At 38.5% G+C, this 72,089-nt stretch overlaps 3 protein-coding genes across 3 annotated transcripts; 2 read left to right on the forward strand and 1 right to left on the reverse strand.

Annotated features, from left to right (window-relative positions):
• The first annotated feature begins 22,959 nt into the window (after nucleotides 1–22,959).
• LOC143628268 (ribulose-phosphate 3-epimerase, chloroplastic-like) lies at nucleotides 22,960–25,692 on the forward strand. Its single transcript, XM_077097903.1, has 10 exons — nucleotides 22,960–23,036; nucleotides 23,108–23,213; nucleotides 23,342–23,482; nucleotides 23,559–23,672; nucleotides 23,770–23,848; nucleotides 23,917–24,026; nucleotides 24,284–24,340; nucleotides 24,792–24,861; nucleotides 25,221–25,317; nucleotides 25,408–25,692. Exons 1-9 carry the CDS (start codon nucleotides 22,960–22,962, stop codon nucleotides 25,256–25,258), a joined length of 792 nt encoding a protein of 263 aa, XP_076954018.1. The 3' UTR covers nucleotides 25,259–25,317; nucleotides 25,408–25,692.
• A 4,381-nt stretch (nucleotides 25,693–30,073) lies between these two features.
• Nucleotides 30,074–32,077, reverse strand: LOC143628288 (uncharacterized). The gene has a single exon (XM_077097918.1). The coding sequence runs from the start codon at nucleotides 32,066–32,068 to the stop codon at nucleotides 30,113–30,115; it is 1,956 nt and encodes a 651-aa protein (XP_076954033.1). The 5' UTR covers nucleotides 32,069–32,077; the 3' UTR covers nucleotides 30,074–30,112.
• Nucleotides 32,078–34,234: 2,157 nt separating this feature from the next.
• LOC143628269 (two-component response regulator-like APRR1) lies at nucleotides 34,235–53,680 on the forward strand. Its single transcript, XM_077097904.1, has 12 exons — nucleotides 34,235–34,246; nucleotides 34,382–34,723; nucleotides 34,800–35,177; nucleotides 35,279–35,455; nucleotides 37,358–37,411; nucleotides 37,458–37,587; nucleotides 51,296–51,454; nucleotides 51,536–51,669; nucleotides 51,815–51,982; nucleotides 52,187–52,247; nucleotides 52,556–52,650; nucleotides 53,063–53,680. Exons 1-12 carry the CDS (start codon nucleotides 34,235–34,237, stop codon nucleotides 53,678–53,680), a joined length of 2,328 nt encoding a protein of 775 aa, XP_076954019.1.
• The last annotated feature ends 18,409 nt before the right edge of the window (nucleotides 53,681–72,089 follow it).

Raw genomic sequence — 72,089 nt, forward strand, 5'->3', positions numbered from 1 at the left:
AATCAAATCCCGAGAATGAAGAGATTTGAATTTAATTTGAAGATTAACCCAAATCTTTTCCTGAAAAACTTCAAACCCGAAGAACACGAAAAACAGTCTATAATCAAGATCCAGAATTCTTCAACCAAAACACGCACCCGTAAATCACCGGTAGAATCCTTGATATCACCAATAACCGAGCCTAGAAAAGGTCTATAGGCTCTGATACCAATTGTAAGTCCCGTATCAGAGGATCTTGCAATGTGATACCAAATGCACGATGAAATGCGGAAAATAACAATGTGTTGATTCAATACGTGAAAGATAATAGCAATAAGAACACACAAGAAAGGCTTCAAAACACACTATTATATAATAGTCAGGTGCTTAATCCCTTTAGTGTTACACAATGTCACGGCTTCAATACTAACAAAATGACCAACCCTTTACAAGGTGAAATGCATGGTATTTATAGACATATATCATATCTAAGCCCAACACAATCACAAGCCCACCGAAAACCCTTTTCGGTTTACAAAGGAAAGCCCAACAACATATATAAAAGCATAAACCATTTATTGTAGCCCAACATTCTCCCCCTTGGTTTATTGCTTGACTAGTCTTCATGTTCGAGTATCTCTGCATCAGCTTCTTTATCAGCCTCCCTATGAGCTCCAGCCCACAATTTTGTACGTATTATTGATCCCAACATACGTGTGTATTCTTTGGCAGCAGGTTCATACAAGGGCTCAGCGGTGATTTGATAACCACTAGCCTCTTGATGTCTTGTTCACCAAAGCGAAGTAAGTCTCATGGATCAACAAACCTAAACGATCCCTTCTTTAAATGAATGATAACTGTTGCGGTCTCACCGTCAAAAGTCCAAAACTTCATGCCTTCAAGAACACCATCAGGTAGTCTTCAGTTCAGAGGAATTGAAATAGCTTTCTTGGTGGGTGGCCACATTACATTCATCATCGTCTTTCCAGTGCGCAGATCAAGAACACCCTTGGCCTTCTTCACAAAAGATTCAGCAGTAGGCATCGAAGGAAACCCTTTCTCAACTTGATTGCTCAAGTACATCCAGAAGTTTGTGGCCTTTGACTCGTTACTTGGGTTATTGAAAGGTGCTTTGATCAATTAACTTAAGTCCACCCTTGCCCATGAACCGAAGTCCTTTGTCTTCTTGTAATACTCGAGTCCTCCAGACTTCCATTTAACCCACCACATATGTTTGTCAATATCTAATCCCCACGACACAATCCCAGAACGATCGACGTATTTATCAGAGAACCCCTTTTGAAGCTCAACAACAAACTTCTCCGGATGATCAGACGAAGTTACATTCTGATTTGAGTTTTTGCGAATCAGAGTTTTCCGTATAAGTCTTTGTTGTTGTTCGGCGGTTCTAGGTGGAGCAAACATATATCGTTGTAGACCTGCAGAAATGTCAAGGTCTGAAGCTAGACGAAACTCATCTTGAGCCATTCGAACGTTCTCGCTTTCGTCAGCACTTTTGAATTCATCTCCAAATTTACTCACAAGCCTTTGTTGGAGATCATAGTAAAGGGCAGTGAGGCCTCCCATACTAGCTTGAAGCTCTTTAATCTTGGAATCCTTTTCTGAGTTGCTTGCTTCTAGCTCTTGAATTCGGACATCTTTGACAGCCGAGTCCTGTTCTAATTCAAAAACCCGTTGTTTCAGAGCATGTATATCAATTGTTGCTTGCTCTAATGCTATGCCCTTGCCCTTGTCTTGCAGAAATTTGTCTTGCATAGCAAGAATTTGGGCCACCTTCTCTGACGCACTGGAACTCCCTTGACCAACCGGATCGGATGGTCCCGAGGGTCCAGAAGTGGATTCAACATGAGTCTCAAAGTCAAAGTCTGGAAAGATATCATCAAATAACAGATCTTGAGAAGGTTGTGGATCATGAACAGGACTTGGTGCCACCTGAGGTTGAATAACTGGCTCAGGTGGTGGAGATTGAGCTGGCGGTGGTGATTGAACTGGTGGTGGTGATGCAGCAGATATAGTTGGAGTTGTTGTGGGTGTTGCTGGTTGTGTTGTTGTTTCTATTGGCAATGTTGTTGTAGTTGAAGCCTCATTTATCAGGACACCCGGTCTAGGTCTCTCTTCCTTCTTTTACGTGGTACGAGACCGATGTCCGCTTCTTCTTCTAGCTCTTCTTCATGTGTCACAGTGACTGATTGAGGAGGTTTCAATGCAGTCGACTGGAGCTTTGCTTTGATTTCTTCGATCAGAGCGGATGTTGGTACGGGTGTTTCAGGAGGTAAATGAGATTCAGTTCTCGCCGTAGATGGCGGAGGACTTTCTGGTTCATCGTCAGAGGATAGTTCGAAGGTCGGTGCAGCTGGCCTTCGAACCGGAGTCACGTGCTCCTCAGCAACGATTGGTGCAGCTGCAGATTCAAGATCAACAAATCTCCCGAATTTACCAAGGGATAGAGTCCCTGGTATGTAATCTTTGTTCCCTTCCTTAATTGTTTCATCATACCAAAAGTAGTAGGACCCAAACTCTTCAAATCGAGCGTCTCTACAGATCTCACCAATTGTGGATAATGTGAGTCAAAAATCATCTGTAGAAACCTCGGATACATGAGGAACATCTCCTTCTTCTTCCCCTTAAGGTTGCTCATCATCTCATTGAAAATGAATTTGGAGTAGTTGTAATCCCAATCCATGATCAAAGCAACCACCACGGACATCTGTGTATGACTTATTTCATCAGAACCTCCCTTTCTTCCGAATATGCATGTGAAGAAGGTATGAATGAGGAAACGCCAGTACGGATGGAATAACTTCTTGATGGCGGGAGGGTAAGCACGTTCGTAGCTCATCCAAGAGACGATCTCTGCGATCACATCCACTGGGTATTCTGTAGGGCGATCAGGTTGATCACCAAACAGAAGTACTTCGCGGATGATGGCCTCATAGATGACCATCGAAACCTTCTGAATGTTTGATTCAATCACCGTTGCTCCCCCTGGTTCCCTATGGTTTATGGAAGCATGATTCCAAAAATCTGAGACCATCTTCTTACATATAACAGGATTTTCCCGAAGGGCGTGTGAAATTCTGCATGTATTAAGCCCGACAATCATTGACTTGAAAACTGGTGAGCAGGAGGGGGATCAAACATACAGCTAGCTGCATTGTGAGAGTCAGCTGTTTTCAACGGTGCTTGATCAACCATATCTGCAATAAACGAGTCAAGTTAGTTGCTTGGTGACATAAACATCACATAAGATCAAGAGTTTGATTAGTTTTGAGCATGTAAAACAGTTTGAGGATCAAAAGTAACAAGTGGTGAAAGTTTGTGAAGAAATTATCATTTTCTTATGTTTTAAGGAAAATCTCGGTTCAGAACCATGTTCTCTGTCAATATTATATTAAGTACCCGAGAACATATTGTTCTTGGGCAACCAAGATCAAGAACCCAGAGATCTCTGATTAACTCAGAGTTCTCTAGTTGACCATGAGTTCTCGGTCAACCTTGCCCGAGAACTCATGGGATCTCTGATGAAACCCGAGTTCTCTGATTGACCAGCCGTTCTCGGTCAACCATAACCCCGAGAACACGGAGATATCTGTTTCTGGAAACCAAGGGTTTCCATAAATAGTGTCATCTTCCTCACACGAACACCATTAAATTTGCAACTTAATCAAACAGTCAAGACCACAAATACACCCAAACCAACCGAAATCGCCATTCAATATATCCTAAACATGTATCCAACAGAGTGTGTAATGTCCAATGATACCATAAACCCGATTTAGGGTTCATCGTGAATAGTTTAATTGATTTTGTTTCTCATACCTTGATGATTTAGATTATACACACAATGTATATGAGATGATTGTCCTTTGATGAAAGCATATGATAATGTGTTTGTAGAGGAGATATAGGATTTGAATGATTATGATGATAATGATAAATCAAAATCTGAATTATGTCTCTTAAACTTCAATTGTGATCAGATTTGGGCTGCGAGCGCATTGGGCCGAGAACACAATTGGGCTTAGAACACACATATGCTCATATCCAAGATGGATAAGTCCATATGGGCCAGACCCATGCACATACCAACCAGGCCACACATGATCATCCTTCGATTCATGTTTAATAAAAATGATGCCTTAACATGTTCGTCTTAACGAGAATAACCGTGAGATAAAACTGAGACGCAAAATAAAATAAAAATAAAATTAAGTAAAATAAAATAAAACACATACATCATGATTTATACAACGATCAGGCTTTTAGCAGTTTTTAACATTTTCGGGATCAAATTTCATTTTTTCACGCGGGACAACACTTTAAGAAAAGATCCTAACATGGAAGCATATCAATTAAGATACTTTCACAATGATCCATTTTCAGCGTTATTTTGACATAGCGAAAAGGTTGATGGCAAGTATTTGGAACTTAGTATGACTTTCATTGCGCCAGTGATATGATTAGATTCAATTAGGCATAAAGCTTATATAGATATCACTTATGGACTTAAGATACCCCTTATCTCTTCTCAAAGCGTATTTGGCGTTCCCCAAATCACCCCAATTTGACTCCAACCCCCTAGTGCTTGATAAAATAATTTTCTTTATACAAAAAAATTTTAAGCTTTAAGGTTGAACGTTGGACTTACATGTCATCCGGACTTACAAGCCTTACATTCAGGGTGTTTAGGACTTACTTGAATGCCCCCCTGTAGTTCCCTCCCTGGGACCCCTTTAAGCTTTTGGAAAACAAATTTGAATGACAATAATTTTCATATATATATATATATATATATATATATATATATATTAAGCTTCAAATGAAATATAATATTTTTGGTGATCAAAACACTAACGGGCTCGTGTATGACTGGGTAATTGCTTTTATGCCTATCATTCGGAGAGATGTATCTATGAACATCCAAACATCTTCAAAATGACCCTCTACAATAAGTTTAGCAGTTTTAGTTTATATCACTTCAAACTTTTACTTATCATGGAAAGCTGCCATACACATCAATGACTTATCAAAAGCCTTTTTAGCTTAATAACTTCACACGTTAGGCACGCAGAATCAATTTATCTGTCATTTTTCAAAGGTTGGATTAATTTTCATTTGAAAATTTTTAAGCTTTTAATAAGCTTTAGCTGAATATTAATATCATTTCCCATATGATAATCCCGAAGACAATTTTAAATCCAATCACCCTAGTTACCTTCAGTTTTCAGGTGAATAGCTATCCTATATGTCTACAGGTAGATGATAGGACCAAACACATAGTAAAATGTGTCCTCAAAGGCCGACATAATTTTCAGTGAGAGAACTTAAACCAATAGTTAAATCAAGAAAATAATTTTTTTTTTATGTAAGTTCAGTCGCCCCAGTTGCTTTCAGTCCTAAGATTAATGGCTATCCCGTGAGTCAAAAATTGATGACGGGACCAAACATATAAAATATGTTCGTTGAACTTGAGTAACTGGCAAGATTTTAAGCAACAGAACAAAACGTTTAAATTTTTTATTTTTTTAAGCACACACAAGCACATTCTTTTTGTATTTTTACACACACACTCTTTTTGTATTTTTCTTTTTCTCCCCCTAAATTTGTACAGAAATTATAAAAAAAAAATTATGTACACAATTTAAACCTTAAAAAAATAATCAGTCATCAAAAGGGCAGCATCTTAAGAAACCCTACAAGCACATTGAATCTGGCTGTTTCGACCGGTTTCGTAAATAGGTCAGCCACATTATTATCAGTGTGGACCTGTTCAAGAAGTTAACTTCCGGTCGTAACAGTCACGAATAAAATGAATTTTGATATTGATGTGCTTGGTTTTAGAATGTAGAACCGGGTTTTTAACAATGGCAATGGCAGCATCATTATCACAGAAAATAGGAGTGTCAAGAAATTTCAAACCGTAATCCAGCAGTTGATGTTGAATCCAGATAACCTGAGAACAGCAGTCTCTTACACCATTATGTGTAATCTTTCCCTTCTCTCATCCCGCAAAGGAAACATACCCTCCATTACAAATTTGAATGTCGTCCAACTGAGAGATGCCTCCTATCATGTGCCTGGAACAGCTACTATTAATGTACCACGGTCTGATGATATTCCTCCATAGTTGTTCCTGCACGATGTGCGAGATTAGTTAGTCTTAGGTACCCAGTCCATAGTCGTTCTGGCACACCAAGTTTATCAATTTTAGATACAGGTAACCAAGACATGTCTTCCCGATTATCTAGAATTATACATGAGGAGTCTGAGGTTTGGAAACCGGAGACTTAGGTAACCATTTGTATTTCGGTTTTAAAATTTTATGGCTCACACAAATGATTTGCTTTGTCTCATGTTTACGATCGGAAGACCATGAAAGATTTGATTTGTTTTTTAATCTCGATCCCGAAACGTGTGATGGTCTCGAAACCAAACTCAGTTTTCCGACGTGTTTTCAAGATATGGCAGGAGTTGCTTGTCTAACTTTGGAACGATCGGCCTTGTCTCGAATCCAATTTCCATTAGAAGGACTTTCCTTGAAATAATTTGATTTATTTGAATGTGATTTGTTGAAAGTATTCCGAGGCACGCTCCTCTAACGGTGTCCATAATATGGGACATAAGGACGATGCGGGCAGTTTCTAGCAATGTGACCAGGAATGCCACAGTTGAAGCAAGTTTGTCGCTTCACATGTAAATCTGGGTGGCTAATTCCTGGTCTCGATCTACTTTGCAAATTTTGCTGTCTCGCATCGACCTTAGTGATTGATTCACTTGCACTTTTCATGCCTGTGTTTACATCTTTAACGGGTTTTGGTGGTGTGTATTTACTAGCATTTTCCTGTTTAACATCAGTATTTAAAGATAAATCACACTTATTAATACTACTAGAACATTCAACCACACAATTCTTTATGCTCTTAAAAACAGAGCCCACACAAGCATTAGTCTTAACAGAAGATAAATCACACAATTCAAAACAAGCATTATTAAAATTGTCTTTATTAGGCAAAACAAGTAAATCTTCCTCACCCAATCCTCAATGATTACTTCATCTGCATGCAAAGTAGAAACATTAGTATCATTCACTTTCACAACTGATTGAGCTGGTTTGACAAACTCGGGTATTATCCTTTCATTAATTTCAGGTTTGCCATATTTCAAAGATTTCTTTTTATCTTCCTCAATAAAAAAAGGAGAGGGAGTATAATAATCATTGTATGGAGGTGGAACCTCATTATACCCAATTCCCTAACCCTTCTTTTCTTTCCATCTTAATTGCTTTTCAATCATAGATTCAACGACCGCACTAGAAACATTAAACTTTTTAAAATTGAACTCATCATTTTCAAATTTATTCGTTAATTTAGCGTTTTCCAAAATAGATGCTTCAAGTTTGGCGGTTAGATCAGCAATTTCTTATTCGCATCTAAGATGTGACAACACTTGACACTGAAATCACTTTGCAATTTTGAAAAGTCTTTGTTTGATGCTTCTAATTTTTCTGTAAGACCCTTCTCAAGTTTCTTAAGTGTAAAGTTTTCATGTTTTATATTTTCCATTTCCCTAACAAGATTACTATTATGCACACGAAATAGCTCTACCTTTCTAATGTATGCTTGAGAACATAAATTAGAGTTTACCTCAGATGAACCAGCAGGAGTAGAAACCATGAAAGCAAACTGGAGACTCTTCACCTGATCTTCAGTCTCATTTCCTTCTTCAACATCATCAACTTGAGCGAGGTTTGCAGTCTGACCCAGAATAGTGAGTGCCTCCATCTGATCAGCCCAGTCAAACTGTTGTGCAACTAATCCTTGCCCGTTTCTTCCAGCAACAGCATTATCTCCCCTTGCACCATTCATAGGAACCAGATCCCTTTCAGTATTTCCCTCCTTTGCTGGATTTGTGCATTCTCTAGCAAAGTGTCCTGGTTCATGACAGTTGTAGCACCTGAGGTTCTCCTTGTTGAAACCCACCTTTTTGTTTGCAGGTAAGTTCCAATTGTTCCTGCCAGTCCTTTTGGTGAACTTCTTCGCTCTGAATACAGCCATGGCAATTTGCCAGGAGATATCCATCTCTTCCACGTCATCAGGATGGATCTGATCCAGTTCAGTAGAACCGACTGGTTGAACAAGGTCTCCAGCGAGAAAGGCATTATAGCAGTTCATGAAGCCTGCCATGAGAGCAATATTCTCTTGAGTTTCCTTTGAGATCGCAGGTCCTTGGGCAGGAGACTTGCTGGATGAAGCAACACTCGGTTGGGGTTGAGACTGTGGAGATGGTTGTGGAAAGAATATGGAAGCAGGCGGCTGTGGCTGAGGTGTAGGTGGAGTGAATTGGCATTGAGTTGATCTGAACATGGAAAAGCTTCCATTTGGCTGCTGCGGCTGCGAGTACACACCCTGAGAGGACTTGAACATGGAGAAGTTGTCTTGTGATATAAGTGCGTTGTTAGATGACGCGGCGTATCCAGCAGCAGTATACGAATTTGCATGGTTGATTGCTCGTTGTTTGTCATCCATATCACATGACTTGATGATAGCAATCACCTCAGATAGAGTTAGTCTAGAAAGATCCTTTGTCTTCTTGATAACAGCAACGTTCATATCCCATCCTTATGGCAGAGAGTTGATCAATTTGTTGTTGGTTTCAATGAGAGTTAAGTGTATGTTGGCTGATCTCATCTCGGTTACAAGTGTGACGAATCTTTGCAGCTGACTTTCCAAGGACTCACCCAGAACATGATTGAACATATTAAACTTTTGGCGCAGCAAGTCCTGACGACTGCGCTTCATGTCTTCGTTTCCCTCATAGACCTCTATCAGTGCCTGCCATAAGTCCTTTGCTGATTGCAACTCGCGGAATCCTTGAGCAATCTCAGGCGACAGGGCCATAGTAAGAGTGGCAAGTGCCCTCTCATATTCTTCTACCTTGTCATAGTCAGCATCAACATACAATTCGATAGGCTTGACAGCAATCTCTCCTTCGGCTATTTCATATGTGATCGGTTGAGGACCTCTAACTATGCTCCTCAACACCTTAGCATCTTTCATCTTGACATACTTTTCGAACCTGAATTTCCATTCATAGAATCCTTTGTGCTTCAGCAGTCGGGGCACACATGTAGCAGTATCCATAATGGAGTCTAGCTCCTGGTGAAGTGCTGAGTTAACTGATGCGTTGATGGATTGATCCATGATGATTATAAACCCAAAACAAACCCAAAGACTGACCCGAGAACCAGATACTTGACCCGAGAACCCAATTGATGATCCAAGAACTAAACCGTCTATCCGAGAACCCAATTAGTTACCCGAGAACCCGAATAATGACCTGAGAACTGCTGAGTCAACCAGAGAACCAGAGAACTAGTGAACCAGTAAACTATCCCGAGAACCCTCAATCTTGGCCGAGAACAATTTGGCCGAAACGATCAAAGTCTTCCCGAGAACCACTTTTGAAATGTTTCTAGATAAGGAAACAACCTCAAATCCCTAAAAATCAGGGATTTGAATTCTAGTTTTGATTTTGATCAATCTTGTGTTCAAAATAGTCAAAAGAATTCCGATGAACACGATGAACACAACTTCAACAGCCACCACACTTGTAATACCAGAAAACACACCAAAACATCAACCAAGAACCCAATAATTAAATCTTGATATCACAACCGAGCCTAGAATAGGTCAATAGGCTCTGATACCAATTGTAAGTCCCGTGTCAGAGGATCTTGCAATGTGATACCAAATACACGATGAAATGCGTAAAATAACAACGTGTTGATTCAATACGTGAATGATAATAGCAATAAGAACACACAAGAAAGGCTTCAAAACACACTATTATATAATAGTCGAGTGCTTAAGCCCTTTAGCGTTACACAATGTCACGGCTTCAATACTAACAAAAATGACCAACCTAGAACCGTTAACATATGTTCTATATATATCCTACTAACTAGGCCCAAACCAACTAAAAGCCCGCTGAGATCAACAGATCTCGGTTTACAAACAAAAGCCCAAACTATACAAAACTAAGCCCAAAATTACAAGCATAAACCACAAAATACGACACAACACTATAACATACCCCATCCGTTTTGTAGCGCGTTTCAACGTCATTATGCTGCTAACACCGATTGTCGCTAATGTACTCGATGCAACCGTTTTGGGCACCATAGCACCCCTTGTCGTGAAACCACCATGATGTCGATTGCTGCTCCATGGGTTGCTCAACCGAACCCTCGTCCCATGCAATTTGGTTAACCCATTAATCAAGTGCAGGCTTGTTATAACTATGGTGACCCTGGCCACTTCCGCAACGCTTGTCCATGACTCATGAATGTGAAATCGCTTCAGCTGGCTCCAGCCTCGCAGTTACAGCTTCAAGCTTACCAAGCCTATCAAGCTATCCAGCCACAACTTTCACAATTATTGGCTAATCAATCTTAAGCTCAATAGGTCCCAGCTATTCAAGCACCTGCACCACAAGACGGTCAAGATGCTCAAGCTTCGCAAGATGCTCGTCGGCGTGCTTTCATGATTAATGCCCATCAAGCCCAACAAAGCGGCAACGTGGTGAACCGTACGTTTTTTCGTAAACGACCATTTTGCATCCATTTTATTTGATATCGGTGCCAATATAACTTTCGTGTCCTTAGAATTTGAACTTTTGCTTGCTAAACCCCGATCTAAGCTTAGAAACTCGTACTCTGTTGAAGTAGCTAACGGTAAATCTGTATCGATAGACGCTGTTATTTGGAATTGCGAGTTAAATCTAAACGGCCACAAGTTCTCAATTAACCTCATACCTATGCAATTGGAAAGTTTTGATATCATAGTAGGCATGAACTAGTTATCTTTTCATCGTGCCGAAGTCGTTTGTTTCGAGAAGTTCATCTGTATCCCGCTTGTAAATGGTTAACTTCTTCGTGTCTTTGGTGAAAAGCCTTCCCCTTTGAGCCGTAATTTCATAACTTGTTCTCAAGCCCAAACGTACTTACGCAAGAAGTATGTGTCGTTCGTCGCTCATGTGGTGGAAAAGAAGGAACAGAAGATCGAAGACATTCCTGTCGTTCACGAAGTTTTTCCCGAAGATGTTTTTGGTCATCCTCATATTCATTAAGTTGAATTCTGAATCGATCTCGTGCCTGGTGCAACCCCGATTGCGAAGGCTCCTTGCCGTCTTGCACCCTCCGAGATGCAAGATTTGTCCAATCAGCTCCAAGAACTTTCGGACAAAGGGTTCATTCGCCCTAGTTCATCTCTATGGGGGCGCACCCATTCTTTTCATCAAGAAGAAATATGGCTCTTTTCGTACGTGCATCGACTACTGGGAGCTCAACAAGCTTATGGTCAAGAATCGTCATCCTTTGCCTCGCATTGACGATTTTTCTGATCAACTCCAAGGGGCTTCATGCTTCTCAAAGATTGATCTTCGTTCGGGTTATCATCTGCTGCGCATGCATGAAGACGACATACCTAAAACCACCTTTAGGTCTCAATACGAAGATTACAAATTTAGGGTTATGCCCTTCGGGTTAACCAATGCACCCGCGGTATTGGACCTCATGAACCGCGTATTCAAGCCTTTAGATAAATTCATAATTGTTTTTATTGACGACATCCTCATTTATTCTAAGTCCAAAGCTGAGCACGAGAAACACCTTCATTCCATCCTTGACCTTTTGAGGAAGGAACAACTTTATGTTAAGTTCTCTAAGTGCGAATTCTAGTTGAATGAAATTTCGTTCTTAGGGTATATAGTAAACAAAAAGGGTATCCATGTAGACCCAACCAAAGTCGAAGCCATTAAGAATTGGAAAACTCCAACCTCTCCCACCGAAGTTTGCCCATTTCTTGGTCCTACGAGTTATTATCCCCGTTTCATTCTTAACTTTTCCATGATCGCTTTGCCCCTAACCGCTTTAACTCACAAGAATAAACCTTATGAGTGGGGGCCAAAGCAACATGAAGCTTTGCAAAATCTAAAGCATATGCTTTGCGATGCACCGATCCTTGGACTCCTCGAGGGCAATGAAGATTTTGTTGTCTATTGCGATGCTTCTAATCAAGGCCTCGGTTGTGTCCTTATGCAACGAGGCAAAGTTATCGCATACGCTTCATGATAACTTAAGATTCATGAAAGGAATTATACGACGCATGATCTCGAACTCGGTGATGTCATATTCGCGTTGAAAATTTGGAGACATTACTTTTATGGCACTAAATGTGTAGTATTCACTAACCATAAGAGTCTTCAACATATTTTCGACCAAAAGGATCTAAACATGCTGCAACGACGATGGGCCAAACTACTTAGTGACTACGAGTGCGAAATTCATTACCACCCTAGTAAAGCGAATGTTGTAGCCGATGCTCTTAGTCGAAAGACCCATGTGAAATCAACCTTGCTTAATAGCGTGACCGTTCAAACCGATCTTAAACTTCGTATCTTTGAAGCTCAACATGTCTTTGTCACCAAGGGTAATATGTAGAACGAAATGTCATGTGGCGCTGAGCTTCAACTCAAAACTAAGCGTGATGGTTTGTTGTATTACCTTAATCATTTATGGGTTCTTAATCGTGACGATCTTCACACCTTCATCATGGACGAAGCTCATAAGTCTCGATATTTCATTCATCCCGGTGCGGATAAGATGTATTTCGATCTACGGTCTACTTTCTGGTGGCGCGGTATGAAGAAAGACATTGCGTTATACGTTGCAAAATGCCTTACTTGCGCTAAATTTAAGGCCGAGCAACAACGACCATCGGTTTGCTCGTGCAACCGCACATTCCCATTTGGAAATGGGAAGATATAGCCATGGATTTTGTGTTCAAACTTTCGACTACTCGAAGCCGCCACGACGGTATTTGGGTTATAGTTGACCGATTAACTAAGTCCACTCATTTCATCCCGATCAGCGAAAAGTTCTCGATTGATCAGCTTGCTCATATTTATGTTCAGTGTATTGCTTGTCGTCATGGTGTACCTTTGCATATCATTTCTGATCGTGATAGCCATTTTACTTTGCATTTCTGGGCATCACTTCAAATCGCGTTAGGGACTCGATTGGATCTTAGCACAACCTATCATCCTCAAACTGATGGACAATCCGAGAGAACGATTCAAACAATCGAAGACATGCTTAGGTCATGTGTCAAGGATTTTGGTGGAAACTAGGATTCTCATCTTCACTTGATTTAGTTTTCATACAACAATAGTTTCAGATGAGTATCGGTATGGCTCCATTCGAAGCACTTAATAGCCATAAATGTTATTCCCCTATAGGTTGGAATGAAATTGGTGAAACCCAAATCATAGGCCCATAACTTGTTCAAGAGACAACTGACCGAATCGCTCAAATTTGACAAAATCTCTTAGCCGCTCGTAGCCATCAAAAGAGTTACGCTGATAACCAACGATGACTTCTTGAGTTTAATGTCGGCGACCGTGTTCTTCTCAAGGTATCCCCTTGGAAAGGTGTCGTTCGTTTCGGGAAGAAAGGCAAACTATCTCCTCGATAATTTAGACCTTTCAAAATTCTCGAAGTATCGATAGTGTGGCTTATACTCTCGAGCTTCCGCAAGAACTTTCGAATATTCATCCGACGTTTCATGTTTCAAACCTTAATAAATGACTAGCTGAGGGAAATCTCCACATACCACTTGATGACACTTCATGGAGAAACCGGTGGAAATCATGGATCGCAAAGACAAGGAAACCAAACGTAGCCGTATACCTTTGGTAAAGGTTTGTTGGGAATCCAAGTGTGGCGCTAAAATTCACTTGGGAGCGGGAAGACCAAATGTGAACTAAGTATCCTCATCTTTTTTTATACGTATTTGATTTTTGATATTTAAGGGAAATGGTTAAAAAATTAACAAAAAAATGTGCATTGACTCAGGTTCGAACCCAGGTCTAAAGTTTAACAGCCTACAAGCTTAACCACTGGATTAGTCTAATAATTTGATTATAATCCAGAAACAAAACTATAAAACTATATGTTCATGGTCATCTTCTACAACAAAAACCCTAACAATTCAATTCGATCAATCCAAACCATGTTTGTTTAATTAATGTTAGGGTTTTAATAGACGGCTAAAAACTAAGAAAAACCATATAAAAATTACCTGGAAAAGTTATTGGTTGATGGTGAGCGAGAGCTCGCCGGAATACCAACTTTGATGTTCAATTGAAGATTACAAAGCGTGTTTAAGTAATATTTAAGATTGTGAACAAGTTTAGATGCAAGATGGGGTCGTATTTATACTACTAATTGAAACGAAAATATGTTAATTGTGTTTTAAAGAACTTCTGGCAGGTTAGCGGTTGAAATGGGTTAGATTACAGCTAAATAGATGGGATTATACGTTAATAACAACGTTTACGGGTTTATTATTCAGTTCTAAAGTCGTTAAAACGAATAAACAGGTCAAACGCGATATTAAAGGGGCTTGATTTGGCATCGCCGACGGCCGGAGCATTTGGTCGAAAAACGGGTATTTTGGGGGGGGGGGGGGCTGGGCAATGAGAAATAAAATATATTATTTAAAATACAATTTATAATTCTGGCCATTCATCTATGATATTATATTAAATCTTGATTAAAGTATATTTTTTCAATACAAACCTTGAACTACAAAATGTTTTATAAATGAAATAAAATTAATATACTTGGATAATTTTCAAATTATATCTGAATAGTTTGCGAATTGTTTAAACATTTAAAACTTAAATTTCGGGTTTCGTTAATTGATCGAAAATATTAGAAAACAACGAACGAAAACTTAAATCATCAGAAATATTTTATTAATGATAAATAAAATACATTGAAACGACACAACGGGTCGGTTTAACGAATTCAAATACAAATACGAATACAATTACAAATACGAATAAAAATTGACGAATGTCACAGCATTCCCTAATTTTGAGAATTTCGTCCCGAAATTAAATAGAAGAATCCGTATAAAAAAAGATGAGGATACTTAGTTCACATTTGGTCTTCCCGCTCCCAAGTGAATTTTAGCGCCACACTTGGATTCCCAACAAACCTTTACTAAAGGTATACAGCTACGTTTGGTTTCCTTGTCTTTGCAATCCATGATTTCCACCGGTTTCACCATGAAGTGTCATTAAGTGGTGTGTGGAAATTTCCCTCGGCTAGCCATTTATTAAGGTTTGAAACATGAAATGTCGGATGAATATTCGAAAGTTCTTGCAGAAGCTCGAGAGTATAAGCCACACTACCGATACTTCGAGAATTTTGAAAGGTCCAACAAATCGAGGAGATAGTTTGCCTTTCTTCCCGAAACGAACGACACCTTTCCAAGGGGATACCTTGAGAAGAACACGGTCGCCGACATTATTTAAAAATCGTAATAAATCAAATAAAATTATTTTTTAACATAAATAAAATTTTTTTAAATTATAATGTATCATTTTCAACTAAAACCTAACTTCCACATTCGTTAAACCATTAAAATTAATTTATATTTCCGTTACTTATTAACTTTAACCCGTTAACTTTAATTCGTTAACTTTAAATTAATAACATAATTATTTTTTTCGAGTTATGACCCGTGCTTTGTAAATACCATAACTTTTATATTAGCATTTAGTTATAATATTAAATAATACAAATCGTTAAAAATTCCGTTAAGCTTGAAAAATAATACTAAAATAATTTATGCCTTAAATAATAAAAATTATAATAAAATAATAACAATTCCCAACAAATAATTAACTTTATTAATCCTGTTAGTTAGTCTTTAAATTTTCGTATTTATTTTTATTTATAGTTTGTGCGGATCGTTCGTTTCGGTTCCTTTAACGCATTTCGGTTTTATCTTTATTTCCACTTCAATTTCTAAGGTGAGTTTCTCACACCCCCTTTTTAATGCTTTTACATTTTTGGGGGTAGCATGTGTATCATATTCAAACGTTTACTTAGTTATTCTTTATTCAAACTACAATTCGTATTATGGACTTGTGTTTTTATTTGCTTACTTGCGTTGATTCAATTTCAAGTGGTGATATCGATAAGTATGCCCATACCCCCCCCCCCCCCCTTTTGCACTCAAGATCGTCGTGCTATGAGTGGAAAAGGGACCCCGATCCGAGTACGTTGGTTGTTACAAGATGGAAAGAACCCTTGCGTGCGTTTATTTGAGTTACCAATTGGAAAGGACCTTGCTTGCGTTGTTAACATTAGTTTTTGTTTCAAACAGTTTTATGAAGATTTAAACGAAAAACTCCAAAACTTGAACATAAACCTGAACTTTGAAATTGATTGAAATTGGATACTCAAGCACCTGAAATCTATGAGTTTAATCGAACATATAACATATTAAAATTAATTCCCAAATCATCAACTTAAGTTACTTCCCAAATAATCGGCTTAAAATAGTTCCCAAATAATCGGCTTTTCGTTGTTTAGCTAATTTTGCGGTAATTACAATTCTGAATATAATTTATATCAAACCACTAAGCACTTTAAATGAGAAATGAAAACTAGCTGGAAAAAAAATTATGGCACGTCAAACATGTAAACAAATAAGTGAAACTTATAGCCCTAATACACTTGGGGATTCATAAATTTAGACTAATAGTTGAAGTTTATCCAAGTTCTTGACGCCTGGGAATACCTTCTGTGAGTTCTATGGAATATCTAAAAACAATTTTCATTTATAAAGGTTTTAAAGTTCCTTATCTTTGTAACATTGATATTAGTTTACTATCTATTCATAGTGACGAACGACATGTACTTACCACAAACATTAAAGTTATGGAAGAAAGAAAGTGAAGAGGTTGGATTCTTCAAAAAAATATCGGCACATTGAAGTTACTTTTGAGGCCTAAGTGGATATTGCCGCTGGTTTCTGTTTTCATATACGACACTGATTGGATGAGAAGTATGGTTTACGATGGTAAACTAAATAGTGTTGTAGAACTTTCTAGGTGATAGTTGGACTAGGGCTGGCAATTGGGTACCTGTTAAATACACGATAAGACCTGTTAAGCAAAAAAGTGCGGTATGTGATTTTTTAATTTTCTTAAATAATTGAAATTAGTAGGCTAGAATCCATTGTATTCCTTTATTGGTACATGAAACTTAAAACTGTCTTATAGACATGACATATAAAGTCGTTAAACGAGTCATATTCATGTTTGATACTTGTGTTCAGCGCGCCGCTGCATACCTGTTAAACCTGTTAAGACACGAATTGCCAGCCCTAAGTTGGACGGTGGGGTACTCACCATCGATTAATCGGTATCATTCGAATAGTTTACAACCGTAAATCTCCTTTCCCAGCCAATCAATGTCGTATATCATAAATCGAACGCATGCAGCCCAATTGAGACACGCTACAAGCAGCAACGTCCTCATAGGACTCAAAAGTGGTTTCAAGATCAACATGCTAATAATCGTTTAATGTTTTTAAGATCAATAGTGATCATGAGAATATGGATTTGGTTTCATCAGCGATGATTCTCTATAGAGGTATATATAGATGTATTAATAATAGATTGTTAATGTATTTTTTTTTGTTAGTCCTAAATATTAGAAACCCATGAACTACCTTAAGGCTGTGCGCTATGGGCGCCGTGGAAGAGGGAGAAGGGAGCGGTGGGGCTGCAAACACCGCTGGGGGGCGTGGTTGGGTGGGGTGCTGAGGGGGCAGCGGTGGAGGGGAAGGCGGGCGCGGAAGGGAGGTGAGGGGGGGGGGGCACCACCAACGATAATATAGCAGTTTAAAAAAAATTAAAATTAACATTTCTATATAAATTCAAACCTTTTTCTCAATTTTACTCAAACAACTTTCATATTCACACCAAATTTAACCATCTTCACAACATTCATCTTCACACCAAATCATGAACCCTAACTCGAACCCGAACCCGAACACGGGCTCAAGCTCAACACCGAACCCAAACCCGAACCTGAATCAAAACCCGTGGGATCCCAGTTGTATGTGGTGGGCTAGTTTGCTCGCAAATAACGTCGACCTTAGCAACCCGTTCTATGCAAACCAACAACGACCGACGATTCCTCCACCCATGCCACCGTTTACCCCCGATATGTTCTTTCGGGCGCCAATGCCATATACGTTCTCGCAAGTACCACAAACCCAAATACCCAAAACACAAGTCCGACGTCCAAAAAGAAGTCATAAAAAAAAGAACCCGGGTGACGTTCGAATAACCGAAAAGGGCGGACGACAAATGTGGGAAGTGGACGAGGTAATGGCGTTAGCCTTAGCGTGGATCGACCTCTTCCGAAGACTCGATTCAAGGTATATTATAAAAATATTTATATGTTTTCCATGTTATATTTTTTTGTTTACTAATATTAAGCTTTTATATGTATCGAAGGTGACGGCAAGCATTCGCCGGAGTTTTGGGTACATACACACCAAGTTCTTTGCTTTAATGGGTCGAGGAGAGTATCGCGGGAATGACTCCGTCTACAACAAATGGAAGTCATTACGCACACAAATAACCGACTTCACAGCCGTTCACACCCGCGTTGTGAACAACAGAAAAAGCGGCATGGCGATGTCGATGTGTTGGAGGCATGCTTAAAACAATACAAAGCCCTTTATAATAAAGATTTTAGCATGTTGGATGTTTGGAGACAATGCATAAGCTCGCCAAAGTGGCATACGGTCCCGACATCATCACCACCGCGACCGTCCAAACGGTCAAAGACAACGTCTACTTCGGCCGATCAATCGCCGTCACAGCCCATGTCCGATGGTCGTTGTCAAATTAATCTAAACGAGTTGGATCCGGAATTAATCTTTTACGAACCGGATGAGTTGCCACGGCCGGTAGGAAGAGATAAAGCCAAGGCGGCGGTTAGAGGTGGAGGATCTTCGTCCAGAACCACATCCTCTAAGAGTTCCGACACGAGCTCGCATTTTGAAAACTTGGAGCGGAGGCTAGCCGAAATTGCCAACATTAAAAAACAAAAACAGGAGGGCCTCATGAAGTTGCACGAAGAAAGAAAGGCGATGCTTGCAGAATATAAAGCGATGCACCAAGAGCGAACGAAACAAAAGGAACTCGAGCTCATCACAAAAGATCTATCACATCTAGATCCTGTGTCGCAGGCGGTGATGGAAAAAAGAAGAGCAAAGATATTGGCCAAATATGCAAACGAGGACGACGACGACGACGAGCATTAGTTATATTTTATTTTTAGGTTTTTTTTTATTTGTAGGGTTTTTATTTTTATTGGTTTTTTTATTTGAATGTTTTTTATTTTTATTTGTATTGGTTTTTTGTTTTATAAAAAAAGAAAAAGGTTGGGCTTCGAAGCCCCCTCACCATAGAGGGACAGTATGCCCTGGGGCTTCGATTCCCCCAGTGCACACGTGGCGCTGTGGAGGGGCTTCGAAGCGCCCCACCATAACACGCAGCCTAAGTGTAACATTTAATACTTTAAGTCAAATTTTAATTTATTACTTAACATTAATTTATAGTTAATGCTTTGTTTGCGTATTCCTAAATATTAGAACTTCATGAACCACTTTGAATGAAAAAATTAATATTTTAGCTTTAACTGACAAAAGTTTAATTTCTAGCCTAATTATTAGAATTTTAACATAGTCGTTCAATATTTTGTTTATTAATTTATTAGTTTATTTAATCCTAAAAATTAGAGATTCATGAGCTACTTTAATTGAAACATTGAATATTTTAGGTTAATCAAAAATTTGATTTGTGCTTTATTTTAAGTTTTTAACAAATTTCATTCTTTAATACTTTTAACTAGTGTTAAGACTCCCACATTTCGGCGAGAAGAGTGTACGCGAGCAATTTGGTGTTGGTTTTGGGCAAAAGTCAAACCCAACACCAAAGTTTCAGTTTTTTGGTTATTCAAAACCGTTTGGTTTCGGTTATTTTAGTTTTCGGGTTTCAGGTTCAATTCAATTTCTATTTGGCACAAAGCCAAAATATTAGGGCTTGCTTTTGTGTTGGCATTAAACTTTCCATCTTCAAAAACCAATAAAATAAGCACGTAAGCACTTAACAATTAGCATGCAAAGCAAGACAATTATGACAAGATAACACACTGACATTTAGTATGAATCGTAATTGAGTTTGAAAACATGAGATAAATATGTTGTAGTTTTTAGGATACATGCTACACCCCAAAAATAATTGTCATCATCATCGTACTAAGTATATCCCACCAATAGCAAAACTATGGTAGGGTCTGAGGAGGATAAGATGTAGATAGCCTTACCTCTACCTCATAGGAATAGAGAGGCTGTTTCCGGTGAGACCCCCGGCTCAATAGTAGTTTTGCATCAAGCCTTGTACATAAGGAACATAACACTCGACCATCGGCACACCGGCCAATTGGTACATGTACCCTTGTCTTTCGGCTATCAATGCCACCACATGATTCCTGATTAACCTTCCTCCACTTTTAACGTTATTTTCTCGAGATTGGTAAAATAACGTCAAAATTAGTGCAATTTCACTTTTGCTCACCTGAGGGTTCACACATATACACATTATATGTGTGCACCGCAAGCAGGGCACACCCCAAAAATAATAAAAACGTAAAAACAGGTTGTGATATACTCACCTTATAAGCCAAAGCGAGTGAAAACGAGCAAAACAAACTTTTTAGCGAGCTGACTGACGTAACTCAGTTTAACGGGAAACTCTAGGTAAAATGTCTAATTTAGGAATTTGTTTAAAAGAATGATGAAAACAAATAAATAAAGCTAGGAGTTCGGTTCTTGAATCAGAGTTTAATATTAACTAGTTAAAAGTCGAATAAAAGTGGAAGAATGTAATTAAACAAGTTGTAGTTTGATTTTTATTAATAATTACAAATTAGTTTGGTTAATTCAAACAAAACATGAGAATTGTAGAATTAAAGTTAGTTAAGCGAGTGGTTCGGTTTTATCATACTAGAACCCGGAACTAGGTCGAATTCGCTTCCAACAAACTCAGTATGTAAAAACGATAAAAGTTAACATTAGTTTTGTTTCAAAACAATTTATGTAGATTTAAACGAAAAACCCCAAAACTTGAACATAAACACTAACTTTGAAATTGATTGAAATTGGATACTCAAACACCTCAAACCTATGAATTAGAACATAACATATTAAAATTAGTACCCAAATCATCGACTTAAGTTACTTCCCAAATAATCGGCTTAAAATAGTTCTCAAATAATCGATTTTTCATTGTTTAGCTAATTTTGCGGTAATTACAATTTCTAAATATAATTTATATCAAACCACTAAGCACTTTAAATGAGAAATGAAAACTAACTGAAAAAAAAATATTATGGCAAGTCAAACATGTAAACAAATTAGTGAAACTTATAGCTCTAAGACACTTGGACTAATAGTTGAAGTTTATCCAAGTTTCTTGGCCACATTACCCTTAACTGAGTTGGATGCAAACTGATTAGTAGCAAACTGACCCATAATCATAAACTTGACCGGCATGGTCAACATTTGACTATCTAATCATAAAAAAATCATAAAAAAACATTGTGGATTCAAAGCCTAAATTAGATGTACCTCTTGAAAGTGTTGACAATTTCTGATGCTTTAACGTGCCATTATTGGCCACAAGAATTTAATTTACATTGATATTTTGACAACAGAAGTGTCGTTTATGTATTTTATTCTTGAATTCAACGTTGTATCAACTTACTTGGTTATATTTTGTTAATTCAAATCACCCAGCTATTCTCGACCCCAATATTCCATTTATTTATATTTTGGATTATGGCCCTCACCCATTTAACCTTTTCAACTCATGATTGGAGATGGATGTGTTTTGGCCTTTTGTTGATTCGACTTGGAAGAAGCAGATTCAAGTTAACCGTAATACCAGGTTTATTAATTTTAAAGATAAATAAAACGACCTTAAAAGGGTTTGTAAGGAGTAGAATCGTGAAAGGCTTAAGAAAAAAGACGGATACAAATAGATCGGATGACCAGTTTTATTATACATGATGATGATCACTATAGTTAAATCAATAATAGACATTAAAATATTTGTTTTCTTTAAAATGATATTATAATCTAAACACCCTGGTTACATTATTAAAATCAATTCCATTGGTAATAAATATATTCTTGAAGCAATCGAATGGAGTCAGGTGAGGCTGACTTTTAATGGCAACCGAAGGCCACTTTCTTGACAACCAAAAACACTAATCTTTACCTAGTGTTCCAGAGTTTCATTTATTCTTAGGTTTAAAATACAAGGAAAAGAAATGATAAGATTGAATAGGGGAAGAAACGAAAAGAAATTATATATTCAAAAGACATTCTCTAGTTAAAATAAAAAAATAGAAAAGAAAGTGTTAATTACATTCTTGAGTTAGATAGAAAGGAAAAAAAATTATAACTTTACAATCATGTCCTCATTATTAAGTTAGATAAGAAGGAAAAAATAGGGCAAATTAGTAATATTTTCATGACTTAAACTTTCCTTCAAAATCAGACCATATTTGGCTAGAAAGTTTTGAAGAAAAAAAACATTAACTTTTTTTTCCATTCTCTTTCTTTTCTTTTAATGAAAAAAAAATTCTTATCTTTTCTTTTTTAAACCCTTAAATAAAAAACTCAATAATGTAGTGTTAAAGAAGAGAAGAGAAAGAAAATAAAAAAAAATTATTGTGTTCTCAGTTTAGTTTAAGAAAGAAAAATATAAAAATGTGTTCGCAAATTTTATTAAAAAATAAAAAGAAAAGGAGGGAGGGAGAGAGAAAATAAGAAAGAAAATAAGTAAATTTGTTTTTTTTTAAATTAAAAAGGAAAAAAATTGAATAGAAAAAGAAGATGATTTATAAGCGAACTCTGGAACACTAATCAACACCCAAACAGAAAAGGAAAAGAAAGAAGATTATTATTTTATTTATAGGAAAGAAAAGATCACCCACGGCCACCAACTAAGAAGAACATGGCAACTGCTTCTTTCGGTTCATCCACTCTAATTAAAATGAATGGGTTTGTCAAGCCGTCGCTCAATGGCGCAAGGTATCAGTTTTTAATTAAGGGTTTTGGTTTAGATTATGTAATTAATCGAGTTTGGTGAATCTGGAGTGTAGGAGAGACATCGTGAAGGCTAGCGCGCGTCTTGATAAGTTTTCCAAGACTGATATTATTGTTTCTCCTTCCATTCTCTCTGCAAATTTCTCAAACTTGGGACAACAGGTATTATTATTATTATTATTATTATTGTTATGTGTTAACTATAAATAAGTAGTTTGAATTTAGGGATCCCAGCCCATACCTGATTTCATTGTAAAATCATATTATTATTTTTATATATAAATGTGTAGGTGAAAGCGGTTGAGCTGGCTGGTTGTGACTGGATTCATGTTGACGTTATGGACGGTCGTTTTGTTCCCAATATAACTATCGGACCTCTTGTTGTCGATGCATTGCGACCTGTCACAGATCTTCCATTGGACGTGCATTTGGTAATTAGCATATCCTTTAGAAAATTATATTTATAAGTATATGTTTCATGCTAATGAAAGTTATTAAACTTGACAGATGATCGTGGAACCTGAGCAACGAGTGCCCGACTTTATAAAAGCTGGAGCCGACATAGTTAGTGTCCATTGTGAGCAATCTTCAACTATTCATTTACACCGAACTCTAAATCAGGTGAAATTTCATACATTTTTATTAATTTTTGATTATTTGTTTCTTTAATTTGTGATTTTCATAGTGTTTTGTTTGTTTGTTTGTTTGTTTGTTTTAGATTAAAACTCTTGGAGCAAAAGCTGGAGTTGTCTTGAACCCTGCAACACCATTGACAGCAATAGAATATGTCCTGGATGGTAAATTGTAATGTTATTTAGTATATAGTCTTTTGTTAATGAGATTATTAATATTTTTTGTTTAACAGTGGTTGATCTGGTTTTGATTATGTCTGTAAATCCTGGATTTGGTGGACAAAGCTTTATTGAAAGTCAAGTGAAGAAGATATCAGATTTGAGAAAAATGTGTGTCGAGAAGGTGTGCTATATAAATTGTTCACGGGTTGACCCGACCCGTTTAATAAATTACCAATTTTGACACGTTGCCAACTTATCATTTTGGCACCTGTGATATTTACACTCGGTTTTTGGACCGGTTTGTGTTTTTATTCAAGAATCCCAACAGGTTCATCCATGGGGTTTGTAATAGACCACGTGACCCATTGACCCATTTACCCGTCTTCAGGTTTTACATTCTAACATTTTACAATGACATTGTATTTTATTGTTTCATAGGGTGCGAACCCATGGATTGAGGTAGATGGTGGAGTGGGCCCCAATAATGCATACAAGGTATGCATCCATTTGGACTTGTGTTCGTGAATTATAATTATAACTGTGAAACTTGTAAACCCTAGAAAGCAGGGCTGTTAAATGGGTTGTGTTTGCGGGCTGGACCCAACACGAGCCCAAACATAACATGTGTATTCATGAGTTGACACAAACATGGCCCATCTAACATGGAAAAAGTTTACTCTTTTTTTTTTCTTTTTTGCACATTAATACTTTAAATTTTTAATTTTACATATTATTTTTATCTTTCTGAAGCTATGCAAAGTTATTTTTAAAATTTGACACTAAAAATACCCGATACTTAAGTGATTGCATAAAACACCTATATCAAAAAGAAAGTTAACAAAGCATGGTTTAAACTGGTCATTAACGTGTTGGCGGGTTCGAATCGTAACTTACTTGAACCCGTTTAGGCTAAACGAAACCTTAATTTCTCAATATTCCCTCGAAGGTTATTGAAGCCGGTGCTAATGCGTTGGTTGCTGGTTCTGCTGTATTTGGAGCTAAAGATTATGCTGAAGGTAAGTGCTTCACTTTTCACCATATGAGGTGGCAATTTCTACCAGTTTACTTGTTAATGGGTCGATTTGGTTGGCTTTTTAATTTAGCTAAAAGGAAAACGGGTTGGAAGTGACCAGGAGTTTAGTTAAATTCATACAGCCTTCTAAATCATTTTATTTAAAGATTATTATTATTGTTATAGGTGGACAAAAAGCGTTTGCAAATAAACCTGACCCGTCCAAAAAACGACCCGTTTTTACCCTTGCCCAACCGGCCCATTATGCCAGCTCTATTTTAACTTTAACAATAAACTTAGATACAAATCTTTAAACTTGTTTGACATATCTTTTTATGCTATTGGATGTTTTTGTTCTTAAAGCAATAAGAGGAATCAAAACCAGCACTAGACCGGCATGACACTTTTGGACCTCAGCTGGATTTATTCAAGTAGGATGCGACTTCATTGATTATTACAAGTAAGATAGTTTCTTGTTACCACTATTTAGTATTGTGAATCTCTGTGGTTGGATTTTCTAAGATGATTGTAAAAATGTAGCATTTTGCAGACAATTGGAAGAATTTAATACTAAAAACTGCATTGCTTCATGCTGTGACATATATTCCTACAAAGGTGATGGAAAGAGAGACCATATAAAGACACACAGAATAGTAGAAACATATAGTATCTAGTATGTACCAAATGTTGCATAGACGAGTGTAAAAAGTTCATATCTTTTGCTTTTGTCGGTTTTCACATATATGATTGGTGTACGGAGAAGTCTTATTGTTAAATCTCATCCTTTTGTTGTTGCATGTTTGTTAACTTTTCTTTATACTGATCTGATGTCTGAATGAACCTTGGTTTTAAAAAGAGTGTGGCGCTCCGATGCGTTTTGATCTTAATAGACGATGTGCAACATGATGGATGTTTGACTTCTTGTTAAAAAATATTTATAGATACTATTTTAAGTTTAAGTCCTTAACTCTTAAAACACTGTATTATTAAAATATAGGACATTCTCATCATCTCCTATCAGTGTGTTTTTTTTTTTTAAGTTGATGGTCTTATTTCTTCAAACTGCTCAGACCTGTTTGCACAGTCAATGTCATGCACACATTAGTGTTTTAGGGTTTAAGAAGTTGGGTTTAATGGGTGAAAGCTTCATTATTGAACAAGCAATTTGGTTTCTTCCATGAACAAGATTCATCTGCAGCTGATTATTGTCACAGCCTATAACTTTTTATGTCTTGTTTCTTTAGTGTTTATGCAGTAATTTATATTTGTTTTTCAACACTAACCTAAATTAAGTTTTTAATTTTAACTGTAATTTAAAGAGTAAACCGCTAAAACTAGAGGTGCACAAACCGGGTTCCTTTAAAGACCCGGGTACGATTCCTGGTAGTTTTGGGTTTCAAATGGGTCCCATATGTTCTAATATACTTTAAAGTTAATTACTTTTCATCATTTAGGTTTATGGATAAGTTCTAGTTTCCTCTTAAAACTAAAGAAATGACAGATTGCATTTGTAACAGATTTCGTCATTCCGACTGAAGAAACGTTAAAATCCAGTCGTGTGTCTCGCACATGAGGATATTTTGGTATTTTTAACACATTTACTAAAAAAATATATTACAAAATAAAAAATAAAGATTTTCCTTTTCAAAATATATAAACCTTGTCAATCTCTTTTGTCTCATTTTCTACCGGCTAAACGAGCATTTTTTTCGTTGATAGGTTTAGCAAAAATATGTTTGTTTGTAGGTATCTAACAATAGTTGAAATGAGTTTTTGCTGCTCCGCCATCTCAATGATCACGGAATTTGGTAAACATCAACTTTTGACTAGGATGACAAGACTATGATACCCCTATGTTCCGGCATCTTAGATGGCAACATTGGATTCCAACTTTGATTAACACGTTCACTCAGGTTTCGTCTTGCATTAAGAACAGTGCAGTCCATTTTAACTTTAAGCATGAATGCATAATGCAGAAACTTTCTTTCAACTAATATATATAGATGTAGTGTATGCAGCCATCACCAAATCAACAGACTCTCAGCTTTTAACCCCTCATATACAGGGCTGTAATTGAACCAAACGAGACATTGTCCGTGTTTGCCTCGTAAGCTTTTGTTGGACAAATGGACTATTCATGAACACTTTACCGAACGAAATTTCGTGTGCCTGTTAAGGAATTGAGCTTGTCCGTTAATTTCGTAAATTGACACTAACGGACACAAAAGACCGTAGCCAAACACTAACGGACAAAAATGGACATAAGCGAACACAAATGGACATATATTAATTTGAGAATAATAATCATTAAATCAAACACAATGTCACCCAAAAATACCGAAAAACGCCACATAATATCTAAAAAAGCTTAACACTGTGATCATAAACATAATTATATAAAAAATATATATAGTTAAAAATACTTAAAAATAGTAACAGTGAAATTCTAATAAACGAGTGTGTGTGTGTGTGTAAATGGTAATCGGACAGACATTAACGAACGAACCTGTACGAACACATAACCGAACGTTCATGAACACGGTTGAACGAATGCAGCCCATGTTTTCGTTAAGCTTACCGAAGGAAATACTTTGTTCATGTCCGATCATTTATTAAACAGGCGAACATAAACGAACTTCCCGCTGAACGGTTTGCTGGACATTTGGTTCGTTTACAGCCCTCGAGTCATATATCTTGAGCATCATTTTTTAAAACTGTTTCATTTAAACCAACCCTCTGTATAACAAAATATGTGAATGCGGAATGTTAGTAGGATAACATCCTTGATGTGTTTACTCCTTTTGGATTGACTGTCTTTTGAATCATCTGCTCCATACACCTTAAATGGTGCGTATATGATCTTTTTATGGTTTGTACTTAAAATTGAGAGGAAATGATATAATAAAACATGTGTAATATAAGCATCACCAGAAATATCATTATTGCTCAACCTGTGGATGCAAAAAGCTGGTCAACAATTAAGAGTTGGTTTCTACTGATATAATGGTGTTTCAGTGTCATATATATTAGCAAGGCTTCAAATCTAGTGGCAAAACTCGCTTTAGTGACCTTTAATTATTTGTTAATCAAACCCACTAAAACTAAGACATCATAAACCTTTTAAATAATCAGACACATTTGTAAATATAATATGCGTTAAAATCTTTATGAGAATGAGAACCAATGACTTTGTTTTCCAGTGCTTACTTGATATGAAATAAAATTAAATACATAGCTTCCTTTCTTTCATCCAGAATATTAGATTCAGGCTCTCCATATATAAATCTTTTAACACTGAGAATTATGTTCTTAAAAGCGGTTCTGCTTCTTGTTGTTCTTATACAAATGAATGTTGCTGGATCTGGTTCGAATCTTCTTACGGATCATGTTGCATTACTGAAAAATGAAAATCAAAACCCGGATAAAAGATGATTCTCACGGTGTTTTCAGATCGTGGAATGATTCTCTTCCTTTTTGCATGTGGCAAGGAGTGACACGCGGTCGTCAACACCAAAGAGTTACAAGGTTAATTCTAGCAGGCAACGATTTAGTAGGTTCTTTATCTCCTTTTCTTGGAAACCTTAGCTTCCTCAGGTCCATCATCTTAGATGAAAACCGGTTTTATGGAGGTATCCCACATGAAATAAGTCATTTATTTAGGAGGGGCATTCCCAGTTCCTCCTTCAACCAGTTGAAAGAATTGCGAGAATTAGCCCTTGGAGAAAATGGCCTTGTTGGAGAGTTTTCATTGTTTTTCTTTAACCTTTCAAAGTTGGAAATTTTACACATCCCAGAGCTAAAAACCAACTTCATGGCAATCTACCCACAAACTTATGCTTGAGTCAACCTCATCTCAGAAATCTAGCAATAGATGTTAATCACTATTATGTCAATTTGGATGGTAAAGTTGTCCCATTTGACCTGAAAGTTAAACTATGCATTCCTTTGAATTTCTTTACAGTTTTTGTTCTTTCTAATCCGTTGAGTACCTTATTGGTTTTTCTTAGTTTTCAGTTCAAGAACCCAAATAAAACAAGCAGTTAATAGTTATAGTAGTAATTTGTACCAGCAATGTTGTAAAACCAACAAATCAACAACCGAAATATAGTTTATTAACAATATTCCATGTCTAGGTTGCTTAAAGAACATAATGCTATGCAGTAATATGTTTTAAATAATCATTAGGATCAGATTTAACTGAAATGAGTAGTGTGTATTAAACTGGTATCAAAACGAGTATGTCGTAGCCTCCGACACCACCACTAGTTGTCGTAAACACAAGCATAGCAGGTGAGCTCATTTTGATACTTTTTTCGTTGTTACAGAACCAATTTTGGTCACAGCCCAATTTGACCCGCAACCTAATTAATATCTTTCAGAAATGACCCATTTTGACCCGAACCCAAACCAACACACTCTAAAAATGGCCCGTTTGTTGGTCGAGATTCACTCACACACAAAAGATTAAACGAAGAACAGGATATGTGAACAAGCTTTTGTTCAACATTTTGTATTAATCAAAACAAACTTGAAGACTCCATAAAGCATCAACCCTCATAACCCTATTTCACCTAGACAAAATCAAAACATACTCAAACTCTCTAACATCCCGAAATTAAAATAACGACCAATAAAGTGATGAAGTGCTTCAACGAAAATACATACTTGTAAATTGAAGAATTGGTGCTTATCTTCTATGATATATGGTTAATGCCTTAATTGATTAAACTGATAGATATTAGAAGTTGAAATGAAGCTTCAAATGTAAGTTGTTTACTAATGGAAATGTTAGTTCAAATTGCTATTATATGTAAGGTTGGTTTATTGTGTTATAAACTATGTCTGGACAAATGGTGGAATGGTGATTCGTAAGCGGTTTGTGTATTGAGTATAAAAGGTCAGCGACTTGGCACATGCACTCCAATTCAAGGAAACACTCAAGACAAAGGTAAGTGTCTACTTAAATCTTCCTAATTGTCAAGTTATTACTGTTTCAAGAGAAATTGTGTTTAGTGTAATGTGGTTGAGTGTATGTTGTTCAAGAAATATAGAAGTTGTGTTGTAAGTTGTAACTCTTGATTAAACAGCAATTCATGTGAGTCACACTTTAGATCTAGTGCGAGGTCATCCACTTTGTTAAAACTTAAAAATCATATGAAAAATAAGATTATACAACAATACTTTTCTGCTATCCAAAGGCTAACTAACATAAAAAAAGGTAACCAATTTTGGTTCTATTTCTATCAAGATTTTCTTTATCCTGAATGAAAGCATGAAATATTCATACCTGGTTGCAAGAAATCATCAGAACACCTGAATGCAGATTTATAATCCCCAATTTCCCGATACCCTTTAGCGAAAACACCATAAATTGCATCATTTGGGATCAAACCCATCTTCATCATGTCAGCATGTAACATCATCACATCAGTCACATGCTTTGTTTTAAAATGCCATTGTGAAATAACAGCATAAAGCTCCACATCCGCCTTTAAGCCGACACTTCTCATATCTTTAAAAAACTTGCTAGCTTTGAAAATTTGCCCATCATTGCAAAGTCCATAAATTAGTGAAGTGTAAAGAACATTATTTGGTGCACAATAACCACTATCCAAGAAAATCTTGATTGCATCATTAACCAAACCATCTTTACATAATCCATCAATCAAACAACTAACAGTCAACACATTTGGAGTCAAACCCGCTTCAATCATCTCATTATAGACCCGTAAGGCTGCTTTCGTGTTACAATCTTTAAAATGTCCATCGATTAAAGCCGTATAGGCAACAATATCGGGGAAAACACCTTTGATCACCATTTCTGTATGCAAACCCATTGCAGATTTCATATCTTTTACCTTACAATAACCATCTATTAAAATAGAATAAGTAATGATATCAACCTCCACACCGTTGACCACCATTTGACCACACAACTCCAAAGCTTTCACCATGTTTCCACTTTTACAATACCCATTGATTAGTGCATTGTAAACTGCTGAATTTGCATTTATGCCCTTTTTATTCATTTCGTTTAACAAATCATGTGCCTCTTTTAATCTACCCATATTGCAATGACCGTTTATAAGTATACAATAAGTGAAAACATCATATTCAATACCCAACATTTCCATTTCTGATAACAAATTAAGCCCTGCAGAAAGATTGCGCTCTTTGCAGTACCCATCAATCAAACAATTATACACATATGAATTAGGAGTCTCACCAAATTTTGTCATTTGGGCAAAACAACTTTCTGCAGCTAGTGTGCCGTTCATCTTGCGAAACATGTCGATTAGGATCCCAAATGTGACAAAATTGGGGTTCAGGTTAGCGATTAACATTTCTTTGTAAAAATCAAGAGCTTTATTAACATTAGCCATCTTACAATATCCATCTAATAGCACGTTATACGTGTGCAAATTTGGAACCACTCCAGCTTTGTTCATGTCTGCAAACATGCTTTCGGCTTCCAACATTCTACCTTCAGAGCAAAGCCCGCGAATCAAAGTCGTATAAATCACAACCGTAGGACTCAAACCTCTCTCAAGCATTTCATCAAACACCTTCCGTGCTTTCTTAACATCCCCTTCTTGACAACACGCATCGATTAATATCCCATACGTGACAACACCAGGCACCATCTCACGAGAACTAACGGTTTCATAAACCTCCCACATCGAATCAAACCTACCCATTTTCAAAAACCCATCTAAAACCCTATTACAAACATGATCAGCAGGCAACTCATCTGTCTTCCTGAGCACCCAATACGCCTCGTCCACAAAACCCGATTCGGCTAACGCGATCATCAACACCCCAAACACTTTTGATCCGGGTTTGGTAACATCAGGCTGATTAAGTGCATGAAACAGCAATGAACACACCCTATTCGGAGGGCAGGATTTGTGTAAAGTTTCTATGAGGCATTTCATCAAACACCTTGCCTTCAAGTACAATCTTGCATTGGTTAAGAAGTGAATTGCGGCAGAATGCAGTTTCAGGGTCTTGGTGGGGTCGGTGTGGTTGGAAGATGAGTAGTATAATTGAAGAGCTTCAGTTGCAGATGCAGAGTTCAAGATTTTGTTTGCTAGGTTTGATTGAAAAGATGAAGATGAACAGAGGGTTTTAGGGTTTGAGAAATTGGTTTTGATGGGTGAAAGCTTCATCATTGAACAAGCAATTCGGTTTCTTCCATGAACAAGATTCATCTGCAGCTGATTATTGTCACAGCCTATAACTTCTTATGTCTTGTTTCTTAGGCCAGTTTTTTTTAAAGGTGGGAAAGGAAAGGAAAAGTAAGCATAGTTAAAAATTGGTGTTTTTGAGTTTTTTTAGGATGGAAAGGAAAGGAGTAGGAGGGGTTAAGAGGGATTAAATTGATGCTTTTTCCCAATAACTTATCCTCTCACAAATGGGCGGATAACTAAGGATAAAAAACCAAATTACAATATTACCAACTAATCTTTTCATCTTCTTCGTTACTTCAACCCATTTTCTGCTTCTTTCTCTAAGGCCTTTGATTCTATCAAAATCGCTGCTATCAAAATCAAAGGCTCCAGGTTTGTATTCATCTTATTCTTCATTATTGCTAGATTTCTATTGTAAACAAAGAATTTCATATGTTTGACCCTTTGTAACATTCGGACTTTGATATTTAATAAGTGAACTGCATCAGAGGTTGTAAATATATATCTCTTTTGACTTTCTATGATCCTTTAGTTGAATAGCATCATTAGGTTATTTTTATATGTTATAAAGATAAACCAAATAGAGGTGTATGTACAGCGAAACATGTGATTGCATCTCAAATAGTCTTTGACTTTTCAACACATTATCACAAACAAACCAAACAGAGATACATGCTAACATGTATGTGATGGGTTAAGCTTGTTATAAGTATTATAAGTAGTTAATAACGGTTTTTTATGTACTTGTATTATAATGGTTTACATAGAAATATGCTATACTGATACAGGTTTTGATCTTGTTTTTATAATGGATAATAACCTATTTCTTGCCGACACCATTTAGCTGTCGTTCATTTGGTTTGTCTAGTGGTAGCTCTTATAGCACATCGTACACATCGCAGTGGAAATCGTGTTAGGGGAGAAGAGATGTTACATCGACGACGAGTACGTGAAGAGATGTTGCATGAACTTGCAACAGGTGGAAAATGCCGACAAATAATTCGTATGAGTGAGAATGCATTTATGATATTATGTCAAAAGTTAGAAAGTGATGGTGGTCTCCGATCAACTCAACGTATGACTATTGAAGAACAAGTTGCAAGATTTTTGCATATAATTGGAAATGATTTTAGAAATCGTTTCGTCTCTTGGTTTTATTATCGATCTAGGTCAGTAACAAGCGTGCATTTTCAAAGAGTCTTAAATGCAATTATATAATTAGAAGACCAGTATCTTATTCAACCTACCGGTGATACTGTGCAAAAACAAATTCAAGAGAAAAGAAGATTTTATCCATTTTTTAAGGATTGTATAGGAGCAATTGATGGAACACATATTCGTGTGAAAGTACCTAGTAAAGATGCTCCGAGATATCGAGGTCGGAAAGGATATCCAACTATCAATGTATTAGCTGCTTGCACATTCGATTTGAAGTTCACATATATTTTAAGTGGCTGGGAAGGCACAGCGTCTGATTCAAGAGTCTTAAAAGATGCACTTACTAGGGAAGATAAATTAAATACTCCAGATGGTAAATTTTATTTAGTGGATGGCGGTCTACCACTCAAAAGTACACTCATAGCACCTTATAGAGGTGTTAGGTATCATTTGAAGGAATACTCAAAACGTGCACCTCAGAATCCAAGAGAAGTGTTTAACCTTCGACATGCATCACTAAGAAACTCTATTGAAAGGGCGTTTGGTGTTTTAAAGAGAAGATTTCCAATAATTAGAAGTACAACCGAGCCGTTCTACTCATGTGAAACACAATCACAAATATTTTTGGCTTGTTGCATTCTTCACAATTATCTACTTGAAGTTGATCATGATCGAGAACTTGAAGATGACGTTGCACAAGAGGTGTTAAATGCCACACAAGATGTAGAGGATCATGCTCCAAACGCCATGGATGATAGAGGGGAACAAATAAGAGAGTCTATAGCAAATGAAATGTGGAGTCAATATTTGTCGCATCCAAACAATGAAATTAACATGTCTAATTAATTATAAGCTATTTTGGAGTTTTTAGAACTTGAAATTTGTTAATCATAGATATTGTTGGGCCTTTGGAAACTCACTGTTATTCAGTTTCTTTATGAAAATGTTAGTGATAATTCAGTTTCTTTATGAGATTTTTATATTTGGCTATTATTAGTATGGAACAAAATTGTTGCAGGGATTACACTAATGACAGAAATGGTAATGGGTATTATTAGCATATGGATTTGCTAGTTGTATACTTTAGCATATATTTGTTTCTTATAATGAGTGTTTATGTTAGACATTTTACTAATAATACATATTTGTGAATAAAACTCTCATATGTTTATGCAGAAATTAGCCATGAGCAAAAAAGATGGAACGTCCACAAGATTTCATTGGACCACTCCAATGGACACCGCATTTTTGCAGGCAATGATTACGGAGAAAGACAACGGTAATAGAATTGATGGCACGTTTACTCCCCAAGCTTACACCAACATGGTGGAGGAACTAAGCAAAGCTTTTGAAATGGACCTCACAAAAGACCATTTAAAGAATAGACTAAAAACACTCAAATATCATTTTTCTAAGTTCTATGATGTTCTTAAAGGAGATTCAATGAGCAGTTTTTCATGGGATCTGAGCACCAAATTACTTGGTGCAGAGGAAGAAGTCTGGGAAAAATTGATCAAGGTAGACCTTGCATATAGTTGGACATTAATTTTTTTTAATTATCCTTTATCTGTAATTTTTATGATTTTGTAAACAGGAGAGTCCCAGAGCTGCAAAATGGAGGGATAAACCAATTCTTCATTACCACGAGATGCTAGAGTTGTTTGCCAAAGAAAGAGCTACAGGTGCTAGAGCAGAAACTGCAAAACAGAGAAACAAGAGACTGAAAGAAAATGATCATACACCAGAAACAATTGATGAGATTGATCAAATGGTGGAAACCAACGATATTACCTTGGAGAATATCACTAGTGCAGACGATATTCATGTTGTATCAGAGACACCTGATTCGCAAGCCAAGTATCCAAGTTTTTCGAAGAGTAAGAAAAGAAAGCTTGAGAAGGATGATGAATTTACAACAACACTTATGAGTTCAATTAACAATGTTGCTGATGCTATTGATAAAAGCACAAAGGTATTCAATCAAATTTTAATATTAATTTTTTTTTCTAAAATTTATATATTTATCTTCACATGATTTTGTTGCCTAATACATGTTGTTTGTTACTATTTTAGGATTTATGCAAGGTAATGGAAGGTTCTCGTGCACGTGTTTACTCAGAGGAGGAAATCTACAAAGAGTTGGAGATTATGGGCATAGTGTCAGAGGAGGAAATCTTCGATGCATATCTTTTTTTGGTTGAGCGCCCGGAAAAAGCACGGGCTCTTTTTGGTTGTCCTCTTAACAAGCGGGTGAATATGTTACGTAGAATGATGGGAGCATGAGAATAAGATTTGAAACTTGTTTTGAAACTTTTGATTAAACATGTTTTTTTTTTGGAAACCGAATTGAACTTTTTTGGAACGTTGCATTTCTTGTTAAAAGTAGTTGGTTATTTTTTGGAGACGTTATTGCTTATTAAAAGTGTGTGTTTGTTTTTTTTTTAATCCATTATGGATGAAGCGTAAAATTGTAAAAGTGTTATTTTCCTTTTCTTTCCATCCAATTTAAGAACATAGTTATCCTTTCCTTTCCTCTAATTTCCTTCCAACTAAAGAACACACCTAATTAAAAAAAATTTCCTTCCCTTCCCTTCCCTTTCTTATCCTTCCATCTCCTTTCCTATTATTTCCTTGGTTAAAAAACTCAAGAACAAGGCGTTATTGTTTATGCAGTAATTTATACTGTATTTGTTTTTCAACACTAACTTAAATTAAGTTTTTAACTACATAATTTAAATTATCTTGAAAAAATTACTGTTTGCGTCCCTGTGATTTTAGGGCGGAGACAAAATGAGTCCCTGAAAAATTTTTGAACTGGTTGAATCCTTGTGGTTTCATAAACGAACAATTTGAGTCCTTATGATTTCGGAAACAAACAATTTGAGTTCCTGTGGTTTCAGTAAAATAAAAGTTTATCCTGAAAGTTAAGTAACGACATGGACTCAAATGGTTCATTTTTTAAACCATAGAGACTCAACCAGTTCAAAAAATTTTTCGAAGACTCATTATGCCTCCGACTTAAAACCACAAGCACGCAAATAATAATTTTCTCAGTTATCTTTTCATGAGAGGAACACCTTTGCAAATGGTGTATTTATAAATTTTATAAGTAGTTTCTAAGTTGGTAGTGACTTTATACTAGATTTTATGGTATTTTTATATTTTTGAACGGCTGTAACCTTTTTCATTAAAAATACTTCTTTTTTTTTGTCTATAAAACTAAAATTGAACAACTCAAAATATAAATATTAATTAATATTAAGGTTATTCCTTATCAACAAAATCTAGTTTTTGCTTATTACAATTATTGAACTAATACTTTTCATCAATTAGTAGTGCTATTACGTGATTGTTTCCGTTTTGACCGCATCAGAGCATCTTCAATGATGTATGCGTATGTCATGCTCGATCCGTATCCATTAGGTGCGTTGGCAACCATGGCCATGGAAAGCAGATCTACAAGAAGAGTTAAAAGGTGGCATGGACTAAAAGAATTTTGTTCAGAGGTAGCAGATACATAAAACAGAGAAAAAATAATTACACTTAAAATGTACTTCGTCAAGAAAGTTGAAGAGTAACGCGGGCTACCTCTTAGGCTCTTAGCTTAGGCTAAGTCCGGCAATCCGCCACTGTATATATGAATGAGTTTGGAGGTTTGGTTTTTCTTGTTTTAATTGAGGCAGGAAGGAAGAATGAATGCAAAATTGAGCTTTTACAAGATGGGAATGCCAATGATCTATAGTTTAACTGATTAGAATGAAGCACCTAAAGACTACAATGATCTATGGTCCAAATTGTTGTTAAAAAAAAAAGAACATGGGGATGAGCATAGTGGGGATGCCTCTCTTTTTTTCCCTTTTTTTTCTTATTTATATTATTTTGGATTTTTGTAAGTTGTGTAACTTTTTCCTTTTAAGAACTTAAGAAATTCTTAAACTATTATTATTTTTAAAATGTAAAAAGTTTATAGAAATTTATAAAATAAATAATATGAAATAAAAAACAAATAGCTTATTATAAAAACTTTTTTGGTGATGAAAAATATAAGAATATTTTGTGAAGAATATACAATGTGTTAGGAAATGAATGTTTCTGAAAGATGATGAAATTCTGAAATGACAATTGATTGAGTATGTTTCTAAACGTTTTTAGCCTCTCCCTAAAGATGCTAAAAGTGAGGATTACGATTGCATGATTGATGATAACGTAATTAAAGGTTGTTTCTCAAAAACTCAAACTTAAAATCTTGAAGACAAGCAACTACATATGGTGGTGCGAAGGTGTTGCAAACGTGACAAACATAGATGGTCTATTTGCAATTGAGAAAGCCGACGATCAAAGTTGGGAACACAAAGATGAATCAGTTGACGAGTTTTTGACAAGTGAGAGGACTCATAAGCATAAATATATGATCGTGAGCAGCACATATATTAGCGGTGGTAAGCCAAGATGCACCAACAAAACATACACTAAATTCTGTTATGATGATTCTAAATATGCGTGCACACCTCCTAAATTCGGTAATTCAAAGATGTATATCATTATTGAATAACTTATGGCATGATATTTATGTTTTTAACAAAAGTGGACAAAAACACTTTTGATCCATTACCCAATTATGGTTGTGTAAAAGAGGTGAGTCGAGCTTAAGCTCTACTCATTTAGCTAAGTGAGCTCAAGTTTGATTTGTTTTGAGCTTTATATCCAAAGTTCGAGCCTGGCTAATGAGAAAATTTTTGGGCTCGTGAGAAATTTTTGAGATCAAGCTTAACTTCGGCTCGGCTCGGCTCGTTTACTATTTATTTAATTATTTAATTTCGTAACATATATAACTATTTTTATATATAATTAGAGAGTAAAGTGTCATTTTCATATTTGTGGTTTGGCAATATAATGCGAACATATTTGTATGACTAAAAATAAAGAAGAATAAACAAACGCATATTATATTGGATCCAAACATAGGAATCGTTAGATGGTGTATATGCCATCGAACAAACATATAACAACAATAATAATAATGTAAACAAACATGTAAAAGGACAGTAACACCTCTGAGTTAACGTTGAATTTAGGCCGAGTTAACAATTTGGACGAAATTGGCAATGGTTGGGAAAAATCGAGGTTCTAATTGCGAAAAAAATATTTTTGGATGAAATTCGCAAATTTGACCAAACCTCAAGGACGATTTTGACACTGTACTCATATAATAAAGAAAGAGTGGAAAGGCATGTCCACCCCTGACTTAACGATTCAATTTAACGGGGTTGGTGGTTTGGATGTAATTGGCAAGAACTGGGAAACGTGGATGATCCATATGCAAAAAATTAAACTTTTTGAACTGTATTCGCATTATTTGCCAAACCACAAAAACGAAAATGACACTTTACTCTATAATTATTATACGAAATTAAATTTTATTAATCCTCTTTTTTGTCATTGGCCAATAATAATCTCAACCAAGAATAGTCCTGCTGGAGGGTCCCATCTTTTAAAAAAAGATTTCTCATTCCGCTAAAAAATCTTAATAGCGTTAAATTTTATTCGAATTTCAAACTAATGTTTAGAGCTTTTAATCAGAAAAATGATACAAGTCGATTAACTATTGTTTTTGGGACCGGCTGGTCCGACCGGTTCAACCAGGATTTGGTTGTCTAGCCGGCCCGAGTAGTCAAGAAGAACCGGCTCACACTTAAGTTAGTAAAACTGGAAAATTGTTAAATATAAAAACAATATAAAAACAACAGGTACTGCAACAAAGGATCGAACTCAAGACCTGCTAATTAAAAGGAATGCATAAAGCTAGTTGGGCTAACAACTTGTGTGCAAATCTGGTAAGCAGCAATATATTAATAAATAATTATTCATATGTAAACTAAGTTTACGTGGGAAAAAATTGAAGGTAATAAATATTGTAAGAAACACTTAATCCAGTGGTACATTGGACTATCAATATGTTCGTAATTTGAATATGTTCGTAATTTGATTATAGTCTTTTTTTTTAATTATATTCCTAAACATCTGGAATTTTTATTATATTTTATATATTGTGTAATTTCTAAATAATTTATAGTGTTATCCGGTTCTTAAATTCGAGTAGGCCCGTTCAATCGGTCCGACCAGTGAACCAGTGATGCATCCGGTTTGATGTCCGACCCGGTTATGAAAACATTGCGATTAACGTAAAACTTACCTTTAAAAGGTGCTCCAAACGATTAAACGGTGCCTCAATTGAAGTGTTTGAACTTTCAATTAACAAAAATCAAGTCGTTTGAAACATCTTTTAGTGATATTACTTACCACAACCAAAACATAGAGCCAAAACCAAAAATAAAACCAATAAACCATAATATTAAAGTAAACTTAAAGTGGTCACCGATTTGATGATGATGCTCGATACTTCGAAGTTATAGTTAATATAATGAAAGGTTCGATACTTGGCAATTCGTAATATGTCCAATGATGTTACGGATTGGACGATTTATATTAGATAATAATAAATATGAAGAATCCAAATAAATCATATATATATATATTGCAAACGGGTGCAAAATACTGAAAAATCAATAAAAATAAGTGCCAATACTCATACCGAATAGACTAGATCGGTACGGATACGGGTATCCATGACAAAAATCTCATCTTTATTTCTTTTATTGTTGATGTAGAAAATGAACTAATTCATGCAAAATGTTGTTATTCGTATTATTCTAACTTTGCTTTGAATCATCCTGATTGGAAGATATAGGGTGTGTGTTCTGTGACATCTGCCCGATCCGACCCGACCTAGGTACCCGTTTCTCTGATCCGATCTCTTTCTTTTATGATTTAATATTTATTTATACTTATATTTTACTTTTAATAATAATATATATTTTCCTTCCCGCCTCTTTCTCTCTCTTTCTTTCCGCCGTCCCGTCCCTCTTCTTCTCTCTTTCCGCCTTCTTTTCCCTCTTGTCGCCGTCCCGCCCTTAAGCCTTGTTTCCTTCTTTTTCTCTCCTTGTCCTTTGTTTCTTCCCGCCTAAGGTTGTCTGCGCAGCTCCACGCGCCAGACTCCTTTCTAGGAAGCCTGCGTGAAGACCATCTGTTCCAGCGATACGCGAGACGAACTCTTCTCGCAGCGCGCTAAGAATTGTAATTCTTCTCGCAGCGCGCTAAGAACGGTAGTTCTTCCCGCGACGCGCTAAGGATTTGTAGTTCCTCTCGCAGCGCGCTAAGAATCGTAGTTCATCCCTCGACGCGCGAAGAATTATAATTCTTCCCGCGGCGCGCTAGGAATTGTAGTTCCTCCCGCGGCGCGCTAAGAAATGTGATTCTTCCCGCGGCGCGCTAAGAAATGTGATTCTTCCCGCGGCGCGCCTTAGCCTTCTCGCGCTAAACCCTTTGAGTTTTCTTCTGTTTAATCTAGCCGTTTGCTTTTGTGTTGTCTTATCTTCTGTGCTGTTGACCTAACCTGTCTTATGTCTGAAGAGTTACTTTCGGCGCAGCATGCGCACCAACCCCATTGGTTGACAGAAAAAAAGGTGACTGACATTATCTTTTGAGATCTGCTTTTCCATGCTTGACCAGTACCTTTATCTGACCCTCCCATGCCTGTTTACTGTTCACTGTCAGCTTTATCTTGCCCCCTGCAGCTGCCATATCTTTTGCTTTTGGAATCTTTTACTTTTTGGAGATCTTTTCCCCTTTTCTAGGGATTGTGTTCCCTAGGGTTTCTCTATAAATAATAATATTATTTTTTCCTAACACATCACACACAAACACTTAATTTCTCCTATTCTCTCTTGCTCCTTGCTCTCTCTGCCGCCTCCCTCTCTGCCTCCGTCTTCCTCCCTGTTCTGCCCTGCTTTTCCGGTAATATATATTATATATAATAATTTACTTATTAATTATGCTAACTTATATTCAAGACTTAAAACCAATCGTTAAAACAATAATCTTTAATTATAGGTTAACTTGTGCTTGTTTAAAGTTGGTTCTTGCTTTATCTTACACCGCACCGTTTATCAAGTGAGTAATCTCGTACCTAATCCCTTTTTATTTTTAATGTTTTGGGATGTTCATGTGTTCGTACAAACTTAGAGTCTTAAACTTGTTTATGAACTTTAGTCGCGCAGTATCCCATGTGTTGAGGACGTTTACTTGGCTGTTTATTTGTATGTGTGTATCATTAACCGCTTTGTTCGGCCTATTCCGAAGTTTTCATGGATCCATTAGATGAACACGGGAGACCTATCGTTTACGGTTTTCTTTGTTTACACTTGCACAGATGTTTTCTCGTTTTTGTGCTCATTTGGGAGCACGGATTGAACTATGAACTATGAGCTATGATCTATTTAGGCTTGATCACAATCTGATTACACCCTTGTTAAACACCAGACATACACGTGTTGCGCGCAGATTTATGGTTATCTATGTATTGTATTAAACTTGATTTCTCACCAACACGCAAGTGTTTGACGTTTATTTTAACACATGTTCAGGTTTGCAGTAGCTGTTTTGGAGCTTGTGGACACGTAGGAAGTTTTCTTTATTTTGGACCTAGATTAAAATGTATCAAGACAAGTTTTTGCTGTTCGAATATTATGATTTATAATATATTGATTTATGATGATTTATGTTATCTCTTGTTTACTTTGCGCGTGCGCGAATGAATGTATTTACTAAATATTGACACCCAATAGTGTCACGGGTAATGAAACAATATGTGGCGCCCCGATGTATAATCCGCCTTTGGTCGGGGTGTTACAGATTGGTATCAGAGCTCGTTGACTTTAGGATAGGTGGTTAGACGTAACGGCCTAGAATACCTAAGAGTCCCTTCTCGCGCATGAGAGAAATCTCATGTTTGTGCGCTTATTGTTAATTACTCGTTATTTATGAATATGCTCGCGCTTGCGCAGTATATGATTTTATGTTTTATTTCGCGATATTTCGATTTTTGTTGAATTTCGATTTTTATTGATTTTACTTACATATTCGTTTGTTGGATTTGAAAATCCGAAAAGTCATGGTGATACATGAATAGTTGATTTTCAATTTCCATTTACGATTATGTTCTGAGGTTGGAGACTTGAAAAGTCATGGTGATACATGAATTGTCAACCTCCAATACTCATTTTCTTGTATATTTTATATTGAAGATTGAAAAGTCATGGTGATACATGAATCGTCAATCTCCAATACTCGTTTGCTCGTATATTTTAAATTGGGAATTCGGAAAGTCATGGTGATACATGAATTGTCGATTTCTTGATTCGAATTTGTTACCTTTATTAAAGTCTGCATTTTGGGTCATTTATTTTACTTTAACTTTTGACAGTAACTGACTCCGCGAAACCAAGCTTTTCGAGGTTATACTTTGCGCTAAAACCAAGATATTAACTAAAAATTAAAACTTTTATAGAATGCCTCCGCTATCAGCTCGCCATCTTAGGAAGAAAGAAGCCGCGCGCAGACGTTCGCTGCAACGTTCCCAGGAAATGGCCGCCGCAATAGCCCAAGCCTTAAACCAAAACAATACCAACACCTCTGGTTACAACATTAAGTCCTTTAACGCGGGTAACCCTCCAAAGTTCACAGGTCTTGAAGGAGCCACCGTGATGCTCCAGTGGCTTGAGAAAATAGAAAACACTTTCCTCCACACCCAATGCCCTCCTGACAGACGAACCCTATATGCTTCCAGTGTCCTGGAATCTAGAGCGCTTACATGGTGGAATGGAGTAGCTCATGCGCGTGGCGCAGAAGCTGCTTCCAGCATGCTCTGGGAGGAATTCAAGGAAATTCTGACGCGAGAATTCTGCCCTCCCAACGAAGTTAAGCGCTTGGAGGAAGAATTTTGGAATCTTAAGCAATACAGCGGTGAAGCGCGCGAGTACGCGACGCGCTTCCATGAACTAAGCCTGCTTGTCCCTCACCTCGTTACCCCTTCCCGCCGAGCCATAGAGAAATTCCTTGGGGGTCTCCCCATGGAAATTCAAGATTCTGTATGGGCTAGAAACCCAGTTACCCTCTCTGACGCCATCGAGTTGGCCGCTGTGCTCAGCGACAACCATGTCAGAGCAGGAACCCTGTTCCTGCGGGGATCTGAGAAGACCAAATCCACCAAGACTGTTCCCGAACCAACAGAAACCAAACCAGAACCCTCAAACCGTAACAACCTCAAGCGCAGGCGCAAAGCCTATGCGCTTACCAACCCGCCCATTGTCCAGCAACCCATCTACCAACCTCAAGTTTACACGCCTACCCCCCTGACAGCCTACCCAACACCTCCTGTAGTCCACAACTATGCCTTAACCAATCCAGCACTCCCTGCCCCGCCAACTAAGAAACCTTACACAGGAACCCAACCCTTTTGCCCAACCTGTAGACTTCACCACCCAACCCAAACCCCGTGTCGACAATGTAACCGATGTGGCCGCGTTGGTCACTCTGCCGAATACTGTAGAGTCCCTCCCGCCAACCCAATTGCGCCAACCCCACCAGTCTACCCGCAGAACCCACAACCAACCTACCAAAACCCACGACCCAGATCGTGCTTCAACTGCGGTGATCCCTGTCATTTCCGGAACGCGTGCCCGAGACTACAAGTTCAGATTACGCAAGCGAATCCGGTGACCCAGATTTCGAACCAAGTGACACGCGGACGAGCTTTTACCATAACCGCGCACCAAGCGCAAGCGAATAATGACGTAGTTAATGGTACATTTTTGCTTAACGGATTTTATGCTTTTGTACTTTTTGATACTGGCGCCGATCGAAGTTTTATTTCTCGCGCGTTTGAGCAGAAGCTTGCGCGACCGCGCAGCGATTTAAAAGAAAATTTTTCAGTTGAATTGGCTAATGGCGAAACTGTTTTAATTAACTCAGTGATTAAAGATTGCACGCTTAACCTTAACGAAAACGATTTTCTGATCGACCTCATCCCCATGCCTCTTGGAAGCTTTGATGTTATCATTGGTATGGACTGGCTTACGCATAATCGCGCCGAAGTTATTTGCGCCAAGAAGATGATTCGCATACCTCGAGAGAATGGTGATCTTCATATCTACGGCGAAAAACCCTCTCGCGGTCTTAAACTTATGTCTTGCGCCGCAGCCCGAAGGCTCATGCGGAAAAGGTGTATTGCATTCTTAGCCCATGTGGTTAAACCTGCTGAAGAAAAGAAGAAGCTTCGCGATATCCCTGTTGTGCGTGATTTCCCTGAAGTTTTTCCTGATGATCTTCCTGGTATCCCTCCCGCTCGTGAAGTCGAGTTCCGTATTGATCTAGTCCCTGGTGCTTCCCCCGTAGCCAAATCTCCTTACCGTCTTGCGCCCGCTGAGATGCAAGAATTGGCAAGCCAACTTCAAGAGTTGACTGCTAAAGGATTCATTCGCCCTAGCTCTTCGCCCTGGGGTGCTCCGGTGTTGTTCGTTAAAAAGAAAGATGGATCGTTTCGCATGTGTATAGATTACCGCGAGTTGAACAAACTCACCATTAAAAACCGGTATCCCTTACCGCGTATTGACGACCTCTTTGATCAACTCCAAGGTGCCTCTTGTTTCTCCAAGATCGATCTCCGCTCTGGCTATCACCAGTTGCGTATCCGCGATGAAGATATTCCCAAGACTGCTTTTCGTACTCGTTATGGCCATTTTGAATTCTTGGTCATGTCCTTCGGTTTAACCAACGCACCCGCCGTTTTCATGGATCTAATGAATCGGGTGTGTAGGCCTTTCATGGATAAATTCGCGATTGTGTTTATCGATGACGTTCTGATTTATTCTAAGACCAAGGCCGAGCATGAGCAACATCTCCGATTGGTATTGCAAAAGCTTAGAGCCGAGCAGCTCTTTGCCAAGCTTTCCAAGTGTGAATTCTGGTCTGATGAAGTACAGTTTCTTGGTCATGTTGTGAACAAGATGGGTATTCATGTCGACCCATCCAAAATTGAAGCAATCAAGAACTGGATTACGCCGACCACTCCTTCTGAGATCCGTTCCTTTCTGGGCTTAGCTGGTTATTACCGGTGCTTCATTTCGAACTTCTCGAAAATCGCTTTGCCTTTAACAGCTCTAACGCACAAAGGTAAACCGTATATTTGGGGCTCGAAGCAAGAAGAAGCCTTTCTAACGCTCAAGCGTTTGTTGTGTGAAGCTCCTGTTCTTGCGCTACCTGAGGGTAATGAAGATTTTGTCGTGTACTGCGATGCCTCCAACCAAGGTCTCGGTTGTGTTCTTATGCAACGAGGCAAGGTTATCGCTTACGCATCAAGGCAACTCAAGGTTCATGAAAAGAATTATACAACTCACGATCTCGAACTTGGTGCAGTTGTTTTTGCCTTGAAGATCTGGAGACACTACCTCTATGGTACTAAGTGTATCCTTTACACTGACCATAAAAGCCTTCAGCATATCTTTGATCAGAAGGAACTTAACATGAGACAACGCCGATGGAACGAACTCATCAGCGATTACGATTGTGAGATCCGGTATCATCCTGGTAAGGCTAATGTGGTAGCCGATGCGCTCAGCTGAAAACCCTGCCAGCTTAACTGTATTTTTCCGCACACGCAGCTTCACTTCGCGCCGATTCAAAGCAACCTTGAATCGCGTATTCGTGACGCGCAGCGCGCATCCATCAGTAATGGTGACCTTCGCGCCGAGTTAGCGTGTGGCGCGGAAGCGCACTTTGTTCCTAATCTGAGTGGAATTCTCTGCTATCTTAATCGCATCTGGATTCCCTTTGATGAGAATCTTCGCGCTGATATCCTGAGTGAAGCGCATAAATCTCGGTATTCTATTCATCCCGGCGCTGATAAGATGTACAAGGATTTGCGCATTACTTATTGGTGGCCCGGTATGAAAAAGGATATTGCTGTGTTCGTAGCTAAATGCCTGACTTGCTCTAAGGTAAAAGCTGAACATCAACGCCCATCTGGTTTGCTCGAACAACCAGAAATTCCTACGTGGAAATGGGAAAGTATAGCGATGGACTTCATTACCAAGTTACCTTTGACAGCAAGCAAACATGATAGCATTTGGGTAATAGTGGATCGATTGACTAAGTCTGCTCACTTTCTGCCCATTCGTGAAAACTACCGTGTTGAGCATCTCGCGCAGCTTTATGTCAAGGAAATTGTCTGCCGCCATGGTACTCCTTTGAGCATCATATCCGATCGCGATGGCCGTTTTATATCTCGCTTTTGGAAATCTCTCCAATCTGCGCTAGGAACTCGCTTGGACATGAGTACGGCATATCATCTTCAGACTGACGGTCAGTCTGAGCGAACTATTCAAACTCTTGAGGATATGCTCCGATCTTGTGTTCTTGATTTTGGAGGTAATTGGGATTCGCACCTGCCTTTGATCGAGTTCTCTTATAATAACAGCTATCATTCCAGTATTGGTATGGCCCCATTTGAAGCACTTTACGGTCGTAAGTGCCGCTCCCCGATTTGTTGGAGCGAAGTGGGTGAAGCTCAAATCACGGGACCCGAACTTGTTCAAGAGACAACCGATAAAATCGCCAAGATCCGTGATCATCTGCTGACTGCCAGAAGCCGACAGAAGAGTTACGCAGATCGTAGGCGGAAGCCTCTCGAATTTCAAGTTGGTGATCTTGTTCTCCTCAAAGTGTCGCCCTGGAAAGGTGTTGTCCGCTTTGGGAAGAATGGTAAGCTTGCTCCTCGTTATGTTGGACCATTTAAGATTCTCGCGCGTGTAGGAAAAGTCACCTACAGACTTGACCTGCCGCCAGCGCTCAGTAATGTGCATCCAACGTTCCATTTATCCAATCTCAAGAAGTGTTTAGCTGACGAGAACCTTCACATTCCACTTGATGAAGTTCAAGTTGATGAATCTATGCATTTCGTTGAGAAGCCTGTTGAGATTATGGATCGCGAGGTTAAGCAAACCAAGCGCAGTCGCATCCCTATCGTGAAAGTTCGCTGGGAGTCCAAGCGCGGAGCCGAGTTTACATGGGAAAGGGAAGATCAAATGAAGATCAAGTACCCGCACCTGTTCTCTGCGCAACCTACTTCGAGATAAATTTCGGGACGAAATTTCTTAAAGTAGGGGAGACTGTGACATCTGCCCGATCCGACCCGACCCAGGTACCCGTTTCTCTGATCCGATCTCTTTCTTTTATGATTTAATATTTATTTATACTTATATTTTACTTTTAATAATAATATATATTTTCCTTCCCGCCTCTTTCTCTCTCTTTCTTTCCGCCGTCCCGTCCCTCTTCTTCTCTCTTTCCGCCTTCTTTTCCCTCTTGTCGCCGTCCCGCCCTTAAGCCTTGTTTCCTTCTTTTTCTCTCCTTGTCCTTTGTTTCTTCCCGCCTAAGGTTGTCTGCGCAGCTCCACGCGCCAGACTCCTTTCTAGGAAGCCTGCGTGAAGACCATCTGTTCCAGCGATACGCGAGACGAACTTTTCTCGCAGCGCGCTAAGAATTGTAATTCTTCTCGCAGCGCGCTAAGAACGGTAGTTCTTCCCGCGACGCGCTAAGGATTTGTAGTTCTTCTCGCAGCGCGCTAAGAATCGTAGTTCATCCCTCGACGCGGGAAGAATTATAATTCTTCCCGCGGCGCGCTAGGAATTGTAGTTCCTCCCGCGGCGCGCTACGAAATGTGATTCTTCCCGCGGCGCGCTAAGAAATGTGATTCTTCCCGCGGCGCGCCTTAGCCTTCTCCCGCTAAACCCTTTGAGTTTTCTTCTGTTTAATCTAGCCGTTTGCTTTTGTGTTGTCTTATCTTCTGTGCTGTTGACCTAACCTGTCTTATGTCTGAAGAGTTACTTTCGGCGCAGCATGCGCACCAACCCCATTGGTTGACAGAAAAAAAGGTGGCTGACATTATCTTTTGAGATCTGCTTTTCCATGCTTGACCAGTACCTTTATCTGACCCTCCCATGCCTGTTTACTGTTCCCTGTCAGCTTTATCTTGCCCCCTGCAGCTGCCATATCTTTTGCTTTTGGAATCTTTTACTTTTTGGAGATCTTTTCCCCTTTTCTAGGGATTGTGATCCCTAGGGTTTCTCTATAAATAATAATATTATTTTTTCCTAACACATCACACACAAACACTTAATTTCTCCTATTCTCTCTTGCTCCTTGCTCTCTCTGCCGCCTCCCTCTCTGCCTCCGTCTTCCTCCCTGTTCTGCCCTGCTTTTCCGGTAATATATATTATATATAATAATTTACTTATTAATTATGCTAACTTATATTCAAGACTTAAAACCAATCGTTAAAACAATAATCTTTAATTATAGGTTAACTTGTGCTTGTTTAAAGTTGGTTCTTGCTTTATCTTACACCGCACCGTTTATCAAGTGAGTAATCTCGTACCTAATCCCTTTTTATTTTTAATGTTTTGGGATGTTCATGTGTTCGTACAAACTTAGAGTCTTAAACTTGTTTATGAACTTTAGTCGCGCAGTATCCCATGTGTTGAGGACGTTTACTTGGCTGTTTATTTGTATGTGTGTATCATTAACCGCTTTGTTCGGCCTATTCCGAAGTTTTCATGGATCCATTAGATGAACACGGGAGACCTATCGTTTACGGTTTTCTTTGTTTACACTTGCACAGATGTTTTCTCGTTTTTGTGCTCATTTGGGAGCACGGATTGAACTATGAACTATGAGCTATGATCTATTTAGGCTTGATCACAATCTGATTACACCCTTGTTAAACACCAGACATACACGTGTTGCGCGCAGATTTATGGTTATCTATGTATTGTATTAAACTTGATTTCTCACCAACACGCAAGTGTTTGACGTTTATTTTAACACATGTTCAGGTTTGCAGTAGCTGTTTTGGAGCTTGTGGACACGTAGGAAGTTTTCTTTATTTTGGACCTAGATTAAAATGTATCAAGACAAGTTTTTGCTGTTCGAATATTATGATTTATAATATATTGATTTATGATGATTTATGTTATCTCTTGTTTACTTTGCGCGTGCGCGAATGAATGTATTTACTAAATATTGACACCCAATAGTGTCACGGGTAATGAAACAATATGTGGCGCCCCGATGTATAATCCGCCTTTGGTCGGGGTGTTACATGTTCGGTCCCTCGTTAGTGATGGGTTAGGTCAAGTGGCCCCGTTGTTAGTGATGGGTTAGGTCAGGCGGGCTGTTATTAGTGACGGGGTGGGCTAGAATGGAAGATAGATGGGAAGCATGGGTCTCTTTATTGACTTGACTTGACTTGGATTCTGTTTTAACTTTTAAGTGTGTTTATAAGGTTCTTCATGATGCTTTGAAAACTAAGGTTTGAGTAATTAATTTAATAGATTTTATAACTGAATATATCATTTTTCTTTGATTATCATTAAACAAGATAATTAGAAAAAGATTTGCATACAAGTTAGGCAATAGGGATTATATTTGTTTTTATTTGTATCCGTCCTAGAGATGGTATATAGTATTAATAAGATTATGAAAATCATATGAGATACATAGGGGGTCTTTGGTAGCATCTTAATGCTTCTATTAAGATGCAACATTTGAATCGATTAGAGCTAAAAGTTTTTGGTTATTAAAAAAACACATCTTAATAATTGAATGAGCCTCTTAACCATTAAGTTTTAAAACAACGTTTAACGAATATTAGACCTAATATACTCTTTCCTCTTACCCTTCCCACCTTCAACGCTAAGTACAATAGTTGCTCCACAGAGAGTTCGACTCACACAACTAGTTCCACGTCTCTACATTGTCACATCATAAATCAATCAACCTTGATTGTTATTGTTTAGAGCTTAAACGACGGATATTGAAATCGAAGAATAGGGTAGTTCCTTCATTGTCGCATCATTAATCAATCAACCAAATGTATAATCTCTCAATTCATCTTCAATTAACCCTAAACTTGTTGTTTTATTGTCAGTTTTATGATTATGATTTGATTTTGTGGTTCGATTTCGTTGTTTTGAAGTGATAGTGCTGGGTAGTAAACAACTGAGGGGATCGATTATAACAATAACATATGTGGACAGTGAATGTAATTTAAATCTGATTTCTTCAACTTGTGTCGACATATAATATTATTTAAAAAAATTCATAGACCAAAAGCATTTGAATATCTACCTGGCATTTCAAAGAAAAGCAAAAGCAGAATTTACTCCAGTCAGCCTAACCCACGTGTCTCTGGCTGACGTGGTAAGATCTTTCCCGTAAACCCACTATCCATCCACTTGCTGCACCTTTTATCCACGTCATCTAAGGCCACACTGCCCCTGCCCACATCCACGGCTAATCAAATATATCTCCTTCTTTCTCTTTAACTTCCGACGGTTAGAAATCGAGCAATGGAGGAGTGAATCAGAAACCCTAACTCTACTCCTACTCATGGTGTAATCCAACTTCTCTGATAACTGCTGCTGCTGCTATAAAGGCTAGAGTCAGATTGATGGAGCCAATGGGAATTATTGATCGGAGTAAAGTCAGAATATTACTTTGTGATTCAAAGGATGCTTATACTCAAATGCTCCTATCAAGGTATGCTTATCTTATTCATTTCTTACATTAGATCTAACTGCTACCACTGTTGCACAACTCACAAATATTAATATCTCATTTTTCAAATTTATACACACTCACAAATTTCAAACCAGATTGGATTAATAAGTATCATATTCCAAACATTTTTACCTAAACTTAACCTATTTTGATTGAAATTTAACCTAAATTTACTAAGCACTCGCTAGGCGCTCGATTAATAGGGATTACTAATATTAATCGGATTGGAGTTTTATATGTAATTTTTCAAAATTACACACACACAGAAATTCAAAGTTTTATACATAATTTTTCAGATTTATTAATCGGATTGGATTAGTAAGCATAAATTTTCAAATATTTCAAAGTTTTGACTAATTTTGAAAGATTTTGACCTAAGTTTAACTGATTTTGATTGAAATTAGATCGATTTTGAACAATTTGGGCCGGCTTTGACCAATTGTTGGTTATCTGAAATTGAATCGGTCGTTCGCTGATTTTGGATTAATCAGCGACTAATGCCGATTTTACAACACTGTTATTGAGATATCTCTCCTTGATTGTAATTGTTATATGAGTATTTTTTGTGCTTTACAGTGATTTCAGTGAAATCGCCAAGGCAAGTGATTGATGCCTTGAATGCTGAGGGATCAAACATAGGTATTATTCTTTCTGAAGTTGATCTTCCTAAAGCCAAAGGCTTGAAGATGTTAAAACGCATAATGAGGAAAGAGTTGCAACGAATTCCCATTATCAGTAAGTTTGGTGATGATGAATTCATTTTTCTTCGTGCTTGGAACAAAACCTTATTATTTTTATCATTTATTTTGTTATCAGTGATGTCTGCACAGGATGAAGTTCCCCTTGTTGTCAAGTGTTTAAGCCTTGGAGCAGCTGATTATCTTGTGAAGCCTTTAAGGACTAACGAGCTCTTGAATTTGTGGACACACATGTGGAGGAGAAGACGAATGGTATGCAGATAACATTTCATTCTGTATTTTCTTATTAATATGAGAACTTATGATTTTGTTTATTATTATCTTGTTCAAGTGATTATTGCATGTATACATGTGTTACTAGTTTTCATTGCAATATTATTAATCTTCTGTTTGGCAGCTTGGATTGACTGAGAAGAAGATGATGACCTGTAAATTTGATCTGGTATTTTCAGACCATAGTGATGTTAACACAAACAGTACAGTGTTTTCAGATGATGATTTGGATGAAAAGTCAAGAAAAAGTGCCAATCTAGAGATGTCTTTATCAATCCATCATGCAAATGAGGTGAAATTAAGGTTTTTTATTTTTTTTATTTTTTTACTTTATAAAGGTAATGTGCATAATATTGAAAAATCAGATTTGAATATATGGATCATGTAAAACTGTATAACCCAAAATCCATTTATGCTGAAGTTGACTTTTTTTTTTTTTCTTTTTATGTGCTTTGGTAACTAATTTGACTTGCTAATTATGCTTGTTGCTTTTCAGATTAATGTGATATTATCAAATGATAGATCTAGTTTGCCAGAAACCAATGACCATCAAAAAGGTGAAAAGATCCTTCAATCCATATTTTATTTGCTATTAGCATGCTTTGTTGTTTAATGATCTTAAACGGTTAACCAACTAGCATAACTCACACTTAACACCTACTTGTTTATACTTTATATAATAGTTCTATCAATCAATCAATTAATCATGCCTAGTGGCTATCCCACCAATAGCAAAACTATAAGTAGGGTCTGGTTATGTAATAGTTCTAAAAGGTGGAAAAAAGTGGTTCCCATTTTGGGTTACACTAAAAGATACATCTTTTGACTCGAATCCGTTTGACCCGTTATCTGTTACCTCTTTCAGGGAAACTTACATCTAACCCAAAGAAGAGTAAACTAATGATAGGTCAATCTTCAGCGTTTTTTACCTATGTCAACACGAGCAAGCCCACGAGAAAGGTTCCAGAGTGTCGAAGCACGAGATGAATCTGACCTGATCCATGACGATGTTTCCACATATTTCGAGATGAACGAACCACGTCTTGATCTTTTTCTCCGGCTGGTTGGGATCTGCAATGACTTTTTGGGGGTGTGGAGGTGACCGCTAAGAGATCTCCCGGATCTCTTGTTCACAGACACAAAAATATGGTGGTGGCTCTTATTGAGAATGACCAACCCCGGTGGAGACCTCCTTATATAGGGAGCCTCATGGCCACCATCATGGTACCCTAATGGGCCTAGCCCAGTTAGGGTTACCTCCACAAAACCCCCTCAGCCCAATAACATTGTATTAGTCCATATAATAAAATAAGCCAAACATAATAAATTTAGGGTCGTAAAACCGGGTTTAGTACCATACCCCTACACAGAGGTTTTAGTATCTGTAGATGAAACTACTCTGCTATCAAGAACTCACAAAGAGTCAAACTTACGTGCTGACATGGACAGTCCACCTGTCACCGTTCACGGTCAAAACATCCAAAAAAGAATTAAGACATCTGGTGAAGAATCCCAGATAGACGAGTTTCCCAACAGTAACAGTTTTAATCCACATTCAGCTTATCCTTATTACCTTCATGGACCAATGAATCAGGTTATGATGCCATCATCAATGTATCATGCACATTATCCACCTCATCACATGGCTGGAATGACATCATTCCCTTACTACCCATCGATCAATCTTAACATACAACCTGGGCAGATGCCTCACCCATGGTCCACGTATGGAAGCATGTCATCCAATGACGGAAAGGGTCAAAGTCAATCGATTGATCGTAGAGAAGCGGCTTTGATTAAGTTCAGACGGAAGAGGAAAGAAAGATGCTTTGATAAGAAAATCAGATATATTAATAGAAAAAAGTTAGCTGAGAGACGACCGCGTGTTAGGGGACAGTTTGTGAGGAAGGTTAATGGGATAGATGTGGATCTTAACGGGCACCCAGTTTCTACTGATTTTGATGATGAGGATGATGATGAAGAAGACTAAACAGTTATTGTGAATGGCTGAAATGATGCAATATATGATGCAAAGATCTCCAATGAAAACAGTCTTGTGACTAAATCTGACTGTCATGCAGTTTCGGTCAACAACAATGCAGCTAAAAATGGTAAATCATAAGTATATTCATGAAGTTTGCATAGAGAATCTGGTGAATATCATTGATCACATCACATGGTTATCGGTTACTAGAGAATGTCTAATGATCGTTGAATGACAGACTGGTAGTTGTTAACCAACTATGCGCTCAATATCTTGTGCTGACATGCTTTTATGGGCTGCCTTTTCTTTATCTTTTGTACAATTACTTCAAATTAATGTCCATGTTTGATGACCTGCTGCAGGCAATTGACGATAATACTTTGTGCATATAAAATATTAATTTGGCCAAGAACCATGTTCCCTGTAATTTGTGTAAAATGAACAGTCATATGGTTCCATATCTTGGTCAAATCAGTTATCAAAAAAGGGGATAGTGGCTTGAGTAGCTGAAATTTACGGCTAGTTATTATTCTATTAATAAAGGGTAGCTAAAGTCTAGGGCAACTTATTATTCTTATTAGTGTCTATTTATATCTTCTGTTCTCGTTGAGAAATGAGAAGGATGCCCATGTTTATTATTATCTAAACATTAGGTTTTCTTTAACCTTTGTATCGAAGGCTTCCCATCTTGAATTGGGTAATTGGAGACCTCCCATCTTGAATCGGGTTATTATGTTCTATTAATTGAATTGTTTGTTTAAATCCAGATTCTAGACTCTATCAAATGGTTTGTAGCTAACCGATGTACAATAAGAACAATTGTAGAAGCAGGTTGATCTTCTTGTAGTTCGGGCTCAGTATCAGGTGCTTCGATTTGTTGTTGTATAACCTGTGCTTGGTGACCTCTGGTTGTTCTTGCTGACCCTCAGGAACATTTACCTGTTGTTGTTCAGCCATTTTTGTAAAAACGAGCATGTTTAGACTTAAAAATATACATGAAAATGAGCAAATTTCCCTCATTAATTAAAAAAACACTACGAATGAAATTATGCTCATTCGCCAAAGTTAATTAGCGAATGACTCATTCGCTACATGATCTTCTCATTCTTATCACATTCGCTACACAATATAGAGTATGAGCCTCATTCACTAGATAACCTAACGAATGAAGACCAATCGTAACAATCAACAATAATTTGTAGCAAATAGACACGAATGGTTAAATTACAGCGAATGGACAAGTAACTAGCAAATGGGTCAAACTCAAATTTCAAACCCAGAAAAGTCAACATGCAATTCAAATTTCAAATCCACCTAGAATATATCAATTAACATTCAACATAGGTTTTATAAGCATCGATACATGATTGATAGTATAAGATGTCTTTTATATTCATTTTAAAAGAAGTTTCATTTGTCAATTGCTCAATTAACAGCCCGTTAAGGTTTTAACCGTCAAAGCCGTCTTAAATCACCCAAATCTGCATATAAACCATCAAAGTGAATATTAATCTACCTAGAAGGGTTGAAAGATGATGATTATCACAGATTGAACACACAATGATTCTTGAAAAATTTTTATAGAGTAACTTTTGGAGAGAACGAATAACGAGGTCAATAGTGTAAGAACGAATGAGTGCCATTCGTTATGTTCTGATATTTATACCTCGTACAACCTTGGCACAAACTCCAAGGCAACGAATGGGTTCATTCGCTAATGTCCATTCATTCGTTGTTCCATTTGACGAATGAGTCCTCATTCGCTACAAAATTAGCGTATGACATCTCAACGAATGAGTCACCATTCGCTAAAATTAATTAGCGAATGGGTTCCATTCGCTATAAACACATAGCAAATGAAGACATATGATAGCGAATGGATAAAAATTTACCCAACTAACCTTGTAAAATTTATAAATTACCCTTCAAAACCAACATTTTGAAGTAAAACAAGCAAAATTAACTTAAACTCATGGGTAAAACTTTGAACAAGATGATAAAATCCATGATTTTATCAATTTTAAATTCACACAGCTCGGTGATCGAAAATAAAGCAGAAATAAAATCTTTTTAAATTTTCAAAGTTTATATCAAAACATACTGAAAATATTTTTGCAATTTTTCAAATAATAATAAAATCTAAAATCAAAATACAATAAGCAGTACATATTTTTGTGAGAAAGATTGCAACATAGGATTATATTGACTAGTAACATTCTAAGCTACTTTGATTTCAGCATTATTATGCACATAATCCAATGATGATTGTAGATATAACTGTCCACTTTAAACTTTACACAAATCTTTCAGTAGCTTTATCATACTTTTAAAGTTCAATTAAGCACAAAACTTATGTGGACCCCAAGTATCAGACATAATTTTATCTTATACAGTGAATTGTTACATATATTATTTTTCACATATTTAATATGATTAGCTGTGACCCATACAAAAATAATAAAAGAAAATAAAGCATAAGGTTAAAATTTTCCCTTAAGATCAGTATTACTACACGCAGATAAGATTCCATTTTAACAAAAAAAAAGTTGAAGTGTATAGGTCTTAACAATTTTAACACCTCGGCTTAAGCGGAAACGCCCGAGTGTGACGTACAGATTGCTCAAAACACATGTGACATTATTAAGTGGCAATATTATCGATCATTAATTAATCTACAAGTCAAGTACACAAGTTTGCAACAAGAAATAAAGGAAAATATATATAAAACTAAACATTTTGTCCGTTGTTTGAATAACCTAAGTCTAGTGTCTTCTCCAAGTATCATCCTTTAATGTAAATACTTGTAGCATGTATATAAAATAAAAGGTCAACTAACAAGTAGTTGGTGAGAATCACACAGTTTGGTATAAATACATAAAAACCATACAATTCTATGAACAACGCAAGCAAGGTCCTTTCCATTTGGTAACAACCAACGTAATCAAATGTTTCTGTTCATACTATTGGGTCCTGAACCAATATTTGGTATCAGAGCTTAGGGCTCGTGAAGACGGAGAGGCTTACGGAGAAAACGAACGGTTCTTTGTGAACCAAAGAAGGAAAAGATCGATCTATGTGATCAAGTGAAGAACTGGAGGAGATAAACGTTTTCTTAATCTGTATGATAAAGGGTGATTGATTCTTTGTGAATCAATTTAAATTCGACCTGTGTGAGTCGAAGAAGTTGTTGTGCGTGAGAAAGTCAAGACCTAATCTGTGTGATTAAAAAGTGATCGAGTCTGTGTGATTCAAATCATAATCGATCGGTGTGAATCGGTTTTTATTAAAGAGCATCCAATGTGGTTCAAAGAAAAGTAAGAAGAACTGATATGTGTGAAGAATAGTGAGGTAATTATGTGTGAAATACATTTACTCGTGATTTAATATTGTGTGAGAAGAACACTGGCAGAAGGTGGTGCTGGCCAAATTGTGGCAAGTGGTAGCTAGGGTAGTAGTATCCCGTTGCAATGTTCGAAGTTATCGGCAACCAACTATACGAGTTGGTCAATCATGGTGGAATCGATCCAACAAGCATACGGGTTGTGGGACACAATTTATCCCGTAAAAGGAGCGTCCGTTGATGAGAAGAAGAACTTGATGGCAAGAGCATTTGTGTTGCAAACCTTACTCCAAGATGTGTTACTTCAAGTGGCAAAGCACAAAAACGTAAAGGACGTGTGGGAGGCGCTTCGTGTACGGTATTTGGGAGCCGACATAGTTCAGAAGGCAAGGCTTCATACTCTTAGAACCGAGCTAGAGTTGTTGAAGATGAAAGAAAATGAGACGGTTGATGAGTTTTCAGACAAACTAAGTGAGATTGCCACAAAGTTCAAGAGTCTCGGGTCTAACTTGGAGGATGAGGTTGTGGTACTAAAAAGTTTTTGCAGATTGTTGCTTCGATTGAGCAATATTCGGAGTTAGAAAATATGTCACTTCAGGAAGTTGTGGGTAGGTTGAAGGCCTATGAAGATAGGATTAAAGTTCATGATGAGGAAGATAATGCTCAAGGAAAGTTGTTGCTGACAAAGGAGTGGGAAGAGAGAACAAGGCGTGGTGATTTTGATAGACAAGGACGAGATCGCGGTCAAGGTAGAGGTCGGGAGGTGTTGGTAGAGGTCGAGGTGGCCGGTTCCAACCTAATGAAGATCGTAAGGAACAAGGTACGAGTCGAGATAAAAAGCACATTAAATACTACAATTGTCAAGAGTATGGCTATTATGCGGGTCAAGTCAGTCAAAGGCCGCACATAACGGTCAAGTGGAGTTTTGAGTCAAGTTGGAATAAAGGGTTTTAATTAACCCACGTTTTGAAGTTTGCTTTGAAAGAGTCCGGTTGTTTTCATTTTATTTGTTTTGTTATTATTAAAGTAGATTAGTCAATGGTTGTTTGCTTTGTCTGGTTTCTTAGAAGAATATGAAGTTAGTTAGTGAATCAGCCTTTTGGTATGTTACATGTTAGCCTGTATAAAGGTATGTTAATTTATTAATAAAGTGTGGCTTTTATTTCTCTCTCTTTTACACATCACATATTTCCATCTCTCTGCATCATTTTTAATAAATTAATTGTTTCTGTTCATACTATTGGGGCATGTGTTCATACTGTTGGGGCATGAACCAGCAAAGGCAATTATTTTTGTTATTTTAGAGTTGACACACATTATTATTATTATTATTATTATTATTATTATGGGGCTACTGATATCAAAACAATACGCATGTGAAAGCTACTACTGGTCAGATTTCGTAACATGTCAGGCAACTCAAATTTCGTTATGGGTCATATTTGAGATATTGGTACAGACTATTAAAAGGGTAGTTTGGTCATTAAAAAACAAGTATTCTTGACGCTGATTCAGAAATTTATATCAGCAGTACTCTCATTTGTGAGACCGGCATTCTTTTTCAAAAGATATTCATTGTTTTTCCTTTTTAATTGTAGGTTTAAACAGAAGGGGCAAGAGTCTCACACTTTTGAGAACGAAACTCATCTTACTAGCACCGTATTTTGTGTAGTTTGGGAAAGTATTTTGTATATCCAAAAGTTCTAAACAATAACAAAAACTTTACTATTATGTATCGGTAAGCGTACAACCAACACGTGCCGCATCGGACGGGTATAAAAACTTGTATATATATGAAAGGGTATAATTGTCAGTTAAGTAAAAAATCACTAAAGAAGAACATATATGATATTTTAATGGAAAATTGGTTTTTATTGGTCCCAACTATTTCATTTTTGTCGGCGCTGGTCCCAACTTTCATTTTGGCTGGCACCGGTCTCAACTTTCACATACGTTTCTTCTACCAGTCTGCGACTAACGGATTACTAACTACGTTATGTTTTTGCTAATGTGTCCATCTGAGTTGTCAAAAAAACGTTACGTGGCAGCCATCTGAGTTGTCAAGGACCGGAGAATCAGAAACCCCTACCGGACTCCGACCTCCCACCCATCGCCGCCATCAAACTCAAACCCACCTCCCCACACCACCGTCCCACCGCCACTCCCGCCACCCCCGCCACCACCGCCCAATGCCGCAACGGCCACTGTCACGTTCACCATCTACGGCCGGGCGGCCGGCCACCATCATCTTTATGCATCAAGTCGTTTCCCCCATATTCGTTATTCATCTCAGTTCGTATCCAATCGCCTTGCCCCGTTTTTCCAGCGACCCACCCCCGTGTTCCGATTCAGGAACTCGATTCATATATGATAAATTGGGGGGTTTGACGCGTTGGTGGTGAAGAGTTCAGATCTTGGAGGATGGCTAGCGATGTTGAAATGAAAATCCCCAATTGGGGGTTTGACGCGTTGGTGGGTTTGAGTTTGATGGCGGCGATGGGCGAGAGGTCGGAGTCCGGTAGGGGTTTCTGATTCTCCAGTCTTTGACAACTCAGATGGCTGCCACATAACGTTTTTTTGACAACTCAGATGGACACATCAGCAAAAACATAACGGAGTTAGTACTCCGTTAGTCGCGAACTGGTGGAAGAAACGTATGTGAAAGTTGGGACCAACGCCGACAAAAATAAAATAGTTGGGACCAATAAAAACCAATTTTCCTATTTTAATAGGTTTATGGGTATATATATTTGAAATTCATCCTTTAGTCTATATATTGGTTAAACCATTATGTTCATCTTCTTCTTTGTCAAATTAGCCTAGTGGCTACGATTTATCTTGAAATTAATAGCACCATTACGATTTGTGACAAAACTGATAACATATAATATCGAATTTCAAGTCAATATTAAAAATGGTTTAATATTTTAATCAACTTGCCATCACATGTAGTCTGCAGAATTCCTGATTTTAAAAATAATGTAATGCGGTCCATAAACAAATTAAAATCTTTAGACGACCAGAAATGAAATAAACAAATTCTCTCTAAAAAAAAGAATTAAAATACTTATCTATTGTTAAATACATTGCCCCTTCAAATTCTCCTAAAAAACCAAATAATTTGAAGCTTTTTGTTAATTTTGCTGTGTGTTTCTCATCAATCATCAAAATAATGGATAACCCAGTTTCAACACCTCAAAATAGAACTACAAGCTATCCAATCCGCAACCAAGTTTTCTGATGACAATTGCATCAGGCATGGAGGATTCGGGCGTGTTTATAAGGGAAAACTTGTTCTTTCCACGGGCGAGACCATGGTTGCTTTGAAGCGTCTGGATCGTGCCTTTGGACAAGGAGATTCCGAGTTCTGGAAAGAGATCATGACGCTTTCCTTTTATAGATCGGCTGTTAAAGTTGCAATCTTTACTTTATAGTTATCTGCACTTGTTCTCTTTATTTTATTATTATTATTGATTTGGTTTTATCTTCTTTTTATTCTCCAAGTATGTAGGAGGTAGTTGGCTATAGTTTATCTATTCACCAGGAATTAGAACGTTAGGGTGGGTCCTGGTTTTTAGCTTGTTTCCTTTATTTATTTCCTTTGTAATTCTTCAGTTTATGTATCCCGTTTCATTGAATAAACAACAAAAGAGATTAGTTCTCAATTTATCGTTTTCATAGTTTGTGTGTTTGCTATTGCTTTGATTCAATCCACTTTGTTTATCAAGTGGTATTAGAGCCTCCATTCAAGATGTCAGACCTGCAATTAATCGGTGGTGTGAAGAAACTGAATAACCAGAATTACAAGACCTGGGCTACGTATCTTTCTTTGTATTTGCTGGGGCAAGATCTTTGGGAAGTGGTACAAGGGAATGACACCGTTCAACCTCCATGTGAAACACCAGAAGGAGCTCTAAGAAAGTGGAGAGTCAAAGCCGGCAAAGCTATGTTTATTCTCAAGAAAACGGTAGAGGAAGAAATCCTTGATCATATCAAGGATGCAACGAGCCCAAAAGTAGCCTAGGATACGTTAGCAAAAGTCTTGTCTAAGAAGAATGATGCCCGTCTTCAATTGTTGGAGAATGAACCATTGTCAGTTTCACAAAAAGACATGTTGATTACACAATATTTTCACCGGGTCAAGACCCTTTGCAGAGAGATAGTTGAACTTGACCAACAATCTGTGATTGGTGATGCTCGAATGAATCGCATCATTATTCATGGGTTGAGGGCTGAATACAGGAGCTTCGTAGCCGCGGTGCAAGGCTGGCCTACCCAACCGTCATTGGGTGAATTCGAGAATCTCTTGGCAAGACAAGAAGCCCTAGCCAAGCAATTAGGCGGTTTGTCGATTAGTTCGACATCAACAACAAAAACAGAATATGAAGCTCTGTATGCTGAAGGAGGCAAGGGCAAATTCAAGTCAAGCTACAAGCAAAAAGATGGAAATCGATATGGTTACAAGAATAAGTATCGTGAATATGGTGGGAAGAAGATAGGCGGTTCGAATATAGAAGCCTCAGGTGATCGTAAACAACAATATAACGAAAAGAAGTCTTCGTTTAAAGTTACAAATGTGGGCAAAAGGGTCATTTTGCAAGGAGTTGTCGGGAACAACAGAATGACGAAGGGAATGCAGCAACTGTTGAAAACGAAGATGGCTAGGATATGGAAGCCTATGTAGCTCAAACTGAAGATGTTGTAGCCTTTACGGCAATTGCCGAGAACCGTTTAGATGAATGGATTGTCGACTCGGGTGCTTCAAACCATCTTACCGGAAACAAGGAGCGGCTGCAAAATTTGTCTACGTATGGTGGCAGTAGGGTAGTGGTGATTGCTGACAATTCTAAACACCCCATTGCCCATATTGGTGATGTCGTGTTTCCAACGGGAAGAAACAAGAGAGAGCTGGCCCTGAAAGAAGTTTATCATGTGCCAGGGTAAAGAAAAATTTGATATCTATACCACAACTAACTGACGATGGGTTGTAAGGCCTCGTTCCCGGTAACCCTACTTTGGTGTTGGATTTACTCATAAACACAGTTCTAAAATCAGAGTTAATTAAAACTTTCGCGGAATAATTTAAAACTTCAAACATCACATTATAAAACATTCATTTTTATCTTAACATACAAATTGTCTTTCCATAAACATTAATTAAAACAGTCATGACACTTCTTCGTAGATGCCAGTCTCTTTCGTTCATGCCATGTGTACCTCCTCAAGCCAGCTGCCTCAACCTATTTGCCTGCGTGCATACTAAAAGTCAGCTACGCTGAGTGAGTTCTAGTTAATCAATTAACATACATAACATTCATACCATACTCATACGTGTCTGGAGATACGTATTCATACCTTATTTACTATTACTTCTTTCATACATACTTTACATACATGCATACGCTCTTAAATACTTTCTTTCATAAAACCCTATGGTATACCATAAGCTATTCTATCTTAAACATCACAGATATTATAAGGGTCTGGTCCTTAACATCACAGATATTATAAGGGTTTGGTCCCTAACATCACAGATATTATGAGGGTCTGGTCCCTATCATCTTAGATATTATGAGGGTCTGGTCCCTATCATCTCAGATATTATGAGGGTCTGGTCTCTTCTGTCTCGAATAACCATACATTTATCACACATGCATACTTTACCTATCTTCTAGTTATAAATATATATACATACTCGTTCATACAATCATTATGTAACAATACATTCAATACACAATCATACACGTATCATACACTTTATCAATCAAGTAAGTGTATTATCTACCACATAGGAGTATGCACACAGCCCCGAAAACATAACAGATAATGGGGGCTAGAACTCACCTGGAGTTGGTTTCTCTCGCCGTTAATGGTAATGTCCTTCCTTAATTGTGCACGGCTAACTCTACAATACATTACGTGTGTCAATTATCCATTACTACTACTTCCTACATCTAAGTAAATGAAACCCTCAACTAACGGGGGTCCGGGGGAAGCGCCCCTGGTAGCAGGGTCTAGGGGCGGCAACCCCTAGTGTGACATCTGCCCCGATCCGACCCGACCCAGGTACCCGTTTCTCTGATCCGATCTCTTTCTTTTATGATTTAATATTTATTTATACTTATATTTTACTTTTAATAATAATAATATATTTTCCTTCCCGCCTCTTTCTCTCTCTTTCTTTCCGCCGTCCCGTCCCTCTTCTTCTCTCTTTCCGCCTTCTTTTCCCTCTTGTCGCCGTCCCGCCCTTAAGCCTTGAACCCTCTGTCCTTTGTTCCTTCCCGCCTAAGGTTGTCTGCGCAGCTCCACGCGCCAGACTCCTTACAAGGAAGCCTGCGTGAAGACCACCTGTTACTTCGATACGCGAGACGAACTGTCCCCGCAGCGCGCAAAGGATTTTAGTTCTTCCCACGGCGCGCTATGGATACCGTTCTTCCCGCGACGCGCTAAGGAATATAGTTCTTCTCGCGACGCGCTTAGAATTGAAGTTCTTCCCGCGGCGCGCTTAGAAATGTAGTTCTTCCCGCGACGCGTTAAGGTTGGTTCTGTCTGCCTTCGCGCTCGCGCACTCTTGACCTTCTGTGTCTGCCTTCGCGCTCAAGCTTTCTCGCGCTATGTCTTGAGTCTTTTCTTCTGTTTAATCCAGCCATTTACTTTTGTGTTGTCTTATCTTCTGTGCTGTTGACCTGATCTATCTTGTCTGAAAAGCCACTTTTGGCGCAGCATGCGCACCAACCCCATTGGTTGACAGAAAAAGTGACTGACATTATCTTGTGAGATCTGCTTTTCCATGCTTGACCAGTACCTTTATCTGACCCTCCCATGCCTGTTTACTGTTACCTGTCAGCTTTTCCTTTGCCCCCTGCAGCTGCCATATCTTTTGATATCTTTTGCTTTTGGAATCTTTTACTTTTTGGAGATCTTTTCCCCTTTTCTAGGGATTGTGTTCCCTAGGGTTTCCCTATAAATAATAATGTTAATTTCCTAACACTGCACACACAAAGCACTTAAACTCTCCTGTTCTCTCTTGCTCCTTGCCGTTGTTCTTCCTCTGCCGTCTCCTCTCTCTTTGCCTTCGTCTTCTATCCTGTTCTGCCCTGCTTTTCCGGTAATATATATATTATATATAATAATTTACTTATTAATTATGCTAACTTATAATCAAGACTTAAAACAAATCATTAAAACAATAATCTTATTTATAGGTTAACTTGTGCTTGTTTAAAGTTGGTTCTTGCTTTATCTTACATCGCATCGTTTATCAAGTGAGTAATCTCGTACCTAATCCCTTTTTATTTTAATGTTTTGGGATGTTCATGTGTTCGTACAAACTTAGAGTCTTAATCTGTTTATGAACTTTAGTCGCGCAGTATCCCATGTGTTGAGGACGTAGACTTGGCTGTTTATTTGTATGTGTGGATCATTAACCGTCTTGTCGGTCTATTCCGCAGTTCTCATGGTACCATTAGATGAACACGGGAGAACTATCGTTTATGATTTTCTCTTTTGTTTACACTTGCACAGTCTTTCTTGTTTGTGAGCTCAATCGTGAGCACTGGCAGTCTATGAGTATGAATCTTAGAGTTGGTCCCGATCGGATTACACCCTTGTTGAAAACCAGACATACACATGTTGCGCGCAGATTTATTGTTATCTATGTATTGTATTAAACTTGATTTCTCACCAACACGCAAGTGTTTGACGTTTATTTTAACACATGTTCAGGTTTGCAGTAGCTGTTTTGGAGCTCGAGGACACGTAGGAAGCTTTCTTTATTTTGGACCTAGATTAAAATGTATCAAGACAAGTTATTGCTGTTCGAATATTATGATTTATAATATATTGATTTATGATGATTTATGTTATCTTATGTCTACTTTGCGCGTGCGCGAATGAATGTATTTATTAAATATTGACACCCAATAGTGTCACGAGTAATGAAACAATATGTGGCGCCCCGATGTATAATCCGCCTTCGGTCGGGGTGTTACAGATTGGTATCAGAGCTCGTTGACTTTAGGATAGGTGGTTAGACGTAACGGCCTAGAATACCTAAGAGTCCCTTCTCGCGCATGAGAGAAATCTCATGTTTGCGCGCTTATTGTTAATTACTCGTTATTTATAAATATGCTTGCGCAGACGCAGTATATGATTTTATGTTTTATTCCGCGATATTTCGATTTTTGTTGAATTTCGATTTTTATTGATTTTACTTACATATTCGTTTGTTGGATTTGAAAATCCGAAAAGTCATGGTGATACATGAATAGTTGATTTTCAATTTCCATTTACGATTATGTTCTGAGGTTGGAGACTTGAAAAGTCATGGTGATACATGAATTGTCAACCTCCAATACTCATTTTCTTGTATATTTTATATTGATGATTGAAAAGTCATGGTGATACATGAATCGTCAATCTCCAATACTCGTTTGCTCGTATATTTTAAATTGGGAATTCGGAAAGTCATGGTGATACATGAATTGTCGATTCTTGATTCGAATTTGTTACCTTTATTAAGTCTGCATTTAGGGTCATTTATTTTACTTTAACTTTTGACAGTAACTGACTCCGCGAAACCAAGCTTTTCGAGGTTATACTTTGCGCTAAAACCAAGATATTAACTAAAATTAAAACTTTTATAGAATGCCTCCGCTATCAGCTCGCCATCTTAGGAGGAAGGAAGCCGCGCGCAGACGATCGCAGCAACGTTCCCAGGAAATGGCCGCCGCAATAGCCCAAGCTTTGAGCCAAAACAATACCAACCCCTCCGGTTACCACATTAAGTCCTTTAACGCGGGTAACCCTCCAAAGTTCACAGGTCTTGAAGGAGCCACCGTGATGCTCCAATGGCTCGAGAAGATCGAAAACACTTTCCTCCATACCCAATGCCCTCCTGACAGACGAACCCTATATGCTTCCAGTGTCCTGGAATCTAGAGCGCTTACATGGTGGAATGGAGTAGCTCATGCGCGTGGCGCAGAAGCTGCTTCTAGCATGACATGGGAGGAATTCAAGGAAATTCTGACGCGAGAATTCTGCCCTCCCAACGAAGTTAAGCGCCTGGAGGAGGAATTTTGGAATCTTAAGCAATACAGCGGTGAAGCGCGCGAGTACGCGACGCGCTTCCATGAACTAAGCCTGCTTGTCCCTCACCTTGTTACCCCTTCCCGCCGAGCCATAGAGAAATTCCTTGGGGGTCTCCCCATGGAAATTCAAGATTCTGTATGGGCCAGAAACCCAGTTACCCTCTCTGACGCCATCGAATTGGCCGCTGTGCTCAGCGACAACCATGTCAGAGCAGGAACCCTGTTCCTGCGGGGAACTGAGAAGACCAAAACCACCAAAACTGTCCCTGAACCCGCAGAAACCAAACCAGAACCCTCAAACCATAACCAGAAACGTAGGCGCAGACAAGTCTACGCGCTTACCAGCCCGCCCATAGTCCAGCAACCCGCCTACCAACCTCTAGTATACGCCCCTCAACCCCTGTCAGCCTACCCAACTCCCCCTGTAGTCCACAACTATGCCCTAACCAATCCCGCACTCCCTGCCCCGCCAACTAAGAAACCCTACACAGGAAACCACCCCTTCTGCCCAACCTGTAGACTTCATCACCCAACCCAAACCCCGTGTCGACAATGTAATCGATGTGGCCGCGTTGGTCACTCTGCCGAGTTCTGTAGAGTCCCTCCCGTCAACCCAATCGCACCAACACCACCAGTCTACCCGCAGAACCCACAACCAACCTACCAAAACCCACGACCCAGATCGTGCTTCAACTGCGGTGATCCCAGTCATTTCCGGAACGCATGCCCGAGGCTACAAGTTCAGATTACGCAAGCGAATCCGGTGAACCAGATTTCGAACCAAGTGACACGCGGACGAGATTTTAACATAACCGCGCACCAAGCGCAAGCGAATAATGACGTAGTTAATGGTACATTTTTGCTTAACGGATTTTATGCTTCTGTACTTTTTGATACTGGCGCCGATCGAAGTTTTATTTCTCGCGCGTTTGAGCAGAAGCTTGCGCGACCGCGCAACGATTTAAAAGAAAATTTTTCAGTGGAATTGGCTAATGGCGAAACTGTTTTAATTAACTCAGTGATTAAAGATTGCACGCTTAACCTTAACGAAAACGATTTTCTGATCGACCTCATCCCCATGCCTCTTGGAAGCTTTGATGTTATCATTGGTATGGACTGGCTTACGCATAATCGCGCCGAAGTTATTTGCGCCAAGAAGATGATTCGCATACCTCGAGAAAATGGTGATCTTCATATCTACGGCGAGAAACCCTCCCGCGGTCTTAAACTTATGTCTTGCGCCGAAGCCCGAAGGCTCACGCGGAAAAGGTGTATTGCATTCTTAGCCCATGTGGTTAAACCTGCTGAAGAAAAGAAGCTTCGCGATATCCCTGTTGTGCGTGATTTCCCTGAAGTTTTTCCTGATGATCTCCCTGGTATCCCTCCCGCTCGTGAAGTCGAGTTTCGTGTTGATCTTGTCCCTGGTGCTTCCCCCGTAGCCAAATCTCCTTATCGTCTTGCACCCGCCGAAATGCAAGAATTGGCAAGTCAACTTCAAGAGTTGACCGCTAAAGGATTCATCCGCCCTAGCTCTTCTCCCTGGGGTGCTCCGGTGTTGTTCGTTAAAAAGAAAGATGGATCGTTTCGCATGTGTATTGATTACCGCGAGTTGAACAAACTCACCATTAAGAACCGGTATCCCTTACCGCGCATTGACGACCTCTTTGATCAACTCCAAGGTGCCTCTTGTTTTTCCAAGATTGATCTCCGCTCTGGCTATCACCAGTTGCGCATCCGCGATGAAGATGTTCCGAAGACTGCTTTTCGAACTCGTTATGGCCACTTTGAATTCTTGGTCATGTCCTTCGGTTTAACCAACGCACCCGCCGTTTTCATGGATCTGATGAACCGGGTGTGTAGGCCCTTCTTGGACCGATTTGTGATTGTGTTTATCGATGATGTTCTGGTGTATTCTAAGACCAAGGCCGAGCATGAGCAACATCTTCGGTTGGTGTTGCAAAAGCTTAGAGCCGAGCAGCTCTTTGCCAAGCTTTCCAAGTGTGAATTCTGGTCTGATGAAGTACAGTTTCTTGGCCATGTTGTGAACAAGATGGGTATTCATGTCGAACCATCCAAAATTGAAGCAATCAAGAACTGGATTACGCCGACCACTCCTACCGAGATCCGTTCCTTTCTGGGCTTAGCTGGTTATTACCGGCGCTTCATTTCGAACTTCTCGAAGATCGCTTTGCCTTTAACAGCTCTAACGCACAAAGGTAAACCGTATATTTGGGGCTCGAAGCAAGAAGAAGCCTTTCTAACGCTCAAGCGTTTGTTGTGTGAAGCTCCTGTCCTTGCGCTACCTGAGGGTAATGATGATTTTGTCGTGTACTGCGATGCCTCCAACCAAGGTCTCGGTTGTGTTCTTATGCAACGAGGCAAGGTTATCGCTTACGCATCGAGGCAACTCAAGGTTCACGAGAAGAATTATACAACTCACGACCTCGAACTAGGCGCAGTTGTTTTTGCCTTGAAGATCTGGAGACACTACCTTTATGGTACTAAGTGTATCCTCTACACTGACCATAAAAGCCTTCAGCATATCTTTGATCAGAAGGAACTTAACATGAGGCAACGCCGATGGAACGAACTCATCAGCGATTACGATTGTGAGATCCGGTATCATCCTGGTAAGGCTAATGTGGTAGCCGATGCGCTCAGCCGCAAACCCTGCCAGCTTAACTGTATCTTGCCGCACACGCAGCTTCACTTCGCGCCGATCCAAAGCAACCTTGAATCGCGCATTCGTGACGCGCAGCGCGCATCCATCAGTAATGGTAACCTTCGCGCCGAGTTAGCGTGTGGCGCGGAAGCACATTTTGTGCCCAATCTGAGTGGGATTCTCTGCTATCTTAATCGCATCTGGATTCCCTTTGATGAGAATCTTCGCACTGATATCCTGAGTGAAGCGCACAAATCTCGGTATTCCGTTCATCCTGGCGCTGATAAGATGTACAAGGATTTGCGCATTACTTATTGGTGGCCCGGTATGAAAATGAATATTGCTGTGTTCGTAGCTAAATGCCTGACTTGTTCTAAGGTAAAAGCTAAACACCAACGCCCATCTGGTTTACTCGAACAACCAGAAATTCCTACGTGGAAATGGGAATGTGTAGCGATGGACTTTATTACCAAGTTACCTTTGACAGCAAGCAAACATGATAGCATTTGGGTAATAGTGGATCGTTTGACTAAGTCTGCTCACTTTCTGCCCATTCGTGAAAACTACCGTGTTGAGCAACTCGCGCAGCTTTATGTCAAGGAAATTGTCTGCCGCCATGGTACTCCTTTGAGCATCATATCCGATCGCGATGGCCGTTTTATATCTCGCTTTTGGAAATCTCTCCAATCTGCGCTAGGAACTCGCTTGGACATGAGTACGGCATATCATCCTCAGACTGACGGTCAGTCTGAGCGAACTATTCAAACCCTTGAGGATATGCTACGATCTAGTGTTCTTGATTTTGGAGGTAATTGGGATTCGCACCTGCCTTTGATCGAGTTCTCTTATAATAACAGCTATCATTCCAGTATCGGTATGGCCCCATTTGAAGCACTTTACGGTAGTAAGTGCCGCTCCCCGATTTGTTGGAGCGAAGTGGGTGAAGTACAAATCACAGGACCCGAACTTGTTCAAGAGACAACCGATAAAATCGCCAAGATCCGTGATCATCTGCTGACTGCCAGAAGCCGACAGAAGAGTTACGCAGATCGTAGGCGAAAGCCTCTCGAATTTCAAGTTGGTGATCTTGTTCTCCTCAAAGTGTCGCCCTGGAAGGGTGTTGTCCGCTTTGGGAAGAAAGGTAAGCTTGCTCCTCGATATGTTGGACCATTTAAGATTCTCGCGCGTGTAGGAAAAGTTGCCTACAGACTTGACCTGCCGCCCGCGCTCAGTAATGTGCATCCAACGTTCCATGTATCCAATCTCAAGAAGTGTTTAGCCGACGAGAACCTTCACATTCCACTTGATGAAGTTCAAGTTGATGAATCCATGCATTTCGTTGAGAAGCCTGTTGAGATTATGGATCGCGAGGTTAAGCAAACCAAGCGCAGTCGCATCCCTATCGTGAAAGTTCGCTGGGAGTCCAAGCGCGGAGCCGAGTTTACATGGGAAAGGGAAGATCAAATGAAGATCAAGTACCCGCACCTGTTCTCTGCGCAACCTACTTCGAGATAAATTTTGGGACGAAATTTCTTAAAGTAGGGGAGACTGTGACATCTGCCCCGATCCGACCCGACCCAGGTACCCGTTTCTCTGATCCGATCTCTTTCTTTTATGATTTAATATTTATTTATACTTATATTTTACTTTTAATAATAATAATATATTTTCCTTCCCGCCTCTTTCTTTCTCTTTCTTCCCGCCGTCCCGTCCCTCTTCTTCTCTCTTTCCGCCTTCTTTTCCCTCTTGTCGCCGTCCCGCCCTTAAGCCTTGAACCCTCTGTCCTTTGTTCCTTCCCGCCTAAGGTTGTCTGCGCAGCTCCACGCGCCAGGCTCCTTACAAGGAAGCCTGCGTGAAGACCACCTGTTACTGCGATACGCGAGACGAACTGTCCCCGCAGCGCGCTAAGGATTTTAGTTCTTCCCGCGGCGTGCTATGGATACCGTTCTTCCCGCGACGCGCTAAGGAATATAGTTCTTCTCGCGACGCGCTTAGAATTGAAGTTCTTCCCGCGGCGCGCTTAGAAATGTAGTTCTTCCCGCGACGCGTTAAGGTTGGTTCTGTCTGCCTTCGCGCTCGCGCACTCTTGACCTTCTGTGTCTGCCTTCGCGCTCAAGCTTTCTCGCGCTATGTCTTGAGTCTTTTCTTCTGTTTAATCCAGCCGTTTACTTTTGTGTTGTCTTATCTTCTGTGCTGTTGACCTGATCTATCTTGTCTGAAAAGCCACTTTTGGCGCAGCATGCGCACCAACCCCATTGGTTGACAGAAAAAGTGACTGACATTATCTTGTGAGATCTGCTTTTCCATGCTTGACCAGTACCTTTATCTGACCCTCCCATGCCTGTTTACTGTTACCTGTCAGCTTTTCCTTTGCCCCCTGCAGCTGCCATATCTTTTGATATCTTTTGCTTTTGGAATCTTTTACTTTTTGGAGATCTTTTCCCCTTTTCTAGGGATTGTGTTCCCTAGGGTTTCCCTATAAATAATAATGTTAAGTTCCTAACACTGCACACACAAAGCACTTAAACTCTCCTGTTCTCTCTTGCTCCTTGCCGTTGTTCTTCCTCTGCCGTCTCCTCTCTCTTTGCCTTCTTCTTCTATCCTGTTCTGCCCTGCTTTTCCGGTAATATATATATTATATATAATAATTTACTTATTAATTATGCTAACTTATAATCAAGACTTAAAACAAATCATTAAAACAATAATCTTATTTATAGGTTAACTTGTGCTTGTTTAAAGTTGGTTCTTGCTTTATCTTACATCGCATCGTTTATCAAGTGAGTAATCTCGTACCTAATCCCTTTTTATTTTAATGTTTTGGGATGTTCATGTGTTCGTACAAACTTAGAGTCTTAATCTGTTTATGAACTTTAGTCGCGCAGTATCCCATGTGTTGAGGACGTAGACTTGGCTGTTTATTTGTATGTGTGGATCATTAACCGTCTTGTCGGTCTATTCCGCAGTTCTCATGGTACCATTAGATGAACACGGGAGAACTATCGTTTATGATTTTCTCTTTTGTTTACACTTGCACAGTCTTTCTTGTTTGTGAGCTCAATCGTGAGCACTGGCAGTCTATGAGTATGAATCTTAGAGTTGGTCCCGATCGGATTACACCCTTGTTGAAAACCAGACATACACATGTTGCGCGCAGATTTATTGTTATCTATGTATTGTATTAAACTTGATTTCTCACCAACACGCAAGTGTTTGACGTTTATTTTAACACATGTTCAGGTTTGCAGTAGCTGTTTTGGAGCTCGAGGACACGTAGGAAGCTTTCTTTATTTTGGACCTAGATTAAAATGTATCAAGACAAGT

This window comes from Bidens hawaiensis, unplaced genomic scaffold (assembly GCF_021521415.1).
Source record: "Bidens hawaiensis isolate Kalapana, Puna unplaced genomic scaffold, B.hawaiensis_p1.1 tig00004864_1, whole genome shotgun sequence".
In the NCBI taxonomy this organism is placed as follows: domain Eukaryota; kingdom Viridiplantae; phylum Streptophyta; class Magnoliopsida; order Asterales; family Asteraceae; genus Bidens; species Bidens hawaiensis.

Bases quoted from the DNA above. Each gene is read 5' to 3' on its own strand.
- LOC143628288 (XM_077097918.1), bottom strand. From the start codon at position 32,068: ATGAATCTTGTTCATGGAAGAAACCGAATTGCTTGTTCAATGATGAAG.
- LOC143628268 (XM_077097903.1), top strand. From the start codon at position 22,960: ATGGCAACTGCTTCTTTCGGTTCATCCACTCTAATTAAAATGAATGGG. The intron at 23,673-23,769 runs GTGAAATTTCAT...TGTTTGTTTTAG, and splicing joins TACACCGAACTCTAAATCAG to ATTAAAACTCTTGGAGCAAA. The intron at 23,849-23,916 runs GTAAATTGTAAT...TTTGTTTAACAG, and splicing joins AATAGAATATGTCCTGGATG to TGGTTGATCTGGTTTTGATT.
- LOC143628269 (XM_077097904.1), top strand. The intron at 35,178-35,278 runs GTATTCAATCAA...TTACTATTTTAG, and splicing joins CTATTGATAAAAGCACAAAG to GATTTATGCAAGGTAATGGA. The intron at 51,670-51,814 runs GTATGCAGATAA...TCTGTTTGGCAG, and splicing joins TGTGGAGGAGAAGACGAATG to CTTGGATTGACTGAGAAGAA.